This window comes from Perissodus microlepis, chromosome 20 (genome assembly GCF_051167445.1).
Source record: "Perissodus microlepis isolate ML-2025 ecotype Zambia chromosome 20, ASM5116744v1, whole genome shotgun sequence".
Lineage (NCBI taxonomy): Eukaryota > Metazoa > Chordata > Actinopteri > Cichliformes > Cichlidae > Perissodus > Perissodus microlepis.
In genome coordinates, this window is record NC_140480.1 from 16,863,778 (window position 1) to 16,930,724 (window position 66,947).

Below are 66,947 nucleotides of genomic sequence, written 5' to 3' on the forward strand. Positions count from 1 at the left end.
CCGACGATATTTAGGGAGGAATAAACACACATCAGCCTTCGGCCATTTTGATGAACGCATACGCCCCCTAGAGCGCGCTAACTTTATTAACAGCCACACAAATGTAAACCACACATCAAACATAAATGAACCATTTGACTGTCTCCATAATTGAGAGCATTTTCTCTTCTTATGTCAACACCCCCACTTGCTCTCATATTATGATGCTCGTAAGTAAAAAAAACAAAAACAACAAACAAAAGGTTTCTTCCTCAGTACTGTATACCTGTCCGTATACCATGTTAATGCCCAAACATAAATTTCTCAAACTTGAACAACTTAACTTTTGTTGCAGGTTTTGTCATTACATCTGCAACCATCTCTTCTGTTGAACAATAATCCAGAGTTATTTTTCCACATATTGTTTTTGTGACATTTTTACATAGTTATCACTCTGGTCAAAATCTATACCAATGAAATGTCTCAGTTTTCCCAAATCCTTCATTTTGAATTTTGCTGCAAGCATTTTCTTCACAACAGTTAGTTCACTTTCATCACTAGCAGCAATGATCAGGTCATCCACCCATACAATCAGAATCACCTTCTTATTTTCTGTCATTTTTGTGTAAACACAATGGTCAGCGGGATTCTGCACAAAGTTGTTCTCACTCAGATATTCATGCAACAACTTGTTCCAATTTCGGCCTGATTGTTTTAGCCCATATAGCGACTTTTTCAACTTGCACACCAGTTTTTCATTTGTGTCGGATTTTACCTCATAGCCCTCAGGTTGTTCCATGAATACCTCACAATCTATTGGTGCGTGAAGATAGGCAGCTTTAACATCCATCTGATGTAAAAGCATGTTTTCTTGTGCTGCCTTTTGCATCAACACTCTGATACTAGTCAGGTTAGCAGTAGGGGAAAATGTTTCTTCATAATCCACACCTATCCTCTGACTATATCCTTTAGCAACATAACGTGCCTTGTACTTCTCAGATCCATCAACATTGTTTTTGACTGCGTACACCCATCTACCCCCCACTGTCTTCTTACCCTCAGGCAAAGTGGTTAAGGTAAATGTGTCATTTTCACTTAGTGATTGCATCTCTTCATCCATTGCACTGACCCATTTCTCTGAGTTAGATGAAGTTATTGCTTCCTTGAATGTTTGGGGAATGTTACACATTGCTCTGTAACAATAATCCATGTTTGTAAGTACTTGATCACAATCATCCTTATCAGTAACATATTCACTTAAATACCCAGGCCTCTTTCTCACCCTGGAAGGATACCTTGCAGCCTTGCAGTCGAGTTCATTCTCCTGTGACTGGCTGCTCATCTCAGACATGCTTACTGGGATCTGTTCCTGAGTATCTGTGTGTTCTGTACTCACATCAGTCTGTTCTCTGGTCTTGGTGAACCTGTTTGGTGTCTCAAAGTCACCCTCATCATCTGGCACCTTGTCAGTCTGTGTTTGTCTCTCTGCTCTTGTTTTAGTCTCAAACTTCACCAGTCTATGCTTCTGTACTTTCCCACTGTCTGGGTAGTAGACCATATAAGCTGGACTGTTCTTGTCATATCCAACAAAAATTCCTTTCTCACACCTTGAGTCTAGTTTTCTCTTGTTCTGCCTGTAGGCATAACACACTGACCCAAATGTCTGCATCCTGGAAAGGTTTGGCCTTCTTCCTGTCAGCATTAAATATGGTGTCTGTTCTGTGCGTCTGTTAAAACATCTATTCCTCACTACAGCTGCTGTTTGCACTGCGTAAGTCCACAACTCTTTAGGTAACTGTTTCTCTATTAACATACACCTGGCCATTATCAAAAAGAGTGCGCCAATTGCGTTCTGCAGTACCATTTTGGTGTGGTGAGTATGGTGCTGAGGTCTCATGCCTGATTCTATTTTTGCTAAGGAGTGCCTGATACTCATTTCCCATAAACTCTGTTCCATTGTCGGACCTGATACATTTAACCTGCCCATACGGGGCTGTATCAGCCAAAAACTTTTGTGTCGCTTTTGCCGTGTCACTCTTATTTTTCAGAAAATACACAAACACTGCACTGGAATAGTCATCAGTGAATGATAGTGCAAATCTATATCCATCTCTGGACTCTGGGTCTACTGGACCAGCTAGATCTGTGTGTACCAGCTCTAAGGCGGTTTTGGCTCGTGCATCAGGGTCCCTGTTTCTAGTTTGAACAAACTTTCCCTGTGTGCACACTTCACAATGCAAGACAGATTTGTCTGTTTTTCCTTTGATTGCCATACCATCAACAACACCCTGTAATTTCTGAATGTCATCATAATTACAGTGACCAAGAATTTCATGCCATGTTTGCATGTCATAGCAACCCTTACACTGGTCTTTACCTTCAGTGTTTACTGTTTGCAGGTAGTACAGTCTGTTGTACTCATATATTGGGAACCTTGTACCGTCTTTGTGTCGCAGGGTGTCTTTTCCTTGCTTGAAGATCATAGTTGCTCCATTTGAGGTAGCTGCTTTCACAGAGAAGATGTCTTGTGGATACGATGGGATGTACAGTGCCTGTTTCAAGGTTGTTTTGTGGCACTGCCCCCTGCTGTCCATCAAGCAAAACTCTGCTTCCCCTCTTTGCTCTGCAACTCCAGTGCACTTAGTGCCGTCAGCCAACTCTATGTAGTGTGACTTGGGCTGGAAACTGTCGTCGAATCTCCTGAACTTCGTTATATCTGTAACAATATGCGAAGTTGCCCCTGTGTCCACCATCAGACCCTTTTTGTTGATGCCATGCTCTGACTGGAACGCTGCATCCTCGCTGCTCACCTGGAATGCGTAGTCTTTGCTACCCGACTCCTCGGAAACTTTCCGTGCGTTGTCTTGCCGCCGTTTCCGTCTGCATGTTGAGTCCCGATGGGTGGTGCTTTTACACTCGCTACACCACTGCTTGCGCTGACACGTCCTGGCTTTGTGTCCCTTTAGTCCGCATCTGAAACACACTATGTCTGCGTTGCGGGCCCCACGGTCATTCGATTTTTCAAACGTGGGATTGTCGCTCAGTCGTGCACATGCTTTCATGACGTTGTCATCTGACGCTGCGGCACGCATTTTCTCTGTGTCTTCAAAGCTTCGCAGTTTAGTTTTAAATTCAGCAAAAGTCACTTCAACTTCACTTTGTGTGACATGGATAGCAAACGGTTTGAATGATTCTGGCAGTCCCTTCAAAACCATTGCTACCAATAGCCCATCACTCAATGTTTCACCAGCATTCCTCAGGGCTGTGATTATTGTCTCTGCTCGTATCACATACTCAGTTACACTCTCACTGCTGGACTTTTGGAGCGAAGTGAGTTCTGTATACAGGCTAATTATACGAGGCTTTCCTTTACCTGCATAATAGTTTCTTAGAATCCCCAGCGCCTTCCGTCCATCATCCGCTGCTTCTCGCATAACAAGAGACAAACTTTTGTCATCCAGAAACTGGATCAGCTCCGCGTAGGCCTCTGCATTCTTTGCTCTGTCTTCTTCTCCCTCCGCATCGGTAGGCTGCTTCAAAATAATGTCTCTTAAACCTTGCAAACGAAGGTGGCCCAAAAATTTCGTCTCCCATAGTTCGTAATTCTTTTCGTCTCCATGAAAAACTAGCCGAGCCCAACGACTATTTGACTCAGCGGCTCGTCTGCTCATGGCGCTAGCATGGTATGCTAATCCTCACCGAGTGCGCAGTACGTCGCGGCGTTTTCTCTCGGTGGCAAAACCACATGGACTCCTTCGGAAAAACTTCTTAGCTTCCTGGGCCCATAACCTGTTGGCAGAGGTATAAAAATGCGCAGGAAAATCTGACGTGCATGGCTAACTTCACCGACGATATTTAGGGAGGAATAAACACACATCAGCCTTCGGCCATTTTGATGAACGCATACGCCCCCTAGAGCGCGCTAACTTTATTAACAGCCACACAAATGTAAACCACACATCAAACATAAATGAACCATTTGACTGTCTCCATAATTGAGAGCATTTTCTCTTCTTATGTCAACAGTATGTACAACCACAACCAGCGACTAATGCGCTGGGCATTGCTGGTGCAGGATTATGATCTGGTTATCCAACACAAGAAAGGGACTGAGAATCTGGTGGCTGATGCACTCTCGCACAGCGCATAATGATGCGTTTGTTCTGTGTTTTGTATAGTGTGAATGTAGGGGGGGGAATGTTACATCCTGTGAGGCTGTGGGAGTGTGTGGGCGTGGTGTTGTCCTCTCCCTCTCCTCCTCCTTCTTTATTGCCCCTCCCCAGTCTCTCTCTGCCCTGCCTTCTCCTTTTAGGACACACCTGCTGCTCATCTGCCCTCGTTTACCACCAATTACCCTCAGAGGTGAATATAAGCTGGAGGAGAGCAGTATGGAGGTGGGAGAGGCTTCTGGTGGATTTCCTCTGTGCTGGTCAGTGTGTGAGTCTGGTCTAGGTGTGGAAAATGCCTGCTGCGTGTGCGTGTGCGTGTGCGTGTGCGTGCGTGCGTGTGTGCGTGTGTGTGTGCGTGCGCGTGTGCGTGTGCGTGTGTGCGTGTGTGCGTGCGTGTGTGCGTGTGTGTGTGTGTGTGTGTGTGTGTGTGTGTGTGTGTGTGTGAGTGTGTGTGTGTGAGTGTGTGTGTGTGTGTGTGTGTGTGTGTGAGAGACCAGCCCCACTGTGCGTGGCTTGTTGTGAGTAGCTCAACTGGGCAGTGGTTTTGCTTAAGTGACGGCGGCCTCCATTTCTTGGTTTGGCCTGCCTGGTTATTGCTAGTGATGGGCAGATGAAGCTTCATGAAGCACTGAAGCTTTTCATCCAATTGGTTCACCCTAGTGCAAAGCTTCTTGAAGCTTCATTTGCTCTAGTAGGACATCTACTGGACGTAAAAATATTAGTTGGCATGAATTTGAAGAGTGTGGCCTTTTACACACAGCCTGTAAATGTCAACAACAAAAGGAGTGTGTAAAGTATATTTATACTGGCAGTATGGAAAATGATTATTTGGAAATGCTTAAAATGGAAATGATCATTTACTGTGAGGTGAGGTGTGGTTGGGGTGCGGACAGTAGTTGTGCTTTTGTAACGTTGAGGTATGGACAGCTACAGACTGAGGACTCAGTCCTGCCTGTTCACATTTTATTCTGTAAAAACTGCATTTTCACTGCTTTTATGACCTTTTTAGTGGGGAGAACATAGCTAGGATTTAATGATTTAACAAATCTTTTAAATCCTTTGTCCTCCACAATGCTAAATGGCTGGGAGTCCTCAATCACCATGCTAACCAGGTCTTCATCTATTTGAGATTGCTCTGCTGAGGAAAGACAATAAAGACAAAGCACAAATATAAATATCACACACGTAACTTATTACAGTTGTATAATATTGTTATATCATTTAGTAACATTACTGCATGCTATATTATCATTGCATTTGATGGCTCACCTGGTCTTGCTCCACAATCGGTGTTCCCCTTATTCTCATGCAAAGCTCTGTAGTGCCTGAGCATGGATGAGGTGTTGTTGTTATATCCCAGCTCCCTGGCACATAGCAAACACTTCACCTTGTACAAAAGTAAAGCCGCTTAACATAAATTGTATTGCACCATCAGTATTATGAAAATACATCTTCTGTAGAAATGTACATACCTTGTTGGGAGGAATAAAATCAAAATGTTCCCACACAGGGGAGGACATCGTCCTCTTCTTAGCTGGCTCCATTCTCTCCTGACTTTCTCTCCTCACTCTCATAAACCTCCAAACTGTCTCCAAACTCTCACTAACCGCAACTCTCCATCAAACACCTACATTTTGAATGGAGTCTGAGGGGTTTGTATCGCTGTCATAGCTCGCGGCAAAGTTCGAACCACTTCATGAACCAGTCACGTGGTACAGCCGGGCAGCGAGGCTTCGGAAGTCATCATTTTCAGCTCCTCCCATAAATGAAGCAAGCCTCGATACGCGCATCGCGGAAACGCCCCCTCAATTACTCGACACAAGCTTCGAAGCCTCGATACAGAACGTCACATCACTAGTTATTGCTAATAGCAGCGTTGCTGTCTTTTTCTGTTGAATCCTTGTTGTTTTCTTAGTTGAAGCGGCCACCGTCTTTTTGGGTTGGCCTGTCTAAGTTATCATTAAAGCAGCGTTGCTGTCTCTTTTTGTTGTTACTGCTTATATGATTATTGGGTTAATTAATTATAATAAAGATTTATTTTGTGTTACACTCCTCTGCCTGGCGTCCTTTTCATTTCAACCCGGATCCAACTGTTACTATCCCCCACTCCCTTCGCCTAGTTGTCATGTGGGGACGTAACAAAAGGGCAAACGGGCACTACCATAAAAGGAGATGGGGGTCAGGGTGTCAGCACCCTTGGCCACTGTACTAGTGTATTTCCATTGTGGGGGTGTTTACTGTAGGGGGGAGGAGACCAGAGGTTATAACTGTAACTGTTGTGTGGAGTTCTTTAGATCAGCCTTTAGCATAGGACTGCATAGGAATGCAGTGTGCTGATCTCCAGATGCATCTGTAAGAATAATGGGTAATAAAAGGATTGTGTAAAACATGGAAACATCTCAGCGTGATCTCTACCAGGACCAAAAGAATCGCAGAGACCCAGATTTCATGGACATTGTCTCAACAATGTCCATACCTCTAGTTCATGTTCTCATTCCTAGTATTTGTTTCATGCATTGTAAATAAAGCTTTCGTTCACATCTGCTCTTGGGTCCACTTCCGTTCTGGCTTCCAGCAGTGTCAAGCTTGTGTGTCCTTTTTGACTCTCAGTGTTCATGCTACTATTTTATTTTGGTAGTCCATGTTCATTGTGTTTAGTTTTGCTTCCCCCTGTCCTGTTATGTCTAAATTGTTCCTGCTGTGTTCCCAGCTGTTTGCCAAAGCAAAGGTGCCTTTGTCAAATGGGCTTACGTTTTCTTTTATAGTTCCCTGTTCAATTTTGGGTTGTTTTTTTTTTTTTGTATTATTTCACAATCAGCCTTAACTGAAGGTGGGCCGTTTATTAACTTCTTCCTGCCTCCCAGCGTCTGCATGCACACCTTGCATACTCTGACTTAATGCTTTGATCTGAATGGACCAAGTGGATGCTTTCATGGAGCTCAGTGAGGAGATGGAGAGACTGAATTAGCGGGTCTATGGACCTAAAGACAGTTGGTTTGGCAGCCATGGATGCTATCATCAGGAGGGATGATGGTGGTTTCCAATAATTGCCAAAATGTATGCTCATTTAGGTTTCAGCTGGAGAGAGGTTACAAGCCCTAGAGTTGCTTCATTCCTTCAGTAGCTCCTCATCACAACACCCTCTTTCCCAAGAGTCTCTACCCAAGCTGACTGTTTCCCCTCCTCCTGGCCCAGCTCTCTTTCTGGCAAGTCAGAGAGGAGCCTTCCCAGACCTCTCCATCCTCAGCCAGAAAGAAAGATTCTCTCCTTCTACTTTCTCTCCATCACCGCTCGGCTCTCCAGCCTCGCCACTGCCATTCTGCACACCAGACATCCCGCTGTCTGGCCTGCAAGCTCTCCTCCCTAAGGGGAAGCAGAGCTTCCAATGCCAGTGCTCCAGGGAAATTGAGTCTGGATCCCAGTCATTGCTTGTTGGCCCTGGGTTGCCTCAGATAGTCTTAACAGGCAGTAAGACACATGAGTAAGATCCTTTCTGTTAACACTGTTTTAAAAGATTCAATATTCGTGACACTCATTCCTGAGCTTAATCAAGCAAAGACAATGTTTTGCTCTTGCATATACCATTCATGAAGAAGGGTTGTGCAATGTTTCAGAGCCATTTGCATTTAAACAATTCTGCGTTTCTGAGTAAACTTAAAATGAAATTGCTCAGGTTATTAAGACTGTGTAATGAAGTGGTGTCAGAGGTTTTTAAGCCAGCTGCTGTTTCCTGTGTTTCCAGCTCAGCCATTACTGATACTAAAGGTTGTATTAATGTTGACCTTAAGGACAAGTGTTTTCTGCCTGCTCTGATATTGAGTCCATGTTTTCTGTTTATAAGCCAACTTTTCAGTTGGGAAAAGTTGAGAGTGCAAATATCCCAGGCTGCCCAGACATAACTGTGTTTGTTCTGTGTCATCCAGTCATGTGTGTTCCGAACCCATTACCACAATTTGTAGCAGGAGTGGGGCCAGTGGAGGATTGCCTGGTCCTCGAGTATTTAAAAGTAGAATGGGAGGCAGGAGTTCAGTTTTCAGGCCCCTCTTCTATGGAACTAGCTTCCAATTTGGATTTGGGAGACAGACACTAGCTCTACTTTTAAGATTAGGCTTCAAACTTTCCTTTTTTCTAAAGCATATAGTTAGGGCTGGACCAGGTGACCCTGAATTCTCCCTTAGTTATGCTGCAGTAGGTGTAGGCTGCCATGATGCATTGAGTATTTCTTCTTCAGTCACCTTCTTCACTCACAATGTGTTAATAGACCTCTCTGCATTGAATCAAACATGTTATTAATCTCTGTCTCTCTTCCACAGCATGTCTTCTATCCTGTCTTCCTTCTCTCTCCCCAACCGGTCGCAGCAGATGGCCCGCCGCTCCCTGAGCCTGGTTTTGCCTCAAGTTTCTTCCTGTTAGTTAGTTTTAGTAAGTTAGTTTTTCCTTCCCACTCTTGCCAAAGTGCTTGCTCATAGGGGGTCATATGATTGTTGGATTTTTCTCTGTATGTATTATTGTAGGGTCTACCTTACAATATTAAGCGCCTTGAGGTGACTGTTGTTGTGATTTGGTGCTGTATAAATAAAATTGAATTGTAAATTTTATTGAATTGCTGCAGCCCTCATGTCAGTGGGGGGATCCGGGGGTTTCTCTGTGAATTTCACATTCTTCTGGCAGCGTGCTAGGTGCTTGCTCAGATTTGAAGTTTTTTTCTGTAGAAAGTTTCCTTCCCATGCAGAGTGTATTGCAGACACTAATGTTTTTGTCACTTTTTACAGAATCAAACTCAAATAATGTCAGTACTTCCAAGCTTTAAATGCTGCATATCTCTCTCCTGCACTCCATGTTATCCATTGTTGATCTGCACACTTCTTTTGTTGCCAAGGACGTCGCACACTCGTACGTCATTGTCATTCGACACTCTCACAAACAAAATCACAGTTTAGTAAAGCAGCGTGCTTACAGGAAAGTATCAGTAATCTAATGACTTTTTTGCAATAGTAATCCCTTATTTTACTCGTTACTTGAAAAAAGTACTGCCCATCTCTGACAGTTACCTGCAATGCCATTTTCTGACTAACAGATGGCACTCTTACAAATACCAAATCTCATTTGACTGCAGTTTGTATCAGAGGAGTTCTTGTGTCCAGTCACAGGTATCAGTGACAGTGAGAGATGTGAGTAACTCATGATTCATAAAAATAAGGTGCCATTTGGTCTGCATAGCATAATAAACATGTATATTTGCTTATTTTTCAAAGGAAAGGTCCATGTGATTTCTGTTATCATTTACTGTATTTTTCTTTATTGTTCTGGATGAGGCATTGATTAAACTGAATGCCAACAATTTACTGCATTTTTATTATAAGAATATGAACTAACAGTGTATATTTACATTATGCTCACATGGCTGTACATTGTGCTTCTGGCATGGCAGAGTGTCCCTTATTTGACAGTTAAAAAGTTGGCAACCTTACCCCACACACATTGCCAACTTCAGACTTCCCGAACAATTCTTTGCTTTAGTCTTTAAAGTGAAACTCTCAGCACAGACTATAAACCTTGCCTGATCTCCTGCATTTCTCACCTGAAAATCTACCACGTGAAAATTCTTGTCCAAAACCTTTTTCCCCATTCTGGTCTTCTTAGGCACCAAATGCCAATAATCACACCCATATGTCAAAGGGTAATCATCAGCCAACACGGTGGTTTCCACAGCGGGTTTCAGTTTTTTGTTTATATAAGTAGTGTTACTTCTTTCATTATTAATTAATCATGTTGTGATTTTGTATCTCTTCCTGAAAGTTTTGTGTCTCTTTATGGTTATTTTGTGTGTTTCGTGGTCATTGTGCACCTACTATGGTGCACAATGACCACGTTTGGACTGATTTTGCATCAGTGTGTAATTTGCAGTGTGTAATTTGTCTAATATTGGCCCTCCCTGTGGCAGTTTTGTTTATCTTTGTTTAGTTTTTCCCTTTGTTTGGTTGGGGGTTTTGTTTGTTTGTTTGTTTTTCTGTTTGAACCTTTTAATCATTATTTGAATGACTTATCAACAACAGTGTTGAGAGGTTCAGGACTTGAGCCACCAATTCGTTTGGTCCCTTGGTTAGGTTAGCGTCTGAAGAAAAGTATAAAAACTCTGCACTCACCCTGTGTTTGGTGTATAACAGCCATAATCACATCAGAATTGGTATGCCTCTTCTCCCTCTCTCCACCTGTTTTTCTTCTGTGCGCTCTTTCTTCATAAAGGGAGGAGCTCATGTGGCTCAGTTCCAAACTTGATGGCAATACCTGGAGGTTGCTCAACTGCTTCCTAGAATTATATTCTTCATTCATTGTTTTTTTTTGTTTTTTTACATTCAGATTGCTGTTCTTTATCTGACTCTCTAGATTTGAGGATAGCTTTTTGTACCTTCTTCTGGGCCAACTGTTGATTTGAATGGATGTGCACACAGTACATGCTGATGTTTGATAAAAATGGAACAACAGTGAGTATGAATGTTTCTGTCAGCTACCAAGCATGACAACACTGCTCTGCATGCAGATGGGTTACATTTTCAGTATGAGTATGAATGAGCTAAATGTCAGCATTAGTCATCCAAGTTTACAGGCCTTAATTAAAATTTAGGTTTGCATTGTGGTTTTCTCAAGAAAACTTTCACTGAAATGATTAAAAATCAAGAGTTTTAAAGGCACCACCACATGTGGCTGCAGTGTATATTATTGAAAACGGACAACAGAAATCAGTGTTAAGTGTTACATGTTGATATTTATGGTACCTGGGGCTGCAGGAGTGGCAGCTTGTAGGAAGAGAAACTTGACGATGATGACGACGTTGATGAAGATATCCATCGTAACCCAGTCAGGCCAGTCATAAGGAATCTGGTTTGGGAATCAGGAAGTGGCATCGCATCTAGTTTCCGAGACGACACATGTGCCTTCGCTATTGTCTGTTGTTTGCCATCGAATTTACATACCAGTACCACTGTCAATGAGTCCACCACACCCTGCTGCTCACTTCACACACACAGCTGCCCATGTGTCATTCACAAAGGCACCATTCAACATCGAAGTTAAAACAATGGACACTGCAGACTGATCAAACTTCCATACAGCTGTTAAGAAGTTCATTTACAGGTTCTGCTATACTAAGAACCTGCTATGCTATGCTTACGAACCATGCCTTTTTTTCCTGTTTATTTGTATAAAAACTCTCAAGTCTCTGACTTCTACTTTAAATATACAACCGCAGGTGTCTGCATTGGACATTTCTGTTCTGGAGTTAGTTGTCCCTCTATTACCACAGGGCTTTAGGGGACCAGTTTAGCCGGTTTTGTGGGATTTCAGCAGAACAGGAATATCAAGGGAGAACTTGCCCAGGCCTCTCTGTTTCTGCTCCTCAAGGGGACGACCGCCCTGACCGGTTTTCTGGGGTGGAGAGATGAGATAGAGGCAGAGTGTGAAGAGGAGGAGGGTGTATGTGGGGCGTTCTCCTTCAACTCATTCTATTCTCATTTTCTTTATCACACTTGGTCTCCCGCTGCCTGCATTTCACTACGTCCAGTTGCGGAAAAGAAGCGTTGCCTAAGGTAGAAGCGGCTGAGAGAGAGGCAGTCACCGGCTGTTTTGGTAAGTGGGAATTGATTTGGCTCTGAGTTGTTGCCTGAGGACGAGGATAGACTTGCTGACAGGTGAGCAGCTTTGGCAGGGATTAAGCCAACACAGAGAACAGGAAACAGTCATGACCTTACTTTGGGGGCAATTACACATTTACTGAAGTAAATGTGTAATTTCCCCCAAAGTAAGGTCATTGTGTTACACAATGTATTCATTTACAACCCATAAATATAAATAAATACAAAGGCACAGAGTTCTTTCATAAGGACACCTCTAGGGTTTATTTGAGGAGTTCAGAGAAAAGATATGTATTTAGAAGCTTTGTGGTCTTTAATTAAAATGTCTCTGTAATCATTCAGAATTAGTTCAATCTAAGTATATGATCTTATTACATGCACGGTTAAAGCTAGCTTAGCAAGTAGAAACCCTGCCTGCTCTTATTTGTTTCGAACAGCATCAGCTGACATTGTGCGACAGCAGTGACTGAGGACTGAACCACAAAACTTCCTGTCTCTCACACACACACCCACAGCTCACCTCTGGTTTTGAACAGAAAACGTCCTGTGCTGATGGGAGGTGTTTTTAATCCCTGTGTTAAAGCTGCAGTAGTGAAATGTGCCTCTAGTGTGCTCTTTATCTCTCTCTTAAGGTGTGTGCCATCTAGAACTACGTGTTTGCACATAACGTGCTAATGCTTCTGTCAACAGTCAGAAACGTGTGATGCAGTTAGCGGCCTGGAAATTCAGTGTAATTTCATAAATAATAATTTGTGTGTGTGTTTACATGCATGCGTAGGTGTGTGCATGTAGGGGTGTGTGTGTGTGTGTGTGTGTGTGTGTGTGTGTGTGTGTGTAAGAGTGAATAATGATCTACCGATAGCAGAGCAGGAACATAAAAGCAGACAGGTCTTTTCTTGCTCTGCTGAGGTGATGTGAACAGCCAGTTGCCTAACATATCCTGACACGTTGAGAGAGCCGAATCCACGTCGATCAAAATGCTAAATCACAGTATTTGTGCTGTTAGCGATCATGTCTATGCATCTGCATAAATATGCAAACTTGTATGATTCATGTTAAATCTCTTCACACTCACTGTGCCAGCAAACTGCAGTGAGGTAAATTGTGGTATGAAAACTGGGTTTGATAATAGGGTTTTTGTTAAGGTCCCAGGTCTAAGGCTAGGGTTTTTGTATTATTAAATGAATAAGCAGAGGGAGAGCCGAATGTCTGCTGGACAACAGAGCCCTTTAAATGCATCAGTTTTAAATCATCAGACAACCAAGGAAAGCAAACAAAATTTTTACATGGAACTGGAAGAACATACCAACAGACTCTTCATCAAATCAAGGATAACCAAACCGACATATTTATTTTATTTTTAATCCTTTAAGATCTTAGACTCAAGCTAAAGGTTTGATTTTTGTTTGTTTGTTTTTTAATGTAAATGGATTTTGATCTATGTCACTTGGCATGACTGCTTTCTTTGTTTCTTGGTTGCCAAGACTCAGGAGAACTTCTTTTTGAAAGAAAATGTCATATTTAAAAAGCCGATGGAGTTTGAATTGGGGTCATTGCTAATGATGCCCTAGGCCTCAAGGAACTGTGCTATACTGGAAATAAAAAGATTATATGAAAATGTTGGGATATGCAGATTGATGGCAAAAGGAAATTTGTTTTTAAACTTAGTTTGCAGCATGTCAGCTTTGAATTCCATCAAAAATATCAGGAAACTTTTTTGAAAGGACAGAAGAGAAAGCTACCTAGACAAGTATGTCTAGGTGGCTATCTCTTCTGTCCTTTCAAGTTTAAGTCTGACTTTTGTTTCAGCCAAAAGATGAGCATCTCATTTTGTCAGTTAATAGCTTTCATTCCATTTATGTGGTCAAAGGGGCAAATATTCTATAAAAAGATGTGTACATTTACCTAACCCTAACCCTATGATAGACAGGTTAGTGGTGACCTGAGGGATATACTACAAAGTAAATTTACATAGTCAGGCTTTCTTATCTGACTTTCATAACATGACTTGACAAAACCTAAAACTCTAGTCAGAGGTAACGGGTATTGCAGTCATAGTTGTCGGTTTCACTGTTCAGCTTTTTGCTTCAGGCACTGTCACATCAAAAAGAGCTTCTGCACAACATGATCCCTATAAGTGCTGCCTACGCCAATCAGATGGTAATTAAATGATGATAAAAAGAAGAAACATAATAGTTAATTGCAACACTTTGACAAATAAGAAAGTAATGTTGCAGCAATGTGTTAATCTTGGGATTTAGAGCACAGAGCAATAAAAAACTGTAAACTTTTTAACGCTGCATATTTATTTCCAATGTGGTTGTTGTACATTAGACCTCTGCAACTTTAAAATCATTTATATATTTTCTGCATCACCAACAGACTGCATACAAAATCCCTGTATGCAGCTGTAACATTACAGCTGAGCTTCATTTACGTAATTTTTATCAGGTACGGCTTATCAAGTTGCATTTTTAAAAAGTGCTCCTACAGCAGGGAATCTATAACTAAATCAAACTTCAGACATGCTGCACAAAAAAAGAATTAATTAAAACATGGCAGTTCCAGACAATTTTAAACTGAAACTTAGAACATAACCAGCTTTTGACCAGTTCATGCGTTCAGCATTAGAGACCAGGGTGATTTAGCCAGGTAAATAAGGAACCAGCTTTGATGATACAGAAAACTTGACTTTAACCCAGCAAATCTCATCTCATTAATCTTGTTTTGTAATAGTCTGATTTTAAGAAGTTAAGCCCATTTCCACCTACTTGGCTCAGCTCGACTTGGTTTTTAAAGTGGTGGCACCTGGTACAAGGTACTTTTTGAGTACCTATTCAGCTCCAAATAGTCTGAGACCATCCGAAAAAGTCACATCCACAGACTGCATGCCACCAATTGGCAGTGACTTCACTCAATGAGTCATGAGAGCGATTCCTTCATAAAAATCAAGACCGCCATTTTTAAGCAAGGAAATGAGGGAAATAGCCGTACAAAAAACAACGTTCATACTCTGATTAATGCATCAGAGAGCAACTTGGGGTTAGTATCTTCCCCAAGGACACTTGGCATGCAGACTGGGGGAGCCAGGAATTGAACCACTAACATTTCGATCAGTAGATGACCTGCTCCCGATCTACAGCCACCATAGCTACGCACTAATGCATACACAAACTGCTTTATTATGTTTCATACTGTTAATAGGATCATCATGTACAAAAATCAATACTACGTTATATTAAAGAAGACATAAAATAGGTAACTGAGATCACAATCTAATTTAATACATAATCGACATCTGTTTTTGTACTAAAGACATCGATTCTTGCTGGCCATTAAAAAAAATGCTCTTCAAACACAGAGGCTATGACCCACCACCCGAGTAACTCTTCTTGGTCAGTTTTTTTTTTTTTTTTTCAGATTAATTCCTTACAACCTTTTACAATGACCTCCCTATCATGTTTCGTAAAAAGCTAAATATCTAGCTAAGCTAACTTTTGTAACCTATCACAAAAATATAACCACAGATAACCAGTGCTAACATCTAATAATTCACATACTGTTCATAATATAAAGTGAATGTGTAAGGTAAGAAATCTCTGAGTTCATTTGTTGGGGAAATTACTTGGTAGTTTTATAAACTACAAAATTCTTCACACAAAAGTTAATCTACAGCTACTCCAGAGAAGTCTAGTATGGTTAGCTAATGCTACTAATGCTAAAATTAGTTTGCACTATGAAAATTTAAATGAAATGAAGCCATGGGGCAGAGTTGTTGAAGCTATGTTAGGAAAATTGGTGACAATCAGTGAGCAGCAATATGGCAGAAAGAGTTTTCTGGGGTCTATGATATTTGCAGATGGCATTGTGATCTGTGGTGAGAGCAGAGTCTGGAGAGGTGTTGATTTGCAATAGAAGCGCAGCAGTGAGAGTGAAAGGGAACGTTTATAAGACACTGCTGAGTCCTGCTCTGATGTATGGTTTAGAGACGCTGGCACTGACAAAAGAAAAATAGGAAGCAGAGCTGGATGCGGCAGACTTGAAGGTTTTTTAAGGTTTTCATGTGGTAGTAACCAGGATGGACAGTACTAGAAACGAGTATATCAGAGGGACAGCTCAGGCTGAATGGCTTCATATACGAGTTTATTCATTAAGTGTCCAAGCCCACCTATGTTTGATCCACTCATAGAAAGCACCACTAACACTGGATACCAGCAGCTAACAGTGGAAAAGCAGTGCTTACCAAGAGAAAGTCCTAAACAACAAAAATCAGTATCACTCTCACTGAACAGAAGTGAGCTTCAATGACTCCTTTCACAAAGTTTTACAGCTTCCTGAAGACTAAATAGATGTGGACACATACTGACAGCTGAGGTAAACAGTGGACTGACAGCCTACACTTACTACAGATAAACCCTCAAAGGCCAAGTGTATATATTACCATGTGCCTTCACAATAGTCATGATAAAAGAAAAAGGGTATGGCTCTGATTAAAGGAGGGTCAAATACACCACCCCAAAACTGTTATAGTGTGAGTAGTGTCACACTATGTCAAAGTATGTCGCACTAGTGTCACACTATAGTGTGAGTAGTTAAGTATACATAAAAATGGAGGCATACGTATTTGAACTACATTAATAATAGGTCTTTGATTACTCAGTAAACTCAACAGACAAATTCAGCGTATTCATTGGCATAGCCATGTAGGTTTATGACCTTCCCTACTCTTTTCCAATCATGGAATATATTTTTGTGTAGTCTCTCTGTCATTGAGGTCATACTTCTTTAGTTTGGTGCATTTCAGGAACCAGAACTGAACCAAGACGAAATGGTATAATGTCTACAAAAACCTAATGATGAAGAATTAAGTTCCCCAAAAAAGCAATATGTATTAGTATCACTTGTTGTTTACAAAGTATTTACAGTGGTAAAACTGTAAGTTATTGCAAGTACATGAGCACTCAAAAGTGTCAAGGCTGTTTTTCATATACTAGAAACACATACTGCAGAACTAAATCCCATGCCTCGCAGGACCGGTTGAACTTGTTTTAATCAGACCTGAAATAAGTAAGAATTTGCTCCCACATGTGAATAACAACAAAGCGTCCTATGCTCAGTTCTCAGTTCTCACATGCACAGAAAGTCCTCCGGCTATAACGCCTGTGCACTTCAACTGACTTGTTTTACTGTTTTCCCAAGTTTTAGTTAAAAACATTTGATTTATAATGTGTTATGTTATTCATAAAAAATAGCTAAAATTAACAACTCTAACTAACTAAAATCTTGCATGTTCTGTTGTGCAAAGGTGATTGCTGTAGAAATGGAGTGTTTCAATGACCTCCTCCACAAACTGAAGGAGGTCCACGAGCGAGAAATAGAAGGTAAGTGGAATAAAACAAAATTAAATGATTGCAATGGGTATCCAAGATTTCCATAAGATAATTCCAACACATGTGCTCTTTAAAAGGTCTTTTATATTTTTTTCTTCAAGGATGGCAGGTGAAAGTTCAAGAGCTGTCCAACAAGAAAGGCTGGTGAGTCATTATGATATGGGCAATCACATTTAGACAGTGCTGAAAAGATGTATAAAAAGGTTCATCCAGAGTAGGCCTCAAGTCTTTGTTGACTAGACAGGTAGGTAATCAGACAGGTAGGCATGCTGGTCCTACGCCCCCCGCAAACATCACATTTCACTAACTTGGAAGGAAGCTCATGTTGCAACAAGTTATTCTGTGAGATAATGACTCACAAAATATTTGCTTAATTTCTGTGGAAAAGTAAGTAAAGAGAACTTTTTGATAATTTTGTGAAATTAGCTTTTAAAAAAACAAAATATTCGTATATGTATTTGTTTATGCAGTGTATTTGTTTATTTTTGTGATTTTTCAAAAGTATGGCTGATTGTGTGGTGATATATTCAAAAATGTGACTTTTATTCTTTTTTCCCCCCTTAAAAAGCTCTATCTACTTGTCTTGAGACATTTTAATATATAAATATATAATGTTCATACATACATACATTTTTGTTAAGGCTGGCAGGTCAGGCTCAGGCACACACTGAGTTCTTTATTTTTCAACACCACGTGCAATATATACAAGGTGGGGGGAATAGTTCCAGGGCTCCATTGGTAGACAGGGAAAAAGGTGTTCCACTCGCTTCATTCCTCTCACTCTGCTTTCTGCTCACTCACTGTGCTCCTGAGATCCTCTCCACTCTGTACTGACACGTTTTGCCAGACTGTCACACTCACGTTCAGGCATCCAGGGAAACAGGGGTTACAGGCCGGTTCCAGGGAATCTATGTATAAGAGACGGGATAAATCATTACCAAGAAGAAACTCGGAGATTCTACAAAGCCGAGGATTATACTGACATGTTAAACAATAGTTCAGCGACAGGAGACTCTGTACCACTGCCTTAAGTAGTGGCTGGGAAACATGATGATGAGCCACAGGTGAGTGATTTGTTGCAGGTGCGTGGGCCAAAGGCAGGAGCCCAGAGTGAGCTCCACCCAGGCAGAGTGGTGCAGATAAGAGAGGGAGAGAAAGATAGAGCGAGAGAAAAATCAAAACAAAAACACATGTAACCTTGCGGGGCCAGCCGGGTAGACACAGGGACCATGACAGTACCCCCCATCAACGGGAACCTCCAGGCTCCCACCAGGCTTACCTGGGTGCTGGCAATGAAACTCCCGGAGCATATCCTTATCCAGGATAGCGGACTGAGGCACCCAGGAATGTTCCTCTAGCCCTCCTAATTGGTACTGAAAACCCCTCCTCCGGGGTCTGGAGTCCATGATACGAGTGATAGAGTATGCTGGCTGGCCATCCTCAAACCGGGTTGGTTATGGCACCAATCTGGAACGGTCCGATGTGAGTTTTCTTGACTCTGCTTGTACAGGTACATAGCATTTGGATAGCCATACCTTCTGGCCAACTGCATATTCCGGAGCAGGGGGTCTGGCGGCTGTCAGGGAGAGCTTTGTTTCGCTCTTTAGTCCAGAGAGCAAAACCAAGCCACTTGGGCCGCCCTGCTCTGGAGCAAGTGGCTCGCCACGCGCAGCGGCACCAGCGGAGGTTATGCTGCACAGAGGTGACCCTGTGCTCCTATTTCCGAGAACAGGGGGAGGTTGGAAAAGGGCGACATCCCCGTGGCAGATGGGAGGCTATTGTGTTCATACAAGAGCCACGCCAGTTGTTCACTCTAGGCGGCTTGGTTTTGAGAAACGACGATAGAGCAGCCTCCAGTTCTTGATCGGTCCACTCTGTCTGCTCTGGGGGTGACAACCAGAAGATAGACTGACCTTTGCGCCCAGGGTGGAGCAGAACTCCCTCCATACCCGAGAGTTAAATTGGGGTCCTCGGTCTGAGACGATGTCCTCTGGAATGCCATGGAGCCGAACACGTGTGTGGTGAGCAGCTGAGCCATTTCTATGGCTGTGGAGAGCTTTGGGAGGGTGACAAAGTGGGCAGCTTTGGAAAACCATTCGATTATTGTCAGAATAGTGGTGTTACCTGCGGAGGGTGGCAGCCCAGTGATGAAATCGAGAGAGATGTGGGACCACGGTCGGCCAGACTTGGGAAGAGGCTGAAGTAATCCGGACGGAGACTGCTTGGAAAGTTTGTTTTGAGCACAGGTGGTGCAGGCGGTCACATATTCCCTGGTGTCCTTTGCCAGTGTGGGCTACCAGAAGTAGCGCTGGACCCCAGGGTGGCAGGTAAAACGTGCTGTGTGGGCCAGACCCAGGGTCGGGGTTAGTTTCTTGTGCCTCCCACATAATTGACTCAATCTCCCAAGTTACTGCTCCAACCGAGCAAGAGGCGGCTTCAGGATCAGGGATCAGATCCTGCGGAGGCATCCAGTTTCACGTTCCACGAGCCAGATCTGTAAATGATAGAAAAATTAAAGCGGGTAAAGAACAGTGCCCACCTGGCCTGTCGAGAGTTAAACCTTTTGGTACTCCATGTTCTTGTGGTTAGTTCAAACGCTAAATGGCTGTGCAGTGCCTTCAAGCCAATGTCTCCATTCCTCCAGGGCGAGCTTAATGGCAAGAAACTCCCCATCTCTGATGTCATAATTGCTTGCTGGGGAGAGACGATGAGAGTAAAAATCACATGGGTGGAGCTTACCGTTTCTCCATTGTAACAGTCTGATGCATCCACCTAGTTCATGACTTGAGGACTGAGATCTGGCTGTCGTACAATGGGAGCCATGGCAAACCACTCCTTGAGATGGGAGAAGGCTTTTCGAACAGGCTGAACCCACTGAAAGGAAACTTTGGGAGAACTATACTAGAATCTAGTAGAGCGATTTTGCTAGAGTCCCTTATAAACCAGTGATAAAAATTGGCAAACAAGGGAAAAAACGCTGGAGCTGTCGGCAGTTAGTGGATTCGGGCCATTCAAGCACAGCTTGTATCTTTACTGGGTCAGGATTCAGGTTCCCCTGCTCAATAATATACCCCAGAAAGGCCACCAACATTAAAAAAAAATTATACAACATTTTTGTAATGTTCAACATTACATTTCTGAAGCTGTAAATAGTAACATTAAACAAAAGTAAAGACAATGACTCGTTTAATAAAAGGAAACAGAAATCATTAATATTTGTGGATTTTAGCTCACAATTAGCACAGTTGACAAAACTGTATGTCTTCCAACAAAGGCTTTCAAATAATGATCATGTTGGATGCAGTGCACATGTGGAATATTTAATAGAATTCAAATATATTTTTTGAGCCAGTCAGTGAAAATACAACACACTATTAATGTTAAATCAGTACTCTTCAACACATGGTGCAACACAAAACAACACTATATTAAACTACGTTATTACATGACGACAAATATTAACAAGGAACAATTATGTTTCTGCAGTTTCTTTGCATTAAAACACACAGACGTTAAATTTAAAGAAAACAAGAAATGTTTCCATGTGGCTGGTAAGCTGCTGAGGGTACTAGTTAGCTAAAACATAAGTAGAAAGGTCCACACTGCAAAATGTTATAGATAACAAAAACATAACACTGGCATCAATGCATTGACTGCTTGGGGGTATAACCCAGCCATAACTAACATATGCAACATTAGAGCACTAATTTTATTGAATTAGATTTTTCATGTGGTGAACCTGAACAATCCTGCTAGCTTGGTAAACATCTCCTGATCTTTCACTAATATGACCGGTATTGAAATAGTTTATTACTTTGCTCCATTCTGCTCCTTTTTCTCATTTGAAGTTAAGCCATCATAGTTTACCTCTATTTCTTCTTCCAATGTTCTTTCAATGCATACTGATGTTTAAGTCATTGAAATTCATAACATGACACTGTATAAGATGGATTTCCTTCAGTATTCTAGATAGGTGCAGCAATCATTTTATTTCAGGATGTGCAAAATAATTTCTGTCACTATGTATGTGACTGTACTTTATGTACTTTCCTGTTAAGTATTTTTGTTATTTTCTTGCACAAATTAAGAAATACATTGCTAAATATGCAGCATCACAAAAAAAAATTCAGAATCATGAAAAACTCAAGGCCCTGCCTAACACTTTCCACTTTATTTATTTATTTATTTATTTATTTATGTATGTATTTTTTTCACCTGTCCCGTTTGGTTCTTTTGCCATCAGAATTATTGTCTAAAGGCAAAGAAAGATGCCCAACGGATTTACTTTACCAAATGGACCATCCCAGCCTTGCCGTATTGGTCTATTTGATTCACCTTTGCATTTATTGTTTTGTTTTTTTTTGTTTTTTTTACTTGCTGCACATGGGACAGACATGACTGGGGGAAAGAAAAGGGAGAAAGAAAGAGGGAAAGAAACAGCGGGGAAGAGAAACGGTGATAAAGGGCAAAAAACAAAAACCAACAAAATAAACAGACAAAGAATACATTTATCAATCACCTGGATCACCTGTTGAGAAAGAAAAAAGAGAAAACAAGCAAAAAAAACAGAGCAATATAATAAATAACATCATTGCGATGATCTATGTGAATATAACAGTAAATACTAAATATTGAATATTATTGTGCAGCACGTAAGATCGACAGCGCACAGTGTGCTTTGAGGTAGGAGCCAAAAAGGGTGTAGTTTGTGTCTGTGAGCACCCGTGTGTACACCTGTGAGCATGAGCGCGCTTGTATTTGAAAGGTTCCTTCATGTAATGAAACAGCAACTTGTATTGATATGACTGCAGTATTTAAAAAGACAGCTGCTTAGTTTTAATTGTGAGCATCATTATTGATCAATTAGCCCAGTGGTCCCCCCCACATTCTCCAACCACACACACCCATATATAAACTGCAATAAATTACAGATAGCAATAAAATAAACTATTAACTCTTTTACGCTATGTCCACACCTACACAGGTATTTTTGAAAACGCACGTAACACACATAACCAGCGTTTCGAATCACCGAAAACTGATTTTTTTTTTTTAAACTCCTGCCAGGTTGGAGATTTTCAAAAATTCCTTTTTTGCGTTTACGTGTGGACAATGAATACGGAGTTCGTCACGCAATGTCAAAGGTGTGTGCTTTTTTCACATCAGCTGTGCTCCACATTATTGTTTACATGAGATGAATTTCTAGAACGGCGGATATACAAAATACTGTTACTGTTAATTCTGCTCTCTGCAGTTTTTACACGCTTACATATACACACTCAGTTACTGTCCCTCCATTTAGAAAGACAGAGGCGTCATGGTGTAATTAGTTTATGTGTAGCTGTTTTTTTCCTGAGTAATAATATTCAAGATTGCTATCAATACTTTTTCCCAAAAAAAGCCTCTCTGTGAAAAACTGGGTTCAGAAACATAAACAACTGTGGGATACTGTTTGTCCGTGATTTGGAGAGCCCAGCGTGTGCTCCTGACGCAGGGGAAACCAATTCTGCCGGGGATCACTACCTTGGCACTTGTGCAGGTGAAGCCAAAGGCAAGATATGCTTCATCATATTTTCTAGTCTTTGGCTTGGAAGGAAGTTGGTTTGGAAACATATTTGCAACCCCCCCTCTCTCCAGGCAATGGCTCTGCCCACTAAGGGACGTGCCCCCTCCCCAAAGTGGGACCTCCGAATTCGCCAATCTAATGGCAATTTTGGTCTGTATCATTTATAAAAAACAGCAGTTTCAAAAAAACCCATAACCATGTGGTGGCACTTACACTAGATGATAAAGGATCCAATTTCTGTATCACAATGTCTTTCTTCTTTGGTGGTATCCTGAACCAGTCGCTCTGTAATGTTTCCCCATGGCACATCCATGTTTCTGCCTATAGTACTACTCACCCTTGAATGTCAAATATTTAGAATGAAGATACAGACCTCTCTTATGAACTACCTACACTGCTTCAGTGACTGGAACACAAGTAAAGAGAGATGTAACATAATGAAAGACCATTGTTTCATCCACCTCCATAATAACCTATATGATGCATATACGACTTACATTTATAACATAACTACCTTTCTCTTGGAAAGAGGAACATTATGTAGGCTGGTACGGAAATACAAGCTTGCGATAATATTTAAACTATGAGGAAATACAATCTTTCTGAAACACATTTTTTTAGTATTGAAGCCTAACCACCTTGTGTTCTTTTGCATCAATAGTGACACAAAAAGAATGGAAGAACTTTTTACCAGAAACCAACAGATGAAAGAACAACACAGATTACTCACCGAAAACATTAAGGTTCTGGAAAACAGGTATCTATGTTACATTGCATTTGTCTTTTCTTGTACAAACCACTAGAAATAAAGTGGTTTGCTCACTAACAAAAAAGTGATCTAATGTTTATGGTAATTTCTTTTTATTGGAAAGAGATCGCATATAACATAAAATTAGCATCAAAATTCAACAGGTACTTATTAATTACCTGTAAGTTATATAAAATTGTTCTCTCTAGTTTTTGTGTAAATTTATTAATATAGACTGATTAATACAGAAAGGCAACATGCTGGATTTAGACTCATGACCATTTTGCTATGAAGCTGCAGTCCTAACCAGCACTCCACAGGGGTGCCTTCTGCTGGCTTACTTCCATAATCCAAAGACATGCTTGAGGTTAGGTTAACTGGCAATTCAAAAACCAACTAACCCAACTAATGACTAATTACAGCTGTTTTTAGTTTTGTCAAAGAAAAAAAACTCATTTCAATTGTTGCATAATGTGAGCTACTGTCACATCAGTCTAGTTATTAGGTGTGCTACTAAGTGACTTCTTCCTGCCTGCGCAGGCTTAGGGCTGGGCTGTGTGACAGATGTACGGTCACTCAAGAGGTAGCCAAGAGAAGACAACAGGAATTTGAAGCCTCCCAGATTCAGAGTCTCCAGCACATCTCTCTACTTGGTATTCTGCCTTCTTACTCAATAATCCATCTATCCATCTTGCATCTCTACGAAACTCCTTTACAGTGAATTTCCTGTCTGTTCTTTAACCTTTGACACCATTAATGTTTCCCCAGTTTATTTTCTACTAAAAATGCCATTTAAGGACAATTCTATTGATGTGTACTCTGATCATGTCGTTTGCTTGTGTTGCAGCTGGAGAGATGAACAACCTGAAAAAAGAGAACAAGAAACTTAAAGATGAAAACAGAAACTTAAAAGCAGCACTTGAGTGAGTAGATGCTATTTAACGGTATAGTTGTTCTAATCTTTAATTTAAAAATAATGCTGATACATCTTATATTAGTATTTTCTGTTTATGAGGAACATTGTTTTAGGCATATTTGTATTTTTTGATGCATGACAAAATTTAAAACCGTCGTCATTCTGTGCCTGTGTGTGTGTTTGTGTAGCAAAGGTCACAGTGACAACTCTTCTAATAGTAGCACCACCACAGAGGTCAAGCCCAACTCTTCCCCTGCCCTTTCACCCTCATCTGGAATCCTGTCCCTTATCAATACAACAACCAGCAGGCCAAGCAACAAGCCAGCAGATGGCAACATTTCAGTAAAGCCTGATGTCGAACTGAAAACTGAAGGTAAAAATGAACAATAGTGGTGATTATATTCTGTCATCTTACTTAATAAATTCATGCAGTTTCTGGCTTTGATCAAACAGAAACCGAAGGCAGACAGTTAAGAGGAATCAACCAAAGCCAGTTTGTAAGTTTGTTTTTTCATATTTTTATCATACATTCGTTTTGAATAATAATCAATTTCAGTATTCAATTAATTGCTAGTTGCACTATTCTATTAAGCAAAACGATTCAAATCACAACTTGTAGCACCAAGTGTAAATAATCCAAATTTGCAGATAGGTATGAAAGAATAAGATATAAGATCTAAAATAATATTAAAGTGAAGAGAACAAATGGGAAACAATTACCACCAGAAAAATATGTATGCTTATTTTCCATCATCTTAAGGGACAGTGATGCCATTTGAATTACGTGAGAGAAGCATGTGGCTAACCTAAAACTTGTTGTGTTTTTCTACGGAATTTAATAATATTTGAGCTCAAAAGAAGCAAAATGTATTTCTGCTACAATCAAGACACACATGTTTAAGTTGTTTTTTGTACTGTTAGTGACAACAACTTACCCAGTAACCAGTGATGGAACATTAGCTCTAAGACGTCTTAAAAAGCTTTCAAGTGTTATTATTGTATCTATGATTCTATGCATACATGATAGATAAATAAGAGATGTAGAACTGCCAAACATCCCTCATCTTACCATTGACCAACCATGAAAGGGTTATAATCAGAATTAGAATCAGAATACTTTATTGATCCCTAGGGGAAATTCTTTTTCGTTACAGTGCTCCATTATAAACAGCCATTAACAGACAATACACTAACTAAGAATAGCACAATATATACAGGCATATATATACATAAAGGTCACTTATTAATAAATAGCTGAAAAAGGAAGAACATGTGCAAAAAGGGTGTAGCTGTTGCCATAAACAGTGTGTTAAGTGGATATGTTGTACAGGGAGATGGCCACAGGCAGGAATGATTTCCTGTGTCGTTCAGTGGTGCTTTTCAGTCTCTCACTGAACGTATAAAACCCTACAAGAAGATGTATTGTTCACCTTAATTATTTTTTCATTAAGATGAATGCTTAAATTTGTCATTATTTATATTTATATTGGTAATTAGTTTTTTTTCCTCTGCACCAGTTAACATCAACATTTTTCTCAAGGCTTTTATATTACAAATTAAAACCCCTACAATACTATAGAGCACTTGGCAGTAGTGGGGAGGAAGAACCCCCTTTTAATGAAAAGAGACATTCAGCAGACACTTGGGCAGCCATCTGCTCTGACTGAGTGAGGGGAAAGATCAGCTATGTTTCTTTTTATCCGTCAGTATTAGTCTGTTTTCAGTGGATTTTCAAATCATTTGAGCTACAGATGTTGATAGAGCCACATGTCAAAAAATGTGTTGCTTTCATATCACCATCATTATACTGTATGAAGGAACTTGTAAGACTGTGTTGTACCTAACCCCTCTATGTGGAGTTTTTCTTAAGCTTAGCTAACATTTTAGTTACAGGTTTCAAAGGACATTTTGGCAATAGGCTGGTTATTATGATAATATAAGGTTGTACTTGGTGACGCAGCTCAGTAATGAAAAAGCAAATACAGAAAAGTCCATTAGTCTATTTTCACACTAACAATGACACTTTAAATAAGAAGCTGCCTATACACATGTACACTGCTTCTTTACAACACTCCGTCATTGAGTCTCATATCATAGATTTATGATTGTTCCCTTTCTTTCTGGAAGTTCACATTGCCTTTTACCTGCAACTTGTACAAGCTTAGCACATGAAATACTATGAATCAGACTGATTACATTATATTTTCTGGTCTCCTCTGTAAAGCATTATCATGAAAATCGAGCCAAAATGTTGCTTTAGGTAGTGCACACAGTAAGCTAAAGACTGAAAATAGTGAAATCCTAGCTCTCCTCAACCTTAAATATTAACATATTTTGTCTTATTCTATTTATTCTGTGATGGGTACAAAGACAACTACCTAGGTAGCTTAGTTTATTTTCTTTTTTTTTTCTTTATGCTAAGCTAACTAGCTACAGATTTTGCATTTACAAATTAGATAAACCAAAAATGTTTGAGGATAATTCAAATTGTTCTCTGAACTGACAAAACATTGGTTAATGTAATATGGTGACTTCTTTTGCTGCATGCCCTTCTCTGCTCACACAGGATGCTCTTCCATTGTCAGCCCTCACATTGCCGTCATGGAAGAAAGAACACTTTGTGACTCGTGCTGGGGAGAAGAGGTAAGACATAGGAAATCACTAAATGGGCTAATCTGCCACTGTATGAGGATATGTAGTGTGAGTAACAGCAGATTCATCAAATTAGTGATTATGTGCTCCAAAGTCAGTACTTTTTTCTACATATAGAGTCTGAATATTACACTTTCCCACATTTCTGCACCAGTATTGATCCATAAAGGTTAAGGAGAACACAAAACTTACAGTTTGCATGCTTTACTTGCCAAAAATGAACAACTACATCACCTTTCAGACATTCCCTCATTCACTCCACTACAATTTTGTTCTTGTATTGAGTCATTATGCTAACATCTGTATGGGGTAATTTAAGCTCAATTTATTTTCCTTTCTTATTTTAATAACAAGAGTCTTGCTGCTGTTTTATAAGGTTTATTCTACTTTGCAATAGAACCTCCCCCCTCCCAACCTCCCACCACTGCCTTATCTGACACTTTCAACCAATCCAACAAATAATCTTTCCACTTCTGCTTAAGATTCGGGACTTTAGTTGTCCAAGATTTGGGCCTCTTTAGTTTTCCTGGCCTAGTGATAGCCTGAGCAAACATCTTCCCTCAGATAACACATTTGGGCTTGGGACAGTATACTTGTGCTCCCAGTCGGGGCTATTGATGTGTCACACAAACCTAATTCTTACCATCTGAGAACTGTGAAAATGAAGTTGGGTTTCATTTTACAGGAGCTCCTTAACACATTAGTTATTTTATTCATGATGTGCACCTGTTGCAACATGTTACGGCCTCATAGCCTCATACACCAAACCATTTAGGAACCACTGTCCTCATCCAACCATCCATCCATCCATTCATCCATTTTTACAGTAATTACAGCTATAACAAGGCAAGAGGCAGCTTCTGCTCTAATCATTGCTGAAGAAAAATAAGTACTGCATCACATTACCAATTAAACCTTAACTGCCAAAAGAGTTTCCTACAGACTTGACTTTCTTTCTCATACCTTAGAATTCAAAATGTTGAAGGACTCGACCAGTGTTCCTCCATGCCGACTAATTCTCTGCTTAGGAGATCTTCTGTCCCAGCTGCTGGAGATGTGCGACCCGGCAGACATGTTGTCCATGCTCCTGTCGCCCGACATCCTCAAGCAATCAACAGCAACTCTGCTTCTCTTCGCTGGTCTCTATCTGAATCATCTGATTGGATTACTGCCGGCACCAACCCAGTAGTGCAAACTTCACCCAAACCACACTCACAACATTTTCACAGCTTGAACCCAATGAGGCAACAGGCCAGCCCCAGAAGGCAGGTTTTTAGTCCTCCGTTTCCTAAGCAGAGCAGCGTTCAGCCCCCTGCCAGAGAGCCAACTGTGGTTTTCCGATTGACAAATCTGCCAGAATATGTGGAGATTCAAACAAAGCCCACAGAGAAAACAGAGAAAAAGGAAAACCTGCTACCCAAGGTTGAGAGGGTGTCTGAAGAAGGGTTAAAAGAGTTAAACGATGGGCCTTTGGACTTATCTGATCGGGGGAAGTCCATATCCAGTCAAGTGCCAAAAAGTGATTCATCCTCAGCCTTACAAGATGTAACAAGAGTTCAAAAGAGTCCTGAATTGGAAGTAAACACAAATGCTTCTGCAGACATAGCAGAATCATCATCTTCACCTATTGTCATTCCTTCATCATCGTGTGCAACGACAGAAGAGCAAGCACCTGACAAGGATCCTAACCACAAGGTAATTTAAGGTCTTCTACTTCTTACAACAAAATTAGAAGAGGCTGAAGTAAAGAGGGGGCAAATTAAATTCATGGTGTGGGGATGTTCTACCTGCAGGTAGTCAGAGAACAGGATCAGAAAGAGGAGGTGAATGGAAAGACAGATGAAAGCAAGGGGAAGAAGGTGCCTATCCTCACTCTATCATTACGGCCAGGTAAAGTGGGATGTGTCTGTGATTTTTCCTGAAATTCAGTCAAATATTGCTGTTAAACTAAGGTTACTAAAAATTGACAATGCACAAGTGAATAGTTTTTATTATGTTTTTGTAGCAGTAGTGGTGTTGGAGACTCTGAACCCAGCTCTACAAAAGCAAGATTCCTTATCATCAAATGGCAAGGTAATTCGCCCAAACAAAACAGAGAACGTGAAGGTTTTGTTAGCACATTAACTCATTTTGTATTACAATTTTTATTGAAAAAATACAACAACAACCAAAAACAGCTGACTTTAGTTTATATACACTTCTTTCTTTTGTGAACAATTGTGCATCCTCTTCTTTTTAACAGACATCTTCGGCAACAGATGAGCCAGAAACCAGCTCTGATGAGCAGGACGAGGAAGCCAGCCGGTCAGGAAAAGAAAGCAATCAGGGCTCCAAAAGGAAAAGGGCATCTGTGGAGACAGACGCAGACAGAGATTTCAACACAGACAGCAGTAATCACCTGTTTATTTTCTGATATTTTTTCCTTTCTTCAGTTTTGTTATCTCTGTCTTAAGTGTGGGCTTTAAACAGATTTCTTTTTTCTTTTTTTTTACCTCATGAGGTCTACATACATTTCAACTTCTGTGCCCCTCGCCCCAATTCTAACCCTACATTTCAGAGAAAAAGTACTTTTGATAATGAAAAGACATTTGATAATTAGGAAAAAATGGGAGAGTAACGTCAAAAAGAACTAAAATGATAGGTTTACGTTTAGGTCATTATCAATGTAGTTCTTTCGGCCTTTTTTACACCATATCTTTGGCTTGGCAATTTATATTAAATAAATTGACAGAATTAAATTTTTTTATTATTGTTGCTGTTGTTTGTCATTGTTTACATTTTGCATTTCTAAATATTTTTAGAGTTTTATGTCTGTCAGCCTATGCATAAGTTTTGTATCTGCTGCCTTACACCATACAGACGTACATACATTTTGCATGTTCTCTCAGTACCTGTGTGGGTTGTTTTCCATAGTCCACATCTTTGAACTATGGTAGGAAGTTTTAATTGATACATCAATTAAAAGTTTAATTAGTTATTCTAAATTGGCCATGGATGGATGCATGGATGGAAAAACCTCTCAACAACTGTCACCTTTATGTCTTAATTTTGCTGAATCTATTTACAAACACACACAGCAACAAATAACCAAACAACAACAAAAAGACAATGTGGATAGTAAATTGTATCACCTTCAGTATAAGGCTCCATACTAATCACTACGCCATACTTTTCTCTTTTTTTCAAAAGTTTCTTAGAAATAGCTCTCCAGAGATCTAACAGGGATGTTTCACTAGAGTACACTTTGGTCAGAGTAGGGCGAACAGATCTCCTGCTGTCTAAGGGATTGCAGAGCATTTATGTCTCTTTTTTTCTGGTATTTTAGCTCTGTAGTTCTGAAAATACTGAAAAAATACTCAATACTGAATTGACAGTTCAGTTTTCTAAAATCTAAATCAAATCTGACGCAGTGTCTGTGAAAAAAGCAGGGAAGGCTGTTTCCCTAGAGGCACCATTTAATGTGAGTTAAACTATACACATTTGGATTCAAGCGCAAGTTAACCAGTTACCGAGTGTGCCGATGCGTCATCATACCTGAAAAATTAGGAATAAAGCCAAACCACAAATGTTATGCGGGTTTTGATGAGATGTGATGAAAACTGTCACAAAGAAAAAGAGACACTACTACGGCATAGAGTGGGAAACTTTATACTTTGGTCAGCTTGGTACAAAGCGATGGTCCAAGAGTTGGTCTTTATAATTGTGCAGACATACTCAGACAAATAAGGTAGTAGTGGCTGAAATAAGTGTTTACTGCACTATGCAGCCTGTTTAATCAAAAAGATCAACAGACTGTGGTAGTAAGCTACCATTTTATCACTTTCCAGAGAGTACAACTTCTGCTTTAGTCGTTACCTGGTATAGCCCCAACCCCAGCTCTTAAGCTTAACCCTATGTTTCAAACAAAAAATGTACTTTTTTTGTAAAAACCGTAGAAAAAGTACTTTTCTGAAAAAAATGTAGATAGTTTTTAATCCATGTGTCACGGTACTAGGTCGTGTGACCCAGTGTTTGAGTTTTATGTATTTTTGTATTCATTTTCAATCTAGTTAATTTCTAAGTTGCTGTTCAGACCTTATTTCTTAGTTATTTCTGTCATTTCCCCTTGTACCCAGTCTTCCTGGTTCCTGCGTCTATGTTTCATGTCTATGTGGTTATGTTAAGTTCATGTCATGTTTTATCTCCATGTCTATGTCTCAGTGTTTCCTGTTTTATTTTGTAAGAGTCTGGTGTTCTTTGTTCATTGTAGTTAGTGTTACTCTCCCCTGTATTGTCATTATGTTTCATTCGAGTCAGCTGTGTTCTCATGTGTCTCCACTTCCCCTGATCACCTCATGTGTGTATTTAAGTCCTCTGTTTTTCTGAATGTTGTGGTCAGGTTGTCTGTTATCCCCACCATTGTCTTAGTCATCGAACTTAATAGTATTTGTTTCTTAGTGTTTTTAAGTTTGTTTAGGGTTCCATGTTTAACTCCTGCTGTCATCCAAATAAAGGATCGCTTTCTGTTTAAACCTGCAACTCCTTGTCCACATCTGCTTTTGGGTCCTGTTTCAAAAAACACACCAGCGCACCCTGCCGTGACGCCATGTCAGTTAGAATGATTACTTTCTTTGTCTCTCGCCCTGTTGGAGTATGGCATAAATACAACCAGTTGTTTCACATTCATGTCTCCATTGCACTTGTGCCTGACAAACAGATTTTTTCCAACATATCCAGATTGTTTTTTTGATGATTTAGGATCCGACCTCTCTTTAAGTTAAAAACCTATTACCTTCTCATGAACTACTACTTTCTGTTGAGTTCTAATTCTATTATTTGTCGTTCACACAAAAAAAGCACTCTGAAATGCTTTCTGTTTTTGTTCCCCCCAGACAACCATCGGGAGAGGAAGCTCAAAATCACAATGAGATCAGAGGAAAAGCCCTAGATAAAGAGGATGTCACACTGACTTGGTAATTTTGCAAGAACTCTTCATTAACCATTTCAGAGTAAAAAGCACAACAAGCTAGTACAGGTATAATTTACAGAGGGGAGAAACAGAGTGCAGCCATCATCAGCCAATCTGATTCTGAGTCTAGCCGGATAGTTTTTGATTTAGCTCTGGTTCTCCACATATTGCTAAGGGAAATATCTGACTCTTTAGCTGCTAAACTCTCTGTTACTTTCACAGACAGCTTTCTGTGTGGTAGGAAGCACATTGTGGGTATAGATCTTCATTTCCTTAGAACAGCTCTCTGCTGTGGCTAAATATTAAACTGATAAGAATGGCAAATCAAAACTGTATTTTCAGTGCAGTTGTGAGCCGTAAAATGAATATTTTACTTGCTAAATTCTAAGAAAAACTCCAGATTGCTACAGTAACAGAATCTACACCATCGGGTTATTATTATCTGCAGTAAGCAACTGTTTTCATCCAAGTAGTCATATGATCCAGTCGTCAAAGACTATTTGGTAATGGGCTTATGCTGATTAAACTGAATTTTTCTGCCAAAATTGTTTTGTTTTGTTTTGTTTTTATCAGCTGTAAATTAAATTTTTTGTCCACTTGGGGGCAGCAACTGCCCCTAAGGAACATAGGCATTGTGAACATCCAGCAGACACAGTAAAACCTCTGTCAAAGGGAATTCATTCCATTAGTTTCCAGAGAGTGGGGTTTAACTAAGCATGACACAAAAGCCCTGACTGACAGTGAGGATGCAGCAGTATGCCAACTACCATAGGACACTGGCTAATGTTAAGATTGGGTCAAGCAAGCTAAAGTGGCACCTGGTACCAAACATCCTTTCTGACAGAAGGTGTGCTTTTCAAAAGAGCTACACACTGTAGCAGTCTTTTGTATTTACAACTTTCTCACCCAAACTCCACCATTTTCTGCCGCGTTATATTTTTGACATCCCTGTGGTCATAACTAGTTCAGGTTTTTCAGGCCATGTTTCCTTCTTAGAGCAGTGGGCTGTAAAGCTCTACAACTTCCCTTTTCACCAGCTGTTATATATGAAGTTTAATGTTTAGCAGAGTATTATATAAGTGGCTGTTGGTTTTGGTTAGTAAACCACAAAGGTTTCATTTTCATCAGGGCATTAAGTCTAAAATGATGAAAAAGATTTGTGCACAAAGAATAAATACAAATAATACAAACATGTGACATTCTTTATCAGAATAAGTATTTTCCACATGTCACCATGGAGCTAAAATCTTCATATTTGCTGTGGTCTGAGTGAAAATTTTAATGTAAGCACAGGGTATATCGCAGCTATTAGCAACTGGGTGGAAAACTGTCCAGCCTGACAGTCAGGCTTAGAAAGTCAACCATTTTCTAACATTTTCTAACACCTACCAACCCATTTTCACAGTGCCAAAACACCCTCCTGTATGACCAGCTGAAGAGACTAAAATCTGCAGAATTCTCTTTTGTTCCTCATCTTCGAGCGAAACGAAACACGGTCTGCGCTGCTAATGCTTAAAGAACTTCAGTCTAAATGTCCTGGCATGCCCGTCACTGCTTGGCCTAAAAAAAAAAAACACGTAAATCCTCTTAAGTGGCTAACTTAGAAGAATATAAGAAAGAAAGTCCGAAGAGTAAAAGAAGTTCCTCTTCCTCTTTTCTCATTTTCAGACAGCACATATTTTGCAAGTATGAACTTTCCACCAACAGCTGTGACAACAACCTTTGCTTAGCTGGGTGAAAGATGGGAAGTGTTAAAAGCAGAGAGACAGCTAAAGAAACTCTTGTGATAAAGCACTGTGAAGCTACTGAGTCCATTTTGTATCGATATAAAAATGGATGGACTGGCAGAGTCAACTAATCTCAAATCTACTTATTTTTCCTTCATTTCATTTTTTAGATGTTCCTGTGTATGAACCCAGATTTGCAGTCCTAATGCTGTCATATTGATTTCTCCTGTTTCTGTTATGCGTGTCTGATGCCATTATAGTCCATTAAGTATGGTATTTTATCAATGGCCAGTGGTCTTTCCCTGCCATTTGCATCTCTCGGTTAAAAAAAATGTGATTGACTATCCTACTGTAAGTGTACTGCTATGTTCTGACTTTTAAACTGTCAAGCTAGACGATGTGCTGTTGAGAGTATTTTTTTTTACAATACTACACTGTTAGAAACCTTTTAATGAATGTACTGTTACTGATGTTGAAATAAATTTCCATTCTTAAATGTTGGTCCGGTTTGATTAATTATATTTTAGCACCATAATAAATTTAGTAATCACCTGCCACACACACAGGACAGAAAGTCCTCTGCAAATAACAGGAAATAGAATATGTAATAGAAGTCAAATAGAGCATTACATCTAATGTTTGGTTTTCTTAGGGACGTTATGCAAAAGGGCTGTGCTCCATTGATCGACCTCATTGATGAACCTTAACTTACTGTCAGATAGTAGTTATGGTATCATGTAAACCCATCTAAACAAGAAAGAAGTGCAATACAGCTGATCATTTCAAGACTGCTCAAGAAATTTTAGATTTGTTCTAGCTGCTCAGGCGAAACTGGTTTAATGGTCACATTTCCCCAACAGGAAGTGACGGATGGAAATTTACACTATTTCAGTGTGAGATTATGCTTCCCTTTTCTTTTTGGCAGTAACCCTCATTTTAATGTGAACTGAGATGTTGTCTCCCCACAAGGATCATAACTGGAGATATTTTAAGACCAGAAACAAACATTAAATGCTGACGTTTTAGTTTCACTGCTCAGGCTAATTCTGGTTTCAACACAGAAACATCATTTGAACAAGAGAGCCCAGGAGCTAACTACTAATTTAAAAAAACAAGTTCCAAATAAAAATAAAGTTCCAATTAAAGAATAACTATTTAGCATAGGAAAGTCCTACATTAAAAATAGATACTTAGTGTAAAGAACCTGAGACCCACATCAAGGGGCTGTACTACAAAACTAATTCAAGATACCCAGAATATGTTTTGATTTTCTGGCTTCACTAATCTTAACCTTGACTAATGAATAATGTATAACACATTACACATTAACACACACTTTTGGAAGCACAACCCCAACACTGTCTGACAGAGTCACAACAGATTAGTTGTTCCTTAGCCTGTGAGCTTCCTAGTTCAAAGCCCTGACTGCACTCCGTGAGCTGAGCTTGGGTCCTCTACCAGAGGCCTGGGAGCTTGAGGGTCCTGCGCAGCATCTCTGCTGTTCCTAGGACTGCGCTCTTCTGGACAGAGATCTCCAATGTTGTTCCTGAGATCTGCTGGAGCCACTCGCCTAGCTTGGGAGTCACTGCACCATTACCACTGGGGCCACTGTTACCTTCACCCTCGACATCTTCTCTTCTCTGAGCCCTTGGAACTTCTGCAGCTTCTTCTGTTTCTTCTTCCTGATGTTGCTGTCATTCTGCAACACTACATCTATCACGACGGCTGTCTTCTTCTGCTTGTCTACAACTACCATGTCCGTTTGGTTAGCCACCGCTATTCTGTATTTCTATATCTCGAAGTCCCACAGAATTTTAGCTCGGTCATTCTCGACCACCCTAGAAGGTGTCTCCCATTTTGACCTCGGGACTTCCAGGTTATACTCGGCACAGATGTTCCTGTACACTATGCCGGCCACTTGGTTATGGCGTTCCATGTATGCCTTGCCTGCTAGCATCTTGCACCCTGCTGTTATGTGCTGGATTGTCTCTGGAGCATCTTTACACAGCCTGCACCTGGGGTCTTGCCTGGTGTGATAGACCCCAGCCTCTATGGATCTTGTACTCAGAGCTTGCTCTTGTGCTGCCATGATTAGTGCCTCTGTGCTGTCTTTCAGTCCAGCTTTGTCCAGCCACTGGTAGGATTTCTGGATGTCAGCCACCTCCTCTATCTGCCGGTGGTACATACCGTGCAGGGCCCTGTCCTTCCATGATGGTTCCTCGTCTCCCTCCTCTTTCTTGGGTTTCTGCTGCCTGAGGTATTCACTGAGCACTCGGTCAGTTGGGGCCATCTTCCCAATGTATTCTTGGATGTTCGTTGTCTCATCCTGGACTGTGGTGCTGACACTCACCAGTCCCCGGCCCCCTTCCTTCCGCTTAGCGTACAGCCTCAGGGTGCTGGACTTGGGGTGAAACCCTCCATGCATGGTAAGGAGCTTTCTTGTCTTTATGTCAGTGGCTTCTATCTCCTCCTTTGGCCAGCCTATTACCCCAGCAGGGTACCTGATCACGGGCAGGGCGTAGGTGTTGATGGCCCGGATCTTGTTCTTACCGTTCAGCTGACTCCTCAGGACTTGCCTGACCCTCTGCAGGTACTTGGTGGTTGCAGCCTTTCTAGCGGCCTCTTCATGGTTCCCATTCGCCTGCGGGATCCCCAGGTACTTGTAACTGTCCTCTATGTCTGCAATGTTGCCTTCTGGTAGTTCAATCCCCTCAGTTCTGACTACCTTCCCTCTCTTCGTTACCATTCGACTACACTTCTCCAGTCCGAACGACATTCCAATGTCATTGCTGTATAGCCTGGTAGTGTGGATCAGTGAATCGATGTCTCGTATATATATATATATATATATATATATATATATATATATATATATATATATATATATATATAGAGAGAGAGAGAGAGAGAGAGAGAGAGAGAGAGAGAGAGAGAGAGAGAGAGATAGATATATTCATGCAAACCTGATTCTCGTGAAATTCTTTGTTCACAACCATCAGGTGTCAAGTTATGACATATAAAGCCTGCTTCCAGGTCCAAACTACACTGTGTTAAGGTCATTAAGGTTGTCTTTTTAATGTGTGTTAATGCTTTGTATCTTGTTCTATTTAATCTGAACAAGGTACTAAAATACTCAATGATCACAATTGGCCTGTCTGGGGTTTTGATCTGAATAATTACAATAGATATGAATAATTACACCTGTATGTAATTAGACCTGATGTAATTAGGTCAGAAAAGAATCACTCTGAGGCTAAGAAAGATTTGAATGGGTGAATTAAGCTGAGGATCAGGAATTTTCAACAGCGACTAAACAGCAGTATATTAATAATGACTAACCTCATGCTGGGGATGGATCATCTCAAGTGATCTCTTGACTGAAGTTTGGATGGTTTTCAGATTTTTTTTTCCTGCCATCCAGTTGCATTTGTCTCTGCCCATTGGGAACTCTCATGCTGACTTTTATTGTGGGGATAAAAGTTCAGCTTCACTGTGCTAATGTGTTTATATTATCCTAACCATAGCTCTGTATCTAGCCACCACATAGCACACCATTAAATACCAGCTAGCCCAACTTCAGTCATCATACAAACATCTGCTTTTTAGTTTTCACTTCACTTATGTCCGAAGTGATAGCAGAGTTGTACGTTTTAGTTTTTCAGAATTCCCTCACTCAGACATTGCATATCATCTTTAGATGGAAACTAGCAAGCTAACTCCCTTCTAACTTCTAACTCCATTAAACTTCAGAAATTATGTTTTTCGTGGATGCTTGGAAGTTAAACTTAATTCTTACACCTGGTAGAGCCAGCCCTACTGATCATTTTATTAAAGATGAAAGAATTTAGACAGTTTTGAGAGTTTTTTAACTCTCAATATTGCTGCTGAAACTGCTAACACTGCTAGACTTAAGAGAACTAGGGTTAGTCACTGTGGCATCATTCATTGTTTGTGAAGTCCCTTGCTGAAGCCTTGAGCTGAATGTTTTCACCACTTTGCTTTTTTGAAACCAGATGTGACAAGTGAGGGGTGGATCTGACTGTCACACTGCACTCTTACTAAATAAAGCAGTAAGGACATATTGGATGACTTTTTATTTATTTTTATTATTTTTTTTATACTTAGAATAAACAAATTTTTCAAATTAATGGCAATTTCTGTTCAGGATTGGTTAAAACTTATGTTATCGGTATCATCATTCCCATTCCCCATCTTCGGCATGGTCAGACATGACTAAAATTATATCTTTGTGTTCTATTTAACTGATACAGTATTATTCACGGTAAGTAAATAAGTGTATATTGCAAGAGTATGTTACATCATCAAGTAACCATCGAGTAGCTTCTGTACTCTATTTGCAAGTGGTAGGGGTCTAGTAAGAGCAATATTTTTGCAATATTTCTACCTCCCCCTACCCCAAACCTCTCATCACCACAGAGTGACAACCTGTAACCTGCAGCCATCCTGAGTGCACATGTGTGGGTACAAGATGGGTTTGAATAAATTGAAACTATTGTTTAATATTATTTCAAAACACATGTAAAAATAACCAGCATAAGGAGGAAATCTATAAAGATCAAAGAACAGGGAAATTACAATTATGCAAAATAGCAACAGACCTCAGGAACAGGACAATCACACTGAATGTGCAGTTGAGGAGTGTAGTATCCAAGACAACAGTCTGCATGGCTCCATGGAGAATGAATTGATCTCATCCATGTTTGAACAGATAGCAACAATTTATTAATTCAATTGCATTTGTTTAGCATCATCTCATTTTATATTATAGGCTAAGGGTACAACAATATTAGTGAGAGAACTCCAACAACCATAGCAAGCACTTGCTGATGGTGGGGAATGAAGAACTGTGTTATAACAAGAAGAGAACATCTGCAGGGACTCCGAAACTGGTCACAGAAAATATACATGGTTAAAATAAATCTATCCATTCAATTTGTGAAATATACAATGCTGTGCAAAAGTCTAGAGGCACACTTTATTTCTTTATGTTTTGCTATGATAGGAGGAAATAGGTGCAGCCATTTATTGAAATATGTGTAAGGACATGTGAAAATACAGTATATGAGGCAATTTACAATTATAATTAGCTTGAAAGTTAACATTTGCTCTGATCACCTCTTTTAGGCAAGCTGTCTTGTAATTTCTTTAAGTAGTCCGCGTGAATAGTTCTCCAGTCTTTGTGAAGAACATTTCAAAGCTCTTCAGTGGACACTGTATTTTGTTCTGTTCTCTCTCAAGACGATACCTCACAGTTTCAATAATATTGAAATTGTGCTCTATTGGGAGCCCCATCCATTTCTCATAATGTTCTATTGTGTGTTTTTCTATTATCCCAATGGAGCATTTTTCTCTTAGGGTTCAGGCTTACTTGTGGTTCCCAGTTTCCAACTATAGAATGGGAGACAGAGCCTTCAACTATCAGAAGACTCTCCTGTGGAACCAATTCCCACTTTGGGTTTAGGACTCTACTTTTAATTTTAGGCTTCAAACTTTCCTTTTTGGTAAGCTTTATACTTGGGGCTCAAGTACTGTTGCCCAGCACCTGCATGTAGGGAATCCACTGATTCGTTTTCTTAATTCTTTATCCAACTTAGTGTCCCAAGAGTGGGCAAAGCACAGCCTGGACAGGCCTCAAAATATGTATTGATATTTATATTTTCTAATTATATATTTATTTTTTTATATTTATTGAGTATTTATATTAAAATATAAAAATATATAATATAATATAATATAATATAATATAATATAATATAATATAATATAATATACTTTGACGTGACTTTTGTTGCAATAAATAAATACACAGAATTGAATGAAATGAATTCATGCTAGGCCACCAAAATTTCGATGCAATCAGAAAAAGGAGCAATGACAAGTAAAAGGTTTCGCAAAGATAAGAAGTTGTCGATTGAAATTTGGTTGTGGTAGTAGTCATTTCTGCCTAAAGGGTTCATTTGGATCTATCAGGGTGTGCAAGCTTGGTGTTATTAGATAAAGCTCACTCTGGCTTATTTTGTTGTTGTTGTTTTTTTTTTCGTTATGGAAAGGCCCAATAAAGATATTGCAACTCCACAACACTTTAACAAATTACCCATCAGTTTACTCTGACTGTGTCTGGTTTAATAATTTAACATTGGCTTTTCACAGGCTAAATGAGGAACTTTTCTCACTGAAGTTAATGAGAGTCACAAAGTGAAGCCTGTACTTTAGAATAGAAAAGGCTCACTACATCTGCAGTCACAAAGTCAGGTCATCCGCAGCTGCCTCTTTAATCCTTCATCCCTGTTTTTATCTAGGATCATCTTCATTCGATCCTAAGCCCCGATTGTACCTTTCTCTGTTTATTTTACTAATGTTATCCCTTTTATTCTTATCCTGATTCCCCTCCTCCACCTCCCGTCTCTGCTCATCGCTGCAGAGACAGAGGGAACTTCGTTTCTAATCTAATCCTGACTCTTGATTAAGGATTATAGCTGGGAGCGTTCTCTCATGTGTTAATGCTGAGCCGCTGCTGTTACCCCGGGGCTGAACCGCCTACCCCTCCTCCCTCTGCTGCCTGGCCTGCCTCCAGCCCCAGAACATGCTGAGCACGATAGCTGTCAAACTACTATTTGAATACTTGTTCGAGCCATCCCGTACATCATGCAAATGTTTCTCTCGCATCTGTGAACCAATCCATCCACTCTTCCCTGTGCACAGCCACCCTTTTCCATCTGACCTGGATTAGGTTTTTAATCCAGATATGGCAAAAATGCAGGAGATGTTATCAAGTATGTAAACTGAACTGGAAATACAAACTCTCAGTAGTTAAGAAACTTGATGCAACTTCCTGCGTTTGGTAGCTCTCTGCTCTGGAGTCCATCAAAGTATCAAAGGCACCAGCGGCTGTTTCAGCCAGTGAAACCAAGAGCACGATTGGTGTGCGCTTGTTCCTCTTTTCCCCACCTCAGATGCGTACAGCTTAAACTTCCTCCTGCAAGTCCAGTGCGCTGCGCTCCGCCGCCCTGTCAACGTGTCCGGAATGACCCACACGAGTTAGGAAGGGATGGAACTCACTTAAAAGAAATGAGGAATATTCGACACCCGCTCATCCGAATTTAGAAGATCATTTATAACCAAAGAGATACTAGTCGAAGCGACTGACTAAAGCGCGGTAAGTGTCCTGTTATGTGTTCGCTTGTGTTGTGAGTGAGAGGGTATAATGTACAAATTTTAACAAAAACACACAAAAAAGATAACGGTAGGAAGTAAAACGGTTACAATAAAATATTTTTTAAGACTTGGAAAGTGGGTGTTTGATCATCGACAAGTTTTTAGTTTTATAAAGGCGATGCTCACTTCCAAAAAGAGGAAGTTCGCGGTGCTTGACAGCCACCGCCTGCAGAAGTCACGGTGCATAAACTGCGATGATGAGCCGGTAGACCGTGTTACGGGGATGTACAGCAGTAAAGCACCTTTATCAGAGTGTCCCGCGTCACTTTCTAAATGTGAAAATCTTTTAAAACGAGGGTCTGAAGTCCTTTACCGTGTTTGTGACAGTGCGTGTGAGTGGGTGCATGGGAGTTATTTTTAGAATGTCCATCTAGACTAAACCAGAAACAAGACTAGTTTCACTTCTGTTCTCTATTTATACACCAGCTTTCAATTTAAACGTTGAATGGGTTTAAAATCAGAGCCCCTAAAGGAAGACGACGGATATGATTGCAGTGTGGGGAAGACAATTATTTGTATTTTCCTGCTCTTACCCCACAGACTTGCACTAAAAGAAAGTCCGGAGGTGTTAGACACACCGCAGAAATGCCGATATTACATCACAGTACTTAGTAGAGCTGAATACCCCGTCTTGTCTTGCATTAATAGGCCTGAAGTCACTTCAGCGTCATTTTTCGAAAATGTCCTAAACGGAAAATTATTGCAACCCAGTTGTTTTAATTACATTACAAAACATGAAACAATTATTTTTTCTTGTGTAGTTAATTTGTATTCAAATTTATGTATTACACAGTCGAAGTGGAATTGATCTGTTACGTATGTTATGTATATAGTATACTGAGTTTTACATCTTTTCCAAACACGTCAGTACACATAATCACGATTTATCCTGACATGACATTTATATGAGTTAGTTTGTTAGTTTAGTTTGGAAGGAAACACAATTCTCAGACTGACTAATGACTAAACCCTCATGATGGAAAGCTGGTGTATATGCTTTAAATGTGTTAACATTAATATATGTTAAGTCTTCGTTGTTTGTTGGTTGATAAAGATGAAAACTGAAAATCAGTCAGTACCCTATAAAGTCGCTGGGTGCAGAATTATCGGGTACAAAATGTCCCCAGAAGCCACTGCTGTAAATGAAGAAGTGACTCCGTGAAGTGGAAAAAAATGCAAATTTTTTATTGTTTTTTTCAACTGAACTTAATGTGTTACATTTATTGAACATGGTTTACAATATTCTGCTAACTGATTTTAGCTTCTCAAATAAGATGACTAACCAGTTTATATAATTATTATCATTTAAGTGAGAGTACCTCCCCTTGCTCATCTTTGTGATTCACGGTTCAGCTTTTTTTAAGTATTTGAAGCAGTCTGAAGCCTGAGCGTGGGGTCTTTTTATGAAACTTTGGACTTGTGTAAAATAAACATCGACCAGTAGAATTGTACAGCATGACAGTCAATAAGAAAAAGGTCCTCTTAAAATGCTGTACACTTGACTACAGTCATTTGATCTATGAAAGATCAGTTATTAGAAGACAATCCTCTCTTACTTCAAGATTTACTGGACGACAGGTCATAAAAGCAATAAAACACAAATATTTTAGAAATCTGTTGAAAACTTGTTTCTTTCTTTCTTTCTTTCTTTCTTTCTTTCTTTCTTTCTTTCTTTCTTTCTTTCTTTCTTTCTTTCTCTCTGTTGGTCCCTTGCCAGGCTGGCAGGTGATGTTGTTACGGCCTGAGGCAGTCCTAAACAGCTACAAACACAGCTTGGCAGCTTTTTCATAAAAAAGAAGGGCTGCCCAACAAGGCACGCATGAATAATTCCACTCCTCTGTCCCTTGAGAGAGTTTTTGCTCATGTTTGTTGCTGTAGCAGACTAGTTTAAATGTAGGATAATAAATGAGATACTTCCTTAAAGCCATGAGCATTAAAGCAGCCTGATACCTGCTCACCTGTTTACCTGTCACCTCACAGACAGGTAAAGGAAGCAGATAGACTCCAACTACAAGTCTGCAATAGGGTCTATAAAACGGATACGTGTATTTATGAATACACAGCCTAGTGTTAGGAGTGGTACTCATTTGCATAGTATATCAGTTGCTAATTCTGAGCTGGGCCTTTACACTGCCAGCCATAGAGATTGAGTCGGTTAGAAGACACAGTGGTGTTATACTGTCAACATCCATATATGATATTACTGAATAAGTATCTTAGTTTAATTGTTCATTACAAATTCTTTAAAGTTGCAATCAGAGCTTGTAATCATAAGGTTAACCCTCACTTATATGCTTTCAGAAGTTGGTATTATCAAAGTAAATCACTTGCTAGGGAGCCTATATGTTTTCTTATCTCAGATCAGAAATGCATAATTTGAAAGGCAGCATTTCTCTTCTGAAAGACACGGTGCATGTTTTCCAGAAGTGATGTCATATTATAGACGTTGCTATTGAAAAACAAAGTGCTTATTATAAAGTGTTACCGCATCATTTATGAAAGAAGAAATTATAAGTTCCTCCTTCTAATAAAAAAAGTGAATTCAGTGAAAAAGACAAAAAAAAAAATCCTACCATTGATTAAGTCAGTACAGGGTTTTTGCCATGGCAGCCTTACTTGGTCTGGTCAAAAATGCTGACAGTCAGTGGTGTCTTTAAAGTAGATGAGCCAAGCTGATCTCAGATAATGAAGTCAGATTCATCATGCTATCGTCTTCATCAAGTCTCCTTTAGCACATGTGCAGTCTGCCTTTAAAGTTTTTTAATGACTGTTTATTAGGGCCGCCGTGGTGTTTAAATTACATACATGATGAAGAAAAGTCTCTTCTGTCAAACCATCAGTGCCCATATAACTTTTTTATGCAGCAAAAAACAAACAGAAAAAAACTTTTTTTTAAAAAAAATACAGTTAATTTATTTAAAAGAAAAGATAATGAAAAAAATACTGGCTGTGATTACAGTGGGGCATTTACATGAAATCATAAAGTCATGATAGTTTTACCACAGCGCACCAATTTGTGATGTTTTGAACTGAAATGTAACGTACAACATACGGTGATTCAGTCATCACTGGCTGTTTATCTTTATCTTAATATAACATATATTTATGTATAAGCCAACTTCCAGTCGTGATGCTAAGGTTACAGGTTCCTCGCCATAGCCTCTTTTTAACTTGAGCACATAGGAGTGGTAAAACTCCCTGCTAACTCTTTACAAGAAAGTAAGTGTACTTCCCAAAAAGTATTTTGGGACATAACCTTGTGTCAAACTCCACACTTTATCTTTTGTTGCTGTGATTGATAACTAGATATAGATTTGGGATTTTTATCATTAGACGCCATGTGTTTTTTAAGATTTTACTATTAAAGAAACAAGGTGACTTTACAGGTTTAACAAAGCCATTGTTCCAGATAGTGCTTTTTTGAAGGTTGATGTGGTCTCGGCCACAAGCTGAGGAGAAAAAACAATAAGAGAACAGCATAGGCACAGAACTGAAACTGATGGCGTAGTCAAAGCATAAGAATTTTCCCATGAATTTGTCTTTCGTATCCCCAATAAAAGGTGAAAACAAAATTGCCATAAAAGCATTTTTTTTAACCAAGTTTTTTTATTTTTTACACAACAGAGACTGATACACTTTCACATTTACCCAGGATCCATGTTCATTTACCACTTATTTTTGTATATTTTGATGAGATGAATCACTAATTAGGGGCTTCATTCCTTGTCTGCTGCAGAAGTAGATAAATCATAGGTGGTGACTGGTGAGCCATTCACAACTACTACAGATGTAGTTATGTTTCCATTCTGATCTGTGCTTCACATTTAGTGTAAACATTTGTAGGTGTGAGAATCATAACAGACGAGACGGTTGTGGTTTTGTTTTGCTAGCCTACTTTATGTACACAATTATTTATTTTTTTTTTTTAACTTAGACTGTATTGCTACCTTGTTGTTATGAAGACCATTCTTAGAATCTAAAATCAATAGTTTAACATTTAGTGGATTAATAGAGCAATATTGATTAAAGACTTGTGCAGACATGACTTGTGCAATGACTATCAGTTGCCTCAGCATGAAGTGTTAAATCTGGGGAAGCCCATATATACATATATATATATATATATATATATATATATATATATATATATATATATATATATATATATATATATATATATATATATATATATATGGGCCAAAGATGTGTCTCAGTATATATATATATAGATAGATATAGATATATAGAGATATATATATATATATATATATATTTGGCCTCTACTATTTATAAGAACAGCATCTCAGTATACTTGCCATATTGTTTAGGGGAGCGGCACCACATGTCTGTGGTTAGAGGTCTTTCAAGATCGTCAGGACACAATGAAATTACATTGTTGTAAAGTGGTTTGATCATTTCTTTATGTATAGTTTATTTTGGACTAGTCAACATCTTTCTCTTAATTTAGGTAGAAAAATATATTATTATTTCACTTAGCATAGCAGTAAAGATGGTAACATAACATTAAGTTCTTATTAGGTAGAAATGGGTTAGCAGCCCAAGTCAACAGCCCCTTAGCAAAATGGATCCAGATCCAGAAATGGCAACTATTTATAAATGTATGTGGGAGGCCTAACAGCATATCTGAAGTTCATCAGTTCAGACTTTTGTGTTTTGTTTTTTTCAATGACTTCATGCACTTTGGTTGTGGTATCGTTTACCGTTATATTTGTATTTCCTAAGTACTGTCAAAGCAAGATATGTTAATTAGTAGTCTTTAGAAATACTTTCTTTTTGCTGGTTCAACTCAGTTGGCTTCATGTTAAGCAGTCATTGTCATTTTTTCTCTTATACTCTTCAAATAAACAAGTGTGTTCTAATCAGTATGTTTAATATTTATGTTAATTTTCAGAATTCTCAGAAAACACATGAAAAAAACAGTCCATTAGGATTAACACAGTTTTGCTGTTGTTCATTGACAGAAAGCTCCGAATAGAAGCTACAGTAAAGTCATTAGTGGATTTGTTTTCCCAGGTGTTCCAGTGAAGAGTAGCATCCATGTATCTGTAATATACGGGCAGAATATAAGCACTGGGATTAACAGCAAGTTGAATCATCTGCTACCACAAAGAGTATTTATGAGATAAACCGGGTTTATAAAGCTGCCTTTAAGTTTGTTTAGATCTAAAAATGTTGCGCACAGCTGTAAAGTGGCCCCATTGTGAGGCCCTAGCAGGGCATTTTAACTGTCACCATTTTGCCGTTTTGAAACCAGACATGACAAGCGAAGGGCTAGATCTGAATGAGAAACCCTGGAACACTGCGGTAACTACGTGTCACAAAATAAGGCCCGCTCTAAACAATGCACAGCTTTATCTGTCCTCTGACTCTAATGGGACCTTACTTCATGAAAAAAAAATTAAAAGCGTCAAGGGTTTTTTTTTTTAGGCAGACTTTAAATTATCCAAATAAGTCACCCCTCGTGAAAGTGTTTACAGAGATCTGCTTTCCCATATACTTCTGCACAATCTGACTTTTTGTATTCTAAAGGCCATTAGACCAAATTCATGCATTTATGCTTCACATTTAATCTTTTATGCCCTCTAGTTCATTGCCTGAGTGAAAAAAATCCTGTAAACCATTCACTATATCTGCAATAAGCTACTCTTAGCAAATTGATCAGTTTGAATTATCTGCAAAACAGATCTTGTCTTTAACTTTAGAGCTTAATTGCAGTAGATAACTCTTGGAGAAAAATGTTTTGCTGTTCTTTTTATTGCATATTGAGTGTTACAGAGATGTAATTGAAAAAGTAGTTTCTGTGTTCATAATACTTTGCATAGGATAAGCAGCTTTTAAAGTTAAAGTGGTGCTTTTCAGCTCTCACCTACTGGTAGCAAGGGCACAGCAACAACTGGGCACCCACACAATCAGACTGATATTATACTCTTGTAAAGATTCTGCACGTACTGGCGATGAGACATATTTAGGATATTATCACTGGATATAGTGATATTCAAATTATGCTGCAATGTGAAGCGCTGTCAGGACTTCATGCGCCAACATCCCAGCCTGAGGACTGAGGTTTTTTTCCACTCCGGTGGTCCTTTTGCTGGCACTTTTGATTCAGGCTGTGTGGACAAGTTGGTTTGTCTTTGAAGTGTCTTGTAGGTGCGTCACATGTGGGCAAGACACTGACAGTTGCATTTTCACAGAGTAAAAAGCTCTCTTTTACTGTTTCGCTAATTTTAATTTTGCATTAGTAAAACTGCAGCACCATGACTGTTCATTATCTAGAGGTATTGTACTGAGAGTTTTATATAGAAGTCAAAGAGGACTCAAGTAGACATCTGAAGAGGAACAAGGTTTGGAGCAGAGAAAAGGGGAAGTAAATATGTTAACACCACCAATTTTGACCTCAGTAACACCACTTCCTGTGTCTAAACATTTTCCATTGCTCGCCACTGTGCATAATTGACAGTATGGTAATTATTGCTGGCCATAATAATCTGCAGCTTCCAGAACAGATCAACAGCCAATTGGAGAAAACATGAAAAATTCTGTAACCGCTGATGTTTTTTGCTGCTTTGTGGCTTTTCTGTTTAGGCTTCCTTTGCTCAGGGCAATAATCTGCCTCTCTGAGGTGGCGGGAGATCAGACATGAACAGCTGTCTCTCTTGTGTCCTCTCTATCTGTGCATGTGCTATCAAACACAGTGTCCATCTCCTATCACAGACTCTCTCTTTGTTCTTGTTCCTGTAAAACTTTGTTCCATTTATCTGCATGCACATTTACATATACAGACATAAATGCGCTGAAACAGTGTGATACAAGGATGCATTCCCTAGATGTTACAGATGAATAACAGAGACTTGTGTGGAAATTATTTTGTTGGCACATGACACAGAAAGACTTACTTGCCAAAACTGCAAACATCATCAAGTGAGTCACGAACATGTGTGAGAACATATGAATTATTCAGAATAAACAGCAGTAGTGTGGAGTTCGCAGAAGCCTGCAGTATATCAAAAACATTTACTCACGGTCATCTGAGTTTTAAGGCATCTTTCTCTTCTCAGTCTACCGTCTGTGGTGACACATATATCTTCACATGCTGTTTTCCCACGTTACACACCCAAAATTAGAGAATTTTCTCAGTACATTTACAGTAAGAGCAGTTGGGTTGAGATAATGTCTAACGCTGAGTTTTGGTTTGGAGTCGAGCCTCCCGTGTTCAAAGTAACATTGGCCCATCCATTCACCTCAGCCACCCCCCTGAGTTACTTCTCTTTTCTTTTATCCACATAGCAAAAACATGATACATGAGGTTTAATTGTGAGCTGTGATAAGCTGAGGTATTGGTTGATTTTAGCTGTTTCCTGTGTGGACAACCCTATTCGGCAGTAAAAAACAAAAATTAACGATTGTAATCAAATTAATATTCGGCTTATATTTACAAGGAAGGATCTGGATTTACTTTAACTAAGCAAAGAATCCTCTGTAGTTCTTTCAAAGGTCATTTGAGAAATAATTTATTAAGCTTACATGTGTAAGAGCGAACAAACATTTTTCTGTAAAACAAAGGGGGGCTCAGCGAAAAAAGTTTGGGAACCACTGCTTTACACATTTATTATGAATCTTGTGCTTTTTAAACATCCTAACTCCTTCTGTGTAAGAAAAGCTAGAATCATATTGTTTGTTGCAGTTTTTGATACTATGTTTACATTAAAATTCCACAATTCTTAAACTATATTAATTTATTTTGTACACTCCACTCTCCTCTGAATAAAACCAGTACAATGCTGTGTAAAAGTAACTGTCCCTAAACTGGCCATTCATGCTCAAAAACCCTCCAATGTGGTTAAATTAAAACAATTCTGCAAAGAAGAACTGGCCCAAAGTCCTCCACAGTTATCACAAATGCTTGATTGCTGTTTTTTCTGCCAAAAGTTGCACAACTAGTTATTAGGTTTAGGGGGCAAATACCCTGAAAAATGCTGCTGATGTCCACGCTTTCACATCTTGCTATTTCTCTTCTTGTTGTTATCTTGCAGAAGGCACCATGGGTTGTGTGGGCTCAAAAAAGGAGCAGGAGCCTCACAGCAAAGGAACGGGTAATGATGATCTGCAGAACCGAGCACAGACCGCCCACTATGTCAAAGACCCAACCACAGGAAACTCTGGGAATAAAGCTGTAAGTAGTCAATTTATGTCACAGCATAAAGTGTTTCATATTGTTAGCCTGCAATTAGCCTCTATTGCCTCCACTGGCTATATGTTAGGTTCTACTAGATGACACACTTAAATAATGTTAAATGTACTGTAAAAGTATTTACTGGTCTAACTCGCAACAGTATTAGCAATATAATTTTACCATAACTGTTGACTGAACTTGGGCTGGAATCTATCCCAGCTCTCATAGGACAAGATACAGGGTACACCTCTGACAGGTGGCCAGTCCATCACAGAGACAGACAGCCATTTATGTTCACATTCACTCATACCACCAATTTTTGATCATTATTTACCTTAGTCTTAGGTTAGACCCCAGTCACACAGGCCTTTTTCAAAGGGCCTTTTCCAACCAATATGCAAGTGGTTGAAGGCAGTCATTATGAAAGCATCAATACAGCTCAGTAACCCTATTGTAACCACCATAAAAAAAGCTGACAAGTGATTGATTGGTGTGCTGCACCAAAAAAAACCCTGCTTTGGTCACCAGGCGATCGCCTTAGTCACCCAAAGGTTAACAATAGCAGGTTGTCTGCATGCACGCTTTAGCACCCTCTTTGTGACCAGTGAGAGGCAGCAGCCACTCACCAACCAGTCAAGGAATACGCAACTTCCCCTAGCGAGTGACTGTTGTAGCTACTTAATGCTACTGGACACTTTAACCCAGTGGCTTTTAACTTAATGGTTGGCCACAAATGGAAAACGATAACATACCATTATTTTTCATATGTACATTCCCTTTTCCACGTAATGTAATTTTTTTTAGAGAAGTGCTTGATAAATGTACCTCTTTTGCTTTAATGTTTGACGTCTTAAAATAAACAACAGCTGGCAAATAAGTGCAGTAGCTCGGAAGTAGAATCAAACTGAAATATATTTGTAGTAAATAAACAGAAAGTACTTTCCCTTTTTTACTTTTGGTCCAAATAAAAGGGGCAGACAGATTTTTGGCTTTAAAAGACAAATAATTATTATTCATAATATATTACAAGTACTACTTTACTTTAGTGATACAGAAGAGTAAGAACACATTTCACTGTGATAGGAGTCACTTCTTATGTGCTACTCAAAAAGGATATATGCGTGACAACACACACTCTTAACTAGCCTGTGACTTGTTGTGAGTTTGCATACCGGCCAGACTTTGATCTGTGGCACGGGTAAGCAGCAGTGCTGCGGTCGGTAAGTGCGGTTCTTCCGGCTACTGTTTCCTGTGTACTGACTATAACATCTCTTTCACCCTTAGTCAAGAAAGAGGAAGTAACAGAAGAAGAAGCAGAGCACAGCAGTCAGCTAGGAGATGTAGAATGAAAAGGGATAAGACAGCTCTCGACTTGCACATAGTATTCTTTTACAGATGTCTAAATATACAGATGTTACATCTACATGCCTGGTTTCTACATAACTCTGTTTATTTTTATCATTGTAAAAAAAATAAACACTTTGTGTCAAAAACTGTGTGACACGAAGAGCCGACTTACATGTCAGAAACCTCAAACAAAATTTACTCTATACCACATTTAGATTTCTAGATTTGATATGATAAAGTCCTTCCTTCCTTCGAAATGTGTGTTTTCAGTAACATGCCTCCAGCATGGAGTTTAAAAAAACCCATGTAGAATAAGAACCAGTTATTTTATTGAAGAACATTAATGTGCTCAAACCTAATAAATACATTTGCAATGAAAGAAAAGCGATTGATCAAGCTTTATCTATAGGACATTTCTCAAACTTGAATCCTGGGTAGCATATCCTTTACACAGTTTGAGGTTAGGAAATGTTTATAATAAAAGGGAGGGCTCTTTTGAAATTCATTTTACTCACAGAGTCATCAAAATGTATAGATGGACAGAGATATGATCCAAGCTTTCCAATATAAGATGCCTTGAGATGATTTGACACTTTATAAATAAAACGTAATTGACTGATTAAAGTGATTTCATTGCGTGTATGTTCACTGTGTGTCTCTGTGAGTTGTCACTAGAGAAAAGCCCCTATAGCTGAAACTTCTGAACACCAAATTGCAAACAAGTGATGTAGAAAAACAACTTTTCAGCAAATAAAGAGCTAAATATTTCCATCAGGAAACAGAAGAAAATATAGAGGGGATATTAATCCAGACCTGGATTACTGGATTACTGAATTTCCCTCAGAGTGCTTTTTCGAGATGAGATGTACTATATGCTATATACTATATGTTTTCTTTTTTAGCATTTTGCCTTTATTGGATAGAGATAGTGGAGATGGAGAGGAAAGCAGGGAGAGAGAGAGGGAAAGACATGCAGCAATGGGCCACTTCTTTCTGGCCATGAGGCATGTGACAGCACTTAAGCTATGTCATCACACACATTCAATTCATAACCCAATTTTTTGGATTTCACATAACTTTGATTTCATTCAAATTGTACAGTAGTTTATTATTATTGAATTTGAAGAGAATAACTACCATGATGTGACACCATAATACCACCAGGAAGTGTGTGGACAACAAGTCCAATTTTTAGTTAAAAATTGGACTTGTTGTTCAATCCTGCACTAGTGTTTTGTGCAGGATTTGTAATAATTACTACAGCTTTAAACGATTTTCTTTTAGATTTTGAAATGATTATTTGAAAGAACTTACTTTTTTTTCTATCTGTCTTTCCACAGGCCAAAATGCCTTCCAATGCAAACACTGCAGATGGTGAGTCTCACTCTATACGTACAGCAACACTAACATGTCGGGACTTCATTCCACATCTTTTATTACAGTAGCACGTTTAGCCAGTTACAGGTGTTTTCCTTGCCATCACCAATACATGTCACAGATATATGAGAACAGATATGTCACATTTAAAAAACCAAGATGTAGGTCAGTGTTGGTTAGATGCAGAAAGCTATGTCTTTTATGCCAGAAAGAGGAAGAAGACTCAGCGTGTGTGTGCAGAGCAAAAACCCCTCACACTGCCTCACCACGCAGGCCTTCAAAACTAACCCTATTGCTATTATTATCAAGCATACAAGGAAGTCAGTCTTGTAGCCAGAAAACGGTGAACCTAGTGCTAGCTTAAATCCCCACTGAAACAAACAGAACAATCAGTCGCTCTCACATATTAGCTAGTACTGGCCCAAAACCTCATGCACATAGATTTAAGGTGACAATGAAAAAATGAAATGAAAAAAAGTTTTACTCTGCACATGACAGCAACAGTGCATGAGGCCTTCCTCTGCTTTCTTTTTTTCTGCTTTAGGGGAGAGTATTGCCATGGCACTGTACGACTATGAGGCCATTCATGAGGGAGACCTTGGCTTCAAGAAGGGAGATAAGCTGAAAATCTTAGAGGAGTAAGTTCAACCACAAAAAAGATGGTTTATATTATTTGCGGTTTGAAGAGTTATCACGTTGTTCCGTGTTCCAAATTTAGTTTGGGGACTTGTGACACTTCTGACTTGCCATGTTTCTGTTAAGTCTTCACAGATGCTGTCTTTCACTCTCTCTGCAGATCAGGCGAGTGGTGGAGAGCTATGTTAATCAGTACAGGTCAGGAAGGCTACATCCCCAGTAACTATGTAGCCAAAGATACTCTGGAGGCAGAGGAGTAAGCAGACTCACTCTGAACACAAAAACACACATGCACACACACTTGTGTACCATACTAGTAAAACGAATAATATGACATAGTGTTATTACTGATAATAGGGGAATGAGCATTATGTAAGCTAAACATATTTAAACATATTTAGATGTCACGTTTTTAAACTGAAAATGAACTTGGTAACACAGAAAACAATATGAAGGTAAAATGAGGGCATATACAAAATAGCCGCTAAAAGGTTTCAGTACTGACTTATCTGTTTCCTACTGTTAAGGTGGTTCTTTAAGGGCGTAAGCAGGAAAGATGCTGAGAGGCAGTTGCTGGCCCCTGGGAACAAAATTGGATCCTTCATGATCCGAGACAGTGAGACTACCAAAGGTAAGTGATGTATATTTGAGAAAGACACTCTTTGTTCTTTTGTTGGCTAAGAGAAGAAAGTTGAAACATGGACCAAATCGTACATTAAAATAATAATATTAATATTTCTTTGTAACAAAGGACAGTATATACATGGGCTAATTACTTGTTAATGTTAATAGTTAGTTTTAGTTAGTTTTAATGTTAGCATTTAGAGTCATAACTATAGAAGTGATAAAAGGATACTTTAGCAGACTTATATTTCATTTGAAAATGAATGCTATGTTTCCAAAGTGTCTGAAGACTAGACATATGACTTCCTGTTAACACTAGCGTGAATAAAATTAAAATTGTGATGGAATGTCCATGTGATGCTCACAGCTTTTTCTGTTTCCTTAAATGAAGCAAAAACAAGAGAAAAGACACTCCAGTTCAAGCTAGATCTCTTGTGTGTTGCTTTAATTTGCTTTGAAAATTCCCTGTGGATAAGATGCTGTTTCTCCTTTTCCACAGGCAGCTACTCTCTGTCTGTCAGGGACAATGATCCTCAGTCCGGCGACACAGTGAAGCATTATAAGATTCGTACACTGGATAATGGAGGATTTTACATCTCTCCCCGCATCACTTTCAGCACCCTGCAGGAGCTGGTCAGCCATTACAAGAGTGAGTTCTAGCTATCAACAAATCTCACGCTTTAGTCCAGTGCTGACTCATTCAAACTTTTCACAGGTGTGCTCACAGTGTTTTAATAGCACAGTTAGGTTATCTTCTGTTTGCATTGAATTGCTGACGTTGGGACTTCTTGGGGGCGGCCAAGCAGCTCCAGCTTAGTTTGCATTCCACTGAATATTATTCCTATAGTAGTGCAGAGCACACTCTGCTGGCCAACTTTAATATGGCAGCCTTTGTGGACCATTGCATTGCTCTGTGACGAGTACTACTATCATGATTTCTCCATTGCATTATTTCTTATTTTATACTTTTCTACCACAGAGGTACAAAATCAAATTACTAAGTATTCATTCTGCTACATACAGAGCAAGGAGATGGTCTCTGCCAGTCCCTGACTAACCCATGCCTGAGTCCAAAACCTGAAAAGCCGTGGGAGAAGGATGCATGGGAAATCCCAAGATCTTCACTCAAACTGGACAAGAGGCTCGGTGCTGGCCAGTTTGGAGAAGTGTGGATGGGTGAGATAGATCTTCATCATTGTAAAATCCATTTGTTTATTGTGATGTTAGATAGAAATCCATTTCCTAATTGTAATTTTTTGTTTGTTTGTTTGTTTTAAGCCACATACAACAAACACACAAAGGTAGCAGTGAAGACCATGAAGCCTGGCAGCATGTCAGTGGAAGCGTTCATGATGGAGGCCAACCTCATGAAGACTCTACAACATGACAAACTGGTTCGACTTCATGCTGTCGTCAGCAAAGAGGAGCCAATCTATATTATCACTGAGTTCATGGAGAAAGGTGTGTATATGTGCCTGAGTGTGTATTTGTACATGTCCACATGGGCTATTGATGTCAGCGATTGCTGCAACATCTTTGAAAAGTGTTTTCCCATGACATTTACGTTCCAAAATGTTTACACTATGTTACACTAAAAATGAAGGGAGATGCTCTTTGCTGTGAGGTAAAAGAACATTTGAAAAAGATGAACTGATCATAGCTAATACAAGCAGTGGCTATAGTTAAAATGGGTGATAATAATAATTATCAGTTTAATAACTAATGCCATCTGTTTGTTAATACTTTTGCATTTGTGTGCCTACAGGTAGTTTATTAGACTTCTTAAAGAGTGATGAGGGCAACCGAGTCCAGCTTCCAAAGCTCATTGACTTCTCTGCTCAGGTGAGAATATATTGGTCACATTCAGTACTGGTGCTTTTGCAAGCTTGTCCCACCTGTTCCCCTGGTTTTCTGGCTGTAAATGAAACTTGTGTTTGTATGCAGTGCAAAGCACACGTCCCAATATTAAAATCATTTTCAAAGTTCAGCTCTTGTGTTGATGTTCTCTGTGAGAAATTCTAACTGTAAAACTGAGCAAAGTAAAATGATTAAAACTCCCTGAAGGATAATGTAATGGTACTGGCCTACCAGTAACACTGAACAAAATGTTCCAACCATGTTTAGTCAATGAAAAAAAGGAAATATTAACTACAAAGAGGAACAATGAAAGAAGAACTACAGGTTACATTGTGCTATTGTGCTGAATATTTTAAGAATGAATGTAAATCTTCTAAAACAGACATTTTCTGTTACACATCAACAGGCTAAATTCAAATTTTCAAGCAGCTACCATTTCTTTGAAGCTAGTGTGCCTTGAGAATATGTGCTTATTTTACCCTAACTGGCTAGTTTACTGTAATTACCATTCCACTTAAATCCTATTTAGTTTTACCTACATATCACCAGTTTGTGCTAACAGTCTTTCGCAGTAAACACAAAGCAAACACACTCACCAGCAGCTTCTTTAGTTACGCCTTGCTAGTACTTGCATTCAGAGCTGCCTTAATTATTTGTGGCATAGATTCAACAAGGTACTGGACACATTCCTCACAGATTTAGATCTATATTGACATGACAGCTTCATGCAGTTAAGCAGTGGATCTATGATCAAAATCTCCAGTTTCACCACATGCCAGAGGTGCTCTATTTGATTAAGTTCTGATCACTTTGAGGCCTTTTGAGTAGCCTAGAGTGAACTGATATAGTAAAAAGCAGTTTGAGATTATCTGCAAGCAGATATGAGAAGATACACACACTATAGTCATAAAGGCATGGTCATGAGTGTATGAATGTGTGTGTGAATGGGTGGATGACTGGATGTGTAAAGCGCTTTGGGGTCCTTAGGGACTAGTAAAGCGCTATACAAATACAGGCCATTTACCAGGCCATTTACCATGCTTAGCAACAACATTTTAATTAGATAAGCAGTGGTGGTTAAACAGTGCTTAGTTAGTACTAAAAAACTCAAACTGGGCCAAGAAAATATCCCTCACACCATTATACCACAATCAGCAGCCTGCACTGTTAACAGAACGAATGCTCTAATGTTGTTTATTCCTAATTCTGACCCGAGAATGCAATGTTTTTCCAATATACTGTTATCCAAATGACCTGCATGACCTGCACCCTGTTTCCTGTTTTTAGCTGACAGCTGTGGCATATAGTATGAAGTGGTTTTTGCTACAGTAGCCCATCTGGTTCAATATCTGTGTGTTCAGAGATGTTCTTCTGCTTACCATTTTGTAAACAGTGGTTAAAGTTGTTAAACTTCATATCAGTTCAGAGCAGTCTGGCCATCCTTCTCTGACTTCTAACTTGACATAGGCAAGCCATTTTTGCTCAGGGAACTGATATTTTCTCTTCTGCACTAGAGAGGGTAACGTGGGAAACCCCCAGGAGATCAGCAGTTTCTGAAATACTAGCCCATCTAACAACTATACCACCTTCAAAGAGAGTGAGACATCCAGGTTTTTGCAGTTAATCCGTGGGGGTGCATGCATATTTGTTGCTGTTGCTGTTGAGGTGGTTCCTATTAAATACAAAGAACAGAGAGAGAAGGGGAAGGGAAAAAGGTCACCTACTTTGATTAAATCATACCATGACTGATTTTTTCATGTTTATTGATCAGATAGCAAGAGAGGCTGATCTTATCAAGCAGTAACACAAAGGTGCTAAAGGGAAAGAGTACCCATGTGAATCCTCATGCATATTATAGCAAAATATCTGTTGCTATTATTACCAGCAGTAAAATGAACTGAAAGAAAAAGGGAACAGTGTTTCCTTGCCAGTGATATTAATTTTTGGCAACAACTTTTTGTCCTCTGTCATTTTTGTTTCTAGATTGCCGAGGGGATGGCCTACATTGAGCAGAGGAACTACATCCACAGAGACTTGAGAGCTGCCAACATCCTGGTCAATAAGGCTTTGGTGTGCAAGATTGCCGACTTTGGCCTGGCTCGTATCATTGAAGACAACGAGTACACAGCCAGGGAAGGTACAGTGCAATGTTTCCTATTACAAAAGATCCGGGCAAGTATCGTCCCAGAACAGATGGAATAGCAGCAGTCACAGTTTCATCAATCAAAGGGAAATGACTTTGTGTCAGTGAAATATCAGATTACGACCCAAATGACAAAACAAGCAGAGAATGACGATAAGAGCGACTTACCTCATAGTTTGCACATTGTAAACATGTCACCAGGAGATCTGTATCATTAGGTGACAAGTGATGTCTCACTGTCAACATTAGTTCCTATTCTAACTGGGTTTTCAATTATTTCCAACCAGGTGCTAAGTTCCCCATTAAATGGACAGCCCCTGAGGCCATAAACTACGGTTCTTTCACAATCAAATCTGATGTGTGGTCCTTTGGCATCTTGCTGACTGAGATTATCAGCTATGGGCGTACACCATACCCTGGTAAGTGGAAAACACAAGAGTTTGACACAAATCCCATAAAAAGCAGGACATTTGCACAAATAGTTGGTAAACAGGAGAAGCTTACTTGGTTAAAAGTGGCCTACTAAGACAATTAATAAATCTAACAAGCTAGCATGGGATTTTTTGAATATATAAACATGGCTGTATAAAAAGTTAGAATGTTACTAAAGATATTCAACACATGACTTTATACTTAAGGAGGACACTAAAGAATCTAAAGAATGTTAAAAAAAAACAGACATATTGTATTAAAGAAGATGAACAATAGTAGTGTTCTTGCTCTGATAAACACAAAGTTGAGGTAGACAACAGTCAGGTGGAGCAGCAGTTTCAGAGGCATGCTTTGAATAACAAATCCTGTCTTACTGTATGTATAGTCTGTGAACGAGGAAGTGCTCTAATGGTATCTATCAGATATTGCTAGCACTTGCTTGGTAGCTTCACTGGCAGATTGCATTCTTGCTATACTGTAATAACAAGTAGGATGCTAGTTTAGGTTAGCAAGTGACTTCTTTAAGTTCCTCTTAGTACAACTAAGAGTAAATAACAGTTCATTCGCTGCAGCCACGTCACCTTGAGTGGAAAATTATAACATAGCTGCCTTAGTTTGGAATGTTATTATCATGAAGGGAGAAGCTATCCATAGGCGATAGATAAACCTATCCATTAACAAAGACAGAGATTTTCCATAAGTATTTTTCTTGAGTCCATCCTGTAGTTTTTAGTCTGAATCAAAGTTGTTCATCGACCAACTAATCAAATGAACCATCACCTTCACCAAAGCACTCTAGATTGTCTTACTCCTACATTAGTCCTCTTCTTTTTACTTTTATTTGTTCCATTATTTTCAGGTATGACCAATCCAGAAGTGATCCGCCACTTGGAGAAGGGCTATCGAATGCAACGTATGGATAGCTGTCCCAAGGAACTATATGACATCATGATGGAGTGCTGGAAGAACAAGCCTGAGGACCGCCCCACCTTTGATTACCTGCAGAGCGTCCTGGAGGATTTCTACACAGCCACAGAGAGCCAGTATCAGCAGCAGCCATGAGGCTAATGTTTCAAAGCACATCCATTCACACCTACTGTAACTTCTACAGGAAGCAATGCAGCTCAGGTCACACACACATATATACAATCTCTACAGTTCTGTCTATCTGCGTCTCAATCTTTTTCTAATTTATAAACATATAATTCTTAGTAATAAGGGACTGTACAGCAATTATAGATGCATGAATGTTTTCTTTAAGGAAGCAGTCACAATGTAAGATTCTTAATTTTGTTAATAGTCCCACAGGTTTGTTATATCTGCAGCCCCCAATATAATAAGTGATGCACAAACACATCCATCATTTGTACCTGTAGTCATTTTTTTGTAGTCATTATATTACAGACTGGACGTATCATGGATTACTGTAAGGAGGTTGAATGTTACGCACAGGACACATTGTCTGACATTTTGGGAGGGGTGAGTTGTATTACTTCACTTTGCAGGCGAGGCATGGGTTAGAAGGACCAGAAAGAGTCTCCTGAAAAGCGTATTTCCAGGAACTCTGGAGGAATTGCACAAACCAGAGAAATAATTTTGCCTCCGAAAACCTCCCCCCTCAAAGTCCAGGAACTCTAGATTCCAGGAACTTTAGAGGTGGAGCTTTCTGTTTTTCAACCTTTCTGTTTTCTAGAATAACACCAACTTGTCTGGACTGGAGAAGTTTGTGGTATAGCTCTATATGGTGGTATAGCTCTTCAAAATGTTTCCATGTGCAAGCAGACTAGTTTGCCTAACCAAAAGGAGATCTAGAGTGCACCAATGCATGACGTAACCTTTTAGTTCCTTGAAAAAAAGATTCCTGGGTAATATGTATATGCACTGCACGTGAAGAGAGTTCTGAAGAGCAAGGACAAAAGAGTGAATTTGCAAGAGGCAGAAAACTATTTTACTAAACAAAAACAAACTATAAATAGCCCTGCGTGTTTTTGTTCTTATCAGCACTGTAATTTGTGTACAGTCCCTAACATTCGAATGCCTTTGAAGGGTTTTTTTAAGCTCACATTAAACCAGACTCTCTCACTCACAAAATATTATGGTAGCACAAACATGGCCCCATTCACAAACACCTGGAGATTGCTGTTATGCTCTAGCGCACATTGTCCAGCCATCAACCACAACACAGATGTTCACAGGAAAATGTGTTCAGCTCTAATAAAACTATAATAAAACAAGCAATCCTGCCACTGCCCCCCTCCTCCCATAAAACTGTGTTGTTTCACAGGAAAGCGGGTATTGTCTGGCTGATTCTGCTTAAAAGTACTATTTATACTTTTCATTATGCTGTGGATTTAGCATTACTTCTTTATAGTGCCTTTTGCAGTGGATCTTTCTTGCAGACTTAATGTGTACGATATATTCTGTATAGACATTGATATATATGAAGAGATGCAAACATTCAGGCTCTTTAGCTAATGATGCTTGTTGATTCCTAAATGTTTCTCTTTTATTACTTAAATTATTGAGAAAGCAGTGCATAGGTACATTTCACATTGGACTTTTTTGCTAATTTTATGATCTGAACGCCATTGTATCTTCAATGGAAGTGTCTTCCTAACAGCAAATGCCTTTTATTTTCGTTTTTGTGAAGGAACTGCTCTATTTTATTTACATTATGTGTCTCATCTTGAAAATAGTAGATTTCTTGCACAATACAACAAGCATTTCTTCTGTAGTTGATCAGCAATAGTAAATCATATACTAAAAGCAATCCTATGTTTACTACTTGAGTGGTTCTAATGCATTTCAGGGGCCCCAGATGTCAGGAGAGCTTTTTGGGGGGGGAGTAAGATTTAATGATTTCATGCTGTGACAAATTTAATGCCATTCATAGAGTGGGAACTGTGAGCAAAACATATGAGAGCTTTTTTTTCTTATATAAACAGGTATGATTCATTTACAATGATGACTAAATCATTGCCAGCACTGTATATAGTTATATTCACAAAGTTGAGTATATTTTAGTGTTTTTCTTAATTCTTCAATATAAAGCCCTTGTGATATTTGTGAGATGCTTGATTCTGTCAATGCAACTGTCATGAAATAGAATAAACTACTTTAAAAACTATAAGTGTGTATTGGTGTAACAGCAAGCAACATATTTTAAATGTGGCTCTAGCAATGATTCCACTATCTGTAAGATACCTCACCATAAACCCAGACATATGCGTAATGAAATGTGTCTATGTAAGAGCTACTGGAGGGTAGCTCTTACATAGAGAGTGTCTGCTGGGGCCTAAGACAAAAGTTCATAGAAGGGTCTCCAACCAGATTTGATCATCATTGTGTTATAAATAATAAATTAAAGAATTGTTTATTTAAGTGAATTTTTCGTTGACTGGACAGAGATGGTAACAAAATGATATATTGTTTAACAAGGAATTTAGAATGAGCTACACATGCAATATAACTAGCATTATCAGCATTTTGTGTGTCATCAGTGTGTAAAATCTCATCGTTAGATATCAGTCAACTGCAATCAACTGAATTATGTTTTATACCCCTCCTAATTCAATTGCATAATCCTAGCTACTTGGCCACTGTAGGACAACCAACTCTGGCTGTAATTTATGGCAGTAAGTTTAGGCTATCAGTTCGCGGCTTACCTCAGCTGTCAATATGTTTTCACATCTACTACTATGAAGGAGGCTGCAAAACTTTGTGAAAGGAGTCCAATACAAGGAGTCAGTCAAGCTCACTTCTGTCTGATCACATTGATAATGAGATGAGTTGTTGAGGATACCCTGAACTTTTCACTTGGTAAGTGTTGCTGTTTTTGATGCTGTTAGCTGCTCTTAGCTGGCATTAGTTAAACTTTCCTTGAAGTGGATCTAACATTGTTTGGCTCTTAGCAAATAAACTCTTAAAAAATGTGAAAATGTAACCAGCCTTTAATCAGAGGAAAACATTAGCTGGTATAATGTTAGCTTTTAACAGGGGCAATTCTAGGATCAGAGCTTTGGGGGTGCTGAGCACCCAGAGAGCTGCCCAGCCAGGCAACATAAACTACTTGTTACGTCCCCCCCACCATGGTGGTGGCAAGGGCAGGAAGGAGACAGCAACACCGGACAACCACAATCAATGAAGGAGGAGGACAACAGGACAGTCAAGAATCAGGCAGGATTTATTGGAATCTATAAGAAAAAAGGTGGGGGAGGAGGACTGGGCGGTTGAGCCAAATCAAAGAAAGTAATAAAACAAAAAGAGGTCGAGAGCTCCCAGGGCCTAACTAAAACAAAAATGCAAAACAAAAGGCCTTTCTAGCTGCTCGACAAAAGGTCAGTGAAAACATACAAAAGTGGCATCAACCGCATAACCTAGTGTGTCTAACAGTTTAAAACCTGCAACCAGTGTATAGGGTACCCCAGCTTACCTGTCCAGCCTCCCACCACACATAATACAAAGAGGCCTGTTCGCAAATGTTTGTCATAGCAGAAGCCAGCAGCCACCAGCTGGCCAGGGAGCTGCTCATTTGTAGTGTTCCTTGGAGTGTGATTGGCCAACTGTGCCCAGACCAGCCAATAGACACCTGCCAATCAACTTCGAACTGGCCAATAGGTGGAGGCCTGACACCTGAAAGATAAAAAGAACACAAAAGCAAAGCCACATCTCTTGGCACGTAACACTACTCGTCACAATGAGACTTCTTCCCTGTCTCTGTCAGTCCCTGCAACCTTAATTGTCTCCAGTTGTCCCGAGTTCTCTCTGACTGTCTCCTTTGTGCATTTAAACCCCTGTTCCTCCCCGTCCTCGTCATCTGTTGTCTTCATCTCCGAATCAGTCATTATAATTTTACCATCTCTGTGCAAGTCTGCAAATTTCTTTATTAAATCATAAGATTTAGATGGTCTAAAAGTTGCCCTACCTATTATTGGCTGAGGTTTTAGTAGAGTTGTGGCTGAACCACATAAAAATATATCATTAATTTTAATCTCCCCAATCAATTATAATGTTATGTTGGAATGTTGTTAAAGAGGGTCAAAAAAAATTTCAACCCAGTTTGTTTTGCAGATTCTGTATAACAGCTTTAATATAGGGAGAACACAACTTCCAGATTGTATGAGTAAAATTTGTGTTTTTTTCTTTGTCAGCTTAACAGTTTCTGTTGTGCCTGTCACTATTCCCTGTCTGTTTTCTTACCTGGTTCTTCCTGACCTTGTACTTTCTCCTCACGTTCCCCTCTTTCCTCTCTCCCTCTTTGGACTGACAATCATACACAAATAGATTGTATTCAATTAGATGCAAAAATTACATTAATATGAAAAAAAACTACTATTAAGATCACTAATAAAAAAGTCCTCTCTCAGTGTACTTTCAACCAAAAGGCAAATAACCAAACCACATGTACATCTAATAAAAGATAGAAATATTGAAACACTGATCCAACATTATTCTTGATTGACGGATCATTTGATCTTAGACTTTTACCTGAATGTTGCTCCTTTTTTGAAAAAAACTTCCTTATATCCATTATGAACCTGGCTGTCCCTCTGTACACAAAAACAAACAAACAAACACACACACACACACACACACACACACACACACACACACAACAGGAGTTATATGCAGGGCTGCACATAAGTGGTCCACAGGTGCGCATTTGCTGTCAAAATAAAAGACGCACACCAGATAAGAAGTTGGAATGCGCGTTTGCGTACATAAGATGTTCTGGAGGAGGACAGACATTTGTTCAGAACTCTTAAATATGTTGAAGAAGCAAGCTCTGTAAGTAATTACTTTGGTGTTCCTCCACCGCAAAAGAAGCGCGTATTCTCAGAATTTCTTGGAATTTCCGGGAATACGCGCTTACAAGAACTTAAAAAAAAAAAGATGTATACATAAAAACATCTCTTGATGAATGAATTACAGGCAAGGATATGCCCAAAGGTTTAGTTCCTCTGGATGTTTCCAAGGAAAAATTTTTTGTTTCATCCAAGTGACTTCTCCAGTGTCACAGATGAGTGATGAAACGTTTCTCCCACTGAAAACCATTGTGTCCAGTTGAATTCAATCAGTTTTTTCAGGTGAGTTGCTAGATGCTGTGCTCATGAGGACAGTGGGTTTCAACTTGCAGCACAACACAAAGTTGCCATATTTGATGAAAGATCAAAACACTTAATTGGGCAGAATTAAGTCAAAATGTAACACCTCATATGATGACACATCACACATGACCCAGCATTGTTCTAAGAATGCAAACTTTCTTATTAGAAGTTGCCACAGCTGCCAGAAAGGGACACATTTCCGAATGATCTTAATCAGTGGTTACTGCTCTCGGTCTTGCTGCACGGATGATGTAACGTCTATGATAAGCACCAAGGTTTGTGTCCTAGTCAGAATTAAGCCATCCTTTGCTTCCAGGTTAGGAAAAGTGGAACAGGAGATATTCAAATACAGCTGCTGGTGAGTTCTACAAAAACAAAATACAGTTTATAAAAACACTTGCACTGATTTATCAGTGACATCCATTTACTCAAAAATTACTGATAAGTGGATAACTGGAATTTATAGTTTATAATTTCAACGTTGGAACTAAATATGTCAGATGTGCTGTGATGCTTGTGTGATTTTTAACAGGACCCTACAAAACTTTACACTACTTGTGCTACTTTACCAAAACGCTTGATGGCTGAGTGTGCAGTTCCTGCTGTAAATCGATTCACTCCTAAGATTCAGAAATCTACGTGATAACCGGCCGGAAATGTGTGCACTCGTAAATCAATAGTTTCTAAATGCATGCTCAATCAAAATTTGATTCTGTTCATCTGGACGTACCTTTTTAAGAGGAAAAAACATCCATCCACAAAAGGTACATCCAGATGAACAGAATCATCTGTTTGGGGTTAAACCAATAGTGTCACTGCCCTCTGCTAAGACTGGAGATAATATAAGAAATAAAGAAAGTGACAGCTATTGTTTTAATCACCGCATTATGTCCATTTTGTAGCACATAAAAATGTTTAGGTAATATTTGTAGACAGACATGTTTTTCCTGTAACTGCATTTTTACTCCAATCTTTGTTGAAAATGTAATTTTTGTAATGCTGAGCAGATCATTTCTAGTATGTGGGAAAGTTTTGTGACCCCGTTGAGCTAATGTGATTAAATTATAACATTATCTTGATTAAAGTATCATATAAGCGCAGTGCTTGTGTGCAGTGGTGTATATATGCCTTGTAGGGATATTATAAACTGTTATGTTTATATCAAGCTTTTATCCTAATAATAAGCAGAGTCTTTCTTAAAAATTCAGATCCTTAGAGATTATTTGAAAAGTAGATCAACAGCTATCACTAAATGAAACACTCTAAACCTGCATTGGAAAAATATCCCTTATTTCACCTGTGATCACACACTTTGTTTTTTGTTTTTTTTTTGGTGCAGAGGAATGGCCAACAAAAGGAAAGACTTCACTGAGTGAAAAAGGATGAAGATACAAGATGCTGATGGTGCAGTGCAGCTGGTCTCAGGAGATGATGAAAAAGCCTGATCACCTTCTCTACAAAAACAAGGTGAGTTTAATGTTGAGATTGATTTATTTTGTGCAGGTTTGTATGTTACTTTAATTATAAACTGCTTATATTGCAACTGTAAGCTGTTATGTGTATGCAACTCTACATGTATTTTAGGAAAATTAATAATGGTAATCCACAGCAGATCTAACCAAAACCAAAACTCTGTTCTTCCTTGCTGGCTTTCAATGGTAACGTGTACAGATTCATTTTATTTTCAAGTCATTTCCCACCTTACTTTTCTCAATACTAAATTTTGTATTTTTATTCCTTTTATTTTAGCTTAAATGTAAACAACAGCACCAAAAAACAAACTTCTTAAAATGTCTTTTTTTCATTTCTTTTTTCCTCAAAATAAATTGTGACTGGGCTCATTGGCTGAGATGGTGGAGCAAAACAGCGACACATTAAATGTGACTGCTCAAGTTCCTGTATGAACTGAACTCTGAAAATCCAAGGAAAAGCTGAGTGTATTTTCTTTAAAGCTCAGATGGAATTTGATGGACTACCATGCTACATTCAGGACTTTATCACACAGAAAGTGTGCACACAATGTCTTACTTCATGGTTGCTCTTCACCAACCTCTGGTGTCACTTTGTAGTCACTTGTCTTATTATTGTCTTATTTGTTGCTTTTTAGGGTCTGTGAGCACAAGCAGAGGTTTTTGCTTGGGAAGTAACCGTGACCTCTTTTTGAGAGGCTTCTCTAACATTTAATGATTGTGAAATAAGTCAAACATTTCTCCTCTACTTTAACAGCTGAGAACATTTTGAACACAGAGGACACGCGAGTCTGGAGGTCACGGTAACATTGGCGGAGGACCATCTTGCCACCAGAGCGGCGGAGCCCGGGGAAGGCGGCTGGAAACCGAGCAAACAAGCCCCAGTGCCGGCACCAAGGCGCCGGGTACCTGCGCCGGCAGAGTGGGCATCCGAGCGGATGTGCGCCGCTGGTGCGCGTCCTGCCCAGAATGCCAACTTGTTAATCAGCCGGCCATACCAAAAGCGCCTTTGTGCCCGCTCCCACTCATAGAGGTCCCGTTTGAGCGCATTGGCATGGACCTCATCGGGCCGTTTCACCGGAGTGCACGCGGCTACCGCTTTGTATTAGTCCTGGTGGATTATGCAACGCGGTACCCGGAAGCAGTCCCGCTGAGCAACATCTCTGCAAAGAGTGTGGCACAGGTACTGTTTCAGGTCATCTCCCGAGTCGGAATCCCGAAAGAGATACTGACTGACCAGGGCACGTCGTTCATGTCTCGCACACTGCGGGAACTGTACGAATTACTGGGCATTAAATCTATTCGGACCATCGTCTACCACCCTCAGACGGACAGGCTGGTGGAGTGGCTGAATAAGACTTTAAAGTCCATGATTCGTAAGTTCATTACCGAGGATGAACGCAATTGGGATCGCTGGCTAGACCCTCTATTATTTGCAGTGCGGGAGGTGCCCAGGCCTCCACGGGATTTTCTCCCTTTGAACTGCTGTTCGGCAGGAAGCCACGTGGGGTGCTCGACCTGATTAAAGAAAGCTGGGAGGAAGGTCCGAGCCCCGCCAAGAATGAGATTCAGTACGTGTTGGACCTGAGAGCGAAACTCCACACTTTGGGGAGGTTGTCACGGGAGAATTTGCTCCAGGCTCAGCAGCGTCAGCAACACCTGTATGACAGAGGGGCTAGACTCAGGCAATTTTCACCGGGAGACAAAGTGCTTCTTCCAGCTCAAAGTTGCTCGCCAAGTGGCAAGGACCCTTTGTGGTCACATGGCGAGTTGGGGACGTTGACTATGAGGTCGCTTGG

At 39.5% G+C, this 66,947-nt stretch overlaps 2 protein-coding genes across 7 annotated transcripts; both read left to right on the top strand.

The window, feature by feature from the left end:
• The first annotated feature begins 11,608 nt into the window (after positions 1-11,608).
• Positions 11,609-35,184, top strand: rbbp8nl (RBBP8 N-terminal like). 6 transcript variants are annotated; one of them, XM_084917601.1, is made up of 15 exons: positions 11,609-11,774; positions 17,085-17,160; positions 17,271-17,313; positions 23,397-23,492; positions 24,024-24,136; positions 24,331-24,406; positions 24,588-24,772; positions 24,853-24,896; positions 26,966-27,042; positions 28,020-28,746; positions 28,845-28,941; positions 29,057-29,124; positions 29,294-29,441; positions 31,923-32,003; positions 33,405-35,183. In XM_084917601.1, the coding sequence occupies exons 2-14, from the start codon at positions 17,100-17,102 to the stop codon at positions 31,976-31,978; spliced, it is 1,791 nt and encodes a 596-aa protein (XP_084773727.1). In that variant the 5' UTR covers positions 11,609-11,774; positions 17,085-17,099; the 3' UTR covers positions 31,979-32,003; positions 33,405-35,183. The 6 variants fall into 6 exon arrangements, with proteins under 6 accessions (XP_084773727.1, XP_084773728.1, XP_084773729.1 ...); XM_084917602.1 differs by having other exon boundaries at positions 33,668-35,183; XM_084917603.1 differs by having other exon boundaries at positions 33,897-35,183.
• A 5,494-nt stretch (positions 35,185-40,678) lies between these two features.
• On the top strand, positions 40,679-60,702 carry hck (HCK proto-oncogene, Src family tyrosine kinase). Its single transcript, XM_084917013.1, has 13 exons — positions 40,679-40,903; positions 49,017-49,156; positions 51,844-51,877; positions 52,425-52,518; positions 52,677-52,772; positions 53,044-53,147; positions 53,640-53,789; positions 54,164-54,316; positions 54,419-54,601; positions 54,906-54,982; positions 56,981-57,134; positions 57,428-57,559; positions 58,432-60,702. The coding sequence occupies exons 2-13, from the start codon at positions 49,025-49,027 to the stop codon at positions 58,632-58,634; spliced, it is 1,512 nt and encodes a 503-aa protein (XP_084773139.1). The 5' UTR covers positions 40,679-40,903; positions 49,017-49,024; the 3' UTR covers positions 58,635-60,702.
• Positions 60,703-66,947: the final 6,245 nt, after the last annotated feature.

What these genes read in the sequence shown, in the direction of transcription:
- rbbp8nl (XM_084917600.1), top strand. Translation starts at nt 17,100, where the DNA reads ATGGAGTGTTTCAATGACCTCCTCCACAAACTGAAGGAGGTCCACGAG. An exon ending in CCACGAGCGAGAAATAGAAG is followed by an intron (nt 17,161 to 17,270) that starts GTAAGTGGAATA and finishes TTTTTCTTCAAG; the next exon opens with GATGGCAGGTGAAAGTTCAA. An exon ending in CCAGCACATCTCTCTACTTG is followed by an intron (nt 24,137 to 24,330) that starts GTATTCTGCCTT and finishes CTTGTGTTGCAG; the next exon opens with CTGGAGAGATGAACAACCTG.
- hck (XM_084917013.1), top strand. Translation starts at nt 49,025, where the DNA reads ATGGGTTGTGTGGGCTCAAAAAAGGAGCAGGAGCCTCACAGCAAAGGA. An exon ending in CAATGCAAACACTGCAGATG is followed by an intron (nt 51,878 to 52,424) that starts GTGAGTCTCACT and finishes TTTCTGCTTTAG; the next exon opens with GGGAGAGTATTGCCATGGCA. An exon ending in GTTTGGAGAAGTGTGGATGG is followed by an intron (nt 54,317 to 54,418) that starts GTGAGATAGATC and finishes GTTTGTTTTAAG; the next exon opens with CCACATACAACAAACACACA.